At 48.2% G+C, this 72,089-nt stretch overlaps 1 long non-coding RNA gene across 1 annotated transcript; it reads right to left on the reverse strand.

Moving 5' to 3' along the window:
* Window positions 1–22,355: 22,355 nt before the first annotated feature.
* On the reverse strand, window positions 22,356–36,189 carry LOC141042352 (uncharacterized). Its single transcript, XR_012204781.1, has 3 exons — window positions 35,866–36,189; window positions 34,025–34,114; window positions 22,356–22,670 (listed from the first exon to the last, which is right to left on the reverse strand). It is a non-coding gene; the product is annotated as an uncharacterized lncRNA (long non-coding RNA).
* Window positions 36,190–72,089: the final 35,900 nt, after the last annotated feature.

Raw genomic sequence — 72,089 nt, forward strand, 5'->3', positions numbered from 1 at the left:
GACAAGGGGCTTGCCCGGCAAGGGGCTTGCCGGGGGTCTCGTGGGTATCCTTGGCAAGGATCTTGCCGAGGATCTTCGTCTTCTAGTTATTCATCTAGTCTTATATGCTTCTGGTCTTCACAAAGATCTGCATGCCACCATGGAGGCGCTTCCCGAGCCTTGGTTCCAATGTGGTTTGAGGGCGTCGAAACTCTCAGGCTCAAGGGTGGCAGCCCTGCTGGCGTTGGGCAAGTTGCCCCCGGCAAGGCTTTTGCCGGGGCTGTGGAGGCCCCCCGGCAAGGGTCTTGCCGGGGGAGTCCACCTCGCCCTTTTGCTCTTTGTGTTTCCGGCTTGGCATCAGTCTAGTCGTCTTGTGCCTTTGCTTCCTCTGCCCCGCCAAGCGTGGCCAAGGGCGTGGGGCTACGACTGCCCGCGCACAAGTAAAGGGGTGCAAAAAGGGACCCCTACTTTTGTACACCGACAGGAGCCCCCGAGCATGGGCCACATATAAGCGCGGGGCGTTATTGGGCCAGGCCCAGAACGGTGCGCGGGCGCGCGTGCGGCGGAGTTTTTACCGCAGTAACTCCCTCGCTCGGTGCGCTTCCCCATGACCCGCGTTGAATGCGTGACGTGGGGGTCATGCGTGGGGCGGTTGCTGCCCTCATGCGTCACATCGTAGTAAATGGTAGAGAGTCGGCCCGCGCCTTCCCCATAAAAAAGGAAAAACCGCAGGTGCGCTGCTCATTTACCCTCTGCGCCTCTTCCAATCTCGGAACCGCTGTTCCTCTCTTCTTCCTCCAGCGAAAAATCAAAGTTCTCGCCTCTGTCCATCACCGCCGCGCCCCCCATAGCTCTTGATTCCTCACTCCTCTCCCAGCCGTCATGGCGCCCAAAACCAGCAAGGGCAAGGGAGTGGCCAAGGACGCCGGGGAGAAGGAGGCGCCAGAGAGTGAGTCGGCGGTGTGGCAGACGCAGCTCGCCTACTTCTCGTCGAAGGTTGATGCGTTCCATCTCAGGGACTACTTCTTGCCCCTGTGGGGGAGGAAGATGACGGGACACCCTGCCACGCGCGTCGTCCCCGCCGATTTTGCCAAGGACGGCCCAAACCGGTACCCCTTCTTCGTCGATTTCTTCTCTTGCGGGCTCTACCCCCCTTTCTCTGACTTCTTCAACGACGTCATGCGCACCTACGACTTTCATATTTTGGATCTCATGTCGAATGCCGTGGCATGCATGGCTCTCTTTGCCCACCTCTGCGAGGGCTTTGCCGGGGTGCTCCCTAGCACGGCGCTCTTCCGCCATTACTTCTCCCCTCGCCTTCAACTAGGGGGCGCCATCTCCGGCTACATCGCCTGGATCCCGAGGACCCAGGAGAAGGGCACGTATCCGGAGGGTGCTCAGAAGGAGAGGTGGGAGGAATGTCGGGGCCGATGGTGCTGGATCGAGGAGGAGGGCCCACAGGAGTTCTGCCGGGTTTGTCAGAGCCCGCCGACCCGCCGCAGGGACTGGAGCGATCTCAACGCCAACGACGAGAATCCCACGGTCGCCACCACCAGGATCCATCGCCTCGCCATGGCCGGGCTCACCCTCGAGATGATCGGGGCCGACTTCATCCGGCGCCGGATCGCCGCGCTGCACAACAAGGGGAGGCCGGCCTGGAATTTCAGGAACGCGGCTGACATCATGAGGCTCCGCCCCAGTCTGAAGCACAATTTCACAGTGATGGGGCACGCCCACTTCTGCCAAAGGCTCTTTCAGCTCGACATGGATGGCGACGGCAGAGCTGAGAGGACCGGCAAGGCCGCGAAGGTCGGCAAGGCCGTCAAGGGCCCCTATTTGGGTTGCCGGCGGGAGTGGTCCCGCTGAGCAACAATTCTCGCTAGTCCGCCATCATCGCCATGATGCCAGACTTCAACGCGCAAGGGCTTGACCCGGCATGGGCCGAGCCGCCAGCGGAGAAGGTGCAGGAGTTCTTCGACACCTTGTCGGAGGGCTATGTCCGTGACGAGCTGCTGCTTATCCAAGACACCACCAAGTTGGAGCTGGACTACATCGCCGCCAGGGCAGCGGAGGCGGCGCTCGCCAGGGAGGCCGGTAGCGCCGGTGCCGCGGAGGACGAGGCCGATGCAGCCGCGGAGGAGAGGGAGCTCGCCCAGTGGGCGGAGTCTGCTTGGGAGGCCAGCAGCGCCGGCACTGGGGCCCCTCTCATTGAAGATGTGGTCGAGGAGTCGACCGAGGAGGAGGCCGAGGCTGACGACCCTCCGGCCACGGGGAAAAGGCGCGTCCTACGGCGGATCAGCTCCGGTGAGCCGGTCTGGTCCGGCAGGATCACGCAGCGGCAGCCGCCCCAGGGGCAGCTCGTGTGCGAGACGAGGGCAATGAAGGCTGCGGCAGTGACGAAGGCGGCGAAGGCCACGATGGCGAAGAGGACGACGACTGCTTCTTCTTCATCCAAGCGTTGTCGGACCCCATCTCCTTCCCCTCCTCCCGCAGATGTCGACCTGGAGGCCGACTTTGATCTTGGGTCTCTCAGCCCAAGGAGGAAGAGGAAGCCAGTGGAGGAGGAGGTGGAGAATGAGTAAGTATTTCGCCCCCCACATCATCTCCTGACTTCACTCCTGTGCTATCCTTTTTTGATTTGATGTGGTCTTCACAGGGACATGGAGATGCTGGCCCAGAGGGCGGCGAAGAGGGCCAGAGCCTCGACGGGCGACAAGCCCCCGACGGGCACTCCGCACACGCCTGTGTTGGTGGACAGCAGCCCGGACAGAAGCCCCCGGCGTAGCCCTCGCTCCAGCCCCCAGCGTGAGTCCATCACTTACTCCTCCACTGATGAACATCGGGGTGTGAGTTCTCGGCGCTGACCTTGCCGAGTTCGCAGGAGGGGAACGGTAGCAGGAGGAGCCGCCAGGGGCCACTCCCAACACGCCACCCCCTCGACTACGCTGCCTAGAGGGGCGTCCCCGGTGAGGGCATCCACCACCGAGCCCACACATATGGAGGAGGAGGGGGCGAGCTTGGGTGCCGATGGTTGTGCCCCAGCAACGAAAGTTGGCGGGGAGGGCGCCACTTCTTCCCAGCCTGGTGCGGGTAAGTTGTTTGTTTTCTGTCCCTATTCTTTCTTCTTCTTATTGAGCCTTGACCTTCGCTCCGTCTCATTCCCCCTCTTGGTATCCAGACCCTTCTTGGTGGACCGGGTGGACATTGACACCGTCATCGAGGAGGTCACCAGGGACGCCGAGGCCGAGGCCGACAAGATCGCCGCCGAGGAGGCTGCCAAGACTGCTGCTGAAGAGGCCGCCAAGGGGCCTGCCCGGGAGGTCGGCAAGGCTGCTGTCGAGGAGGCCGGCAAGGGGCATGTCAAAGAGGCTAGCAAGCCCGCTGCCAAGGAGGGGGTAGTTGACGACCAACCTTCCTCCTCTGCCGCCTCTGGCTCAGGCAAATATCTGAAGGTGGCCGACGACTTGTTCGTCCACCTCCCAGGAACGGCGAGCACCAGGGCGCCAACCGAGGTGGAGGTGTTTGTCGACGAGGCACTCGCCGCCGCCGGGCTCGAGGTTGTTCACGAACCGAGCACCGGTGGCGGCGGTTCCCAAGAGGAGCAGCTCCTTCGGGCCATGAGCGCCAACTTCCAGAAGCTCTGGGCGCTTCACTGTGCCCGCCTGGACAAGGCAAAGTCCAGGATGGCAGCGGTGGACAAGGCGGAGGCAGATCTCGAGGGGCGCGTCGCCGAGACGCAGGCCTGGTTCCGCCAGGCCATGAAGAATTGAAGGTTGCCCAGGATCTACTGGCCGAGCGCAAACAGGAGCTCATCTTGAAGCAGGCCGATGTCGACAAAGCTCAAGAGACAACGAGGGAATAGGCCGCCAAGGACGAGGCCGCTCGACATCAACATCAGGACGAGCTGAACTCCCAGGAGGAGGAACTTGCCGCTCGTGAGGAGGCGCTTGCCACCACACTCCGCATCAAGGATGAGGAGGTCGAGAAGCTTGTCGCGCAGCAGACTCAGGAGCTGGAGCAGAGGCACAGGGAGGCGCTCAATACCCAAGCCCTGGTCCATGCCGGCAAGGTGAAGCAGCTAGAGGTGGAGCGGGATGACCTGAAGAGACAGGCCCTGGAGGTGGCGAAGGAGAAGGACACGCTCAACGGCGCTTTGGTGGAGGCGCAGGCCGCAGTCCTCGGCAAGGCTGAGCAGCTCTCCAAGGCCAACGACTCCATCAAAGACCTGAAGCTGAAGCTGGAGGGTCTTAACGGGACGCTTTTGGGGGTCAGGGCCCGGGAGGAGACCCTAACCAAGGATCTGGAGGAGGAGAGGCAGCTGCGGAGGAATGACGCTGCCAACCACGAGGATTACGTGAAGGGCGAAAACCTCTGGATCAGCCGCCTCGCCAACATCGCCGGCAGGATTACCACAAAGCCGGCGGCCATGGGGATGCCAAACGTGAGGTACGCCCCGGAGCCGAACGTGAGTCCCAATGCCAAACTGACCCTGTTCTTCGAGGGCGTTCTTGGATCCCTGGAGCAGTTTCGCTCTTACAGAGCGACCTCTCTGGCCAATGAGGCCTGAAAACTTTGCCGGGGTGCCCTGACCGAGGTCCTCACCAAGGTGGCGTACCGGAACCCCAATTTCGACTTCGACGCCGCGCTGGAGAGCTTGCCAGAGGATGTGGACCTCACGACGCTCGAGGAGCGTATCAAGCCCATCATTAGCCGCGTCGACGGAGTTCGGAGGATAGAGGGCTAGCGCCGGGACTAGGCACCCCGTTTCTCATCGCTGCTTCAGGTTCACGACCAAGAAAATTTTCATCTTTAGTTAGAACCACAGCAACAATTGGTGTAATATAACTCTGCAATACTTTAATATCACGTGTGCTATCTTCCTGTTAGATCTTTCTTTGTATATTTGCACCCTACGCTTGTTGAGATAAGGCTGTCGGCGCGTAAACCCATGCCGTGGTGCTTTGAGGACGGATCCTTAGCACCCTGCCAGAAGGGCGCTTGCTGCAGGGCAAGCCACCTTGCCGCTGCCAGCGCGGTCGCTTGAACTGTCGAGCGGACTCGAAACAGGACAAGAGCGCTGCTGGTAGTGGGTAGGCCACCTTGCCGTTCTCAGCGCGGCCGCATGAACTGTCGAGTGGACTCGAGACAGAGACAAGGGTGTTGCCAATAGCGGAAGGGTCCCATTGCGTGCAGGTTTCCTGTACAAGGAACGAGATCTTTCGGGGAGGACAGACTTATATAAATGAAATTAGCCAAAATTTTGCATGACTTAGCTTTTTGGGACCACATGAATGGCAGTCGAGGTTGCAGACGGCACCAGAGGGCGGTTGATCGTTGTCGCCGTCTCCCTTCGAGCCATCCTCATGGAAGAGTCACTGCGTTGGCTCCAAAACCAGATTTCCACGGCTTGCGCCCCCTACCTGGCGCGCCAAAGATGTCGGGGGAAACGACACCTACGGGGTCATGAGGAAACCCTTTTGCTACGGTTGGCGGGCGCGGGGCTGTGGAAAGAGCGGGATTGAGAGATCAACGGGCGGGGGGGGGGGGGGATTATCTAGGTTCGGGCCGCAAGTGATGCATAATACCCTACTCCTACTTGTTTCTGTTTATGTGGTGTTCTTGGACTAGCTACAAGGCGTGCAGGGTCCAAAATATCCAAATCCTCTCCCAGTACGCCGCGGGCCTCCTTTTATAGAAAAGAGGCTGCCACAGTGGCACACATGAGGTGGAAAGCTACACAGTGGTCGATTCTATCCTCTGGCACCGTAGGACAAACACATTTAATGCGCTGCCGACGTGCCCTTCTTGCTTTATCGGGGACGACAAGGAAGCTCGTCCCAGCTGTCGCCGCCTCGCCTGGCTTCGACGCGCGCCCGAACTGACGAGGCGAGTAGTGCCACGCTGGCTGGCTGGCTGCTGAGTTGGTGCGGTGGCAGAGCCTTCACGAAGATCTACATATGCCACCACGCAGGTGCTTGTTGAGTTGGCCTAGAGGCCGCACGTCGCCATGCAGGTGCTTGCCTAGTTGGTGGGCTCGCAGCTGTATGGGGACGGCGGCGGAGTCTTGGCAGATGTGGGCATGGCTGCGGCCCCGCGGATGTCTTCGGCAAGAGTCTTGCCGGGGCCCCGGCAAGGGTCTTGCCGGGGCGTCGTGGTTGTTCCCGGCAAGGGGCTTGCCGTGGGTCTCGTGGGTATCGTTGGCAAGGATCTTGCCGAGGATCTTCGTCTTCTGGTTATTCATCTAGTCTTGTATGGTTCTGGTCTTCACAAAGATCTGCATGCCACCATGGAGGCGCTTCCCGAGCCTTGGTTCCAATGTGGTTTGAGGGCGTCGGAACTCTCAGGCTCAAGGGTGGCAGCCCTGCTGGCGTTGGGCAAGTTGCCCCCGGCAAGGCTTTTGCCGGGGCTGTGGAGGCCCCCCTGCAAGGGTCTTGCCGGGGGAGCCCACCTCGCCCTTTTGCTCTTTATGTTTCCGGCTTGGCGTCGGTCTAGTCATCTTGTGCCTTTGCTTCCTCTGCCCCGCCAAGCGTGGCCAGGGGCGTGGGGCTTCGACTGCCCACGCACAAGTAAAGGGGTGCAAAAAGGGACCCCAACTTTTGTACACCGACAAACGGATTAATGGGCCGTTAATGGGTATAAAGTGATACACTATTCATTATGGGCCAGTTTCATCTCGGGCCTTTAATGGGCCGAGAGTTACAAAAGGCCCATATGGGCCGAAAGACATCACGGGCCATATATGGGCCGGAAGTTACAACTGGCTGGAATCATATTGGGCGGCCCAGATGAAGCTACTGGGCTTAATTCCGATAGGCCGTAACGGGCCGGTAGTAAGCGGGCCGTAAATGGGCTATATACGAACACGCCGTTAACATGCTTTCCATGGTCCGGCCCGTTACCATTTGACCAAGTTAAACGGGCCGGCGTTTTCACCAGAATAGGCCTCTGTTGGGCCGTGCCACGTGTCGACGTATCATAGGCGCCTCCTGTCCAATGAGTGGATGACATCTATCCGAACGTTCAGCCGACACGTGTTTCCTCCGACCAATGAGAATTTTACACGTGGAAAATTCCCATTGGTCTGGGCTGTTAACGGGTTATCGGATCCAAAACCGGACCTGATAGCTTAACGGCGTCCCGTTACGGTGGATGCCATGTGTCGGTCACCCTTGACGAAAGCACTTCTATGATGCGCGATTTATCGTCATGGAAGTGCACACTTCCGTGATGATAATTTTGGTAATGTCATGGAACACTTCTAAGACAGCACATGCATGACTATCTTGATTCTGTCATAAATTTGTCATGGATGTACATGCATGACAGAAAATGTGACCTACCGTGACAAACACGTATCATCACGGAAGTGTCTTTTTTTGTAGTGAATACATCAAATATCATACATGCGAACAACATCCGACTACAGATGAAAGACAAACAGAAAATCAAATGACATCCACCCAGCAAGCCCAGGCTGCCGACCAGGAAGCTATCGCCTGAACGAAGGAGAAGCAGAAGAAGAAGTCCAAAACAAGTAAACATCGCTCTCACGTCATGATCATTGCATTACCTGTACCTGCAACTGTGGTTGTCATAATATGTGAGCCACGAGGACTCAGCAATACCATTACCATGGGTATCAAGACTAGCAAAGCTCAATGGGTATGGAAAGGATAAGTGGCGAGGCTGCAGCAAGCGACTAAGCATTGTATGGTGGCTAACTTATGAGTACAAGAATAAGATGAGAAGCTACGCAAATGGTCGCAAACTAGTAATGATCAAGAAGTGATCCTGAACTACTTACGTTCAAACATAACCCCACCGTGTTCTCTTCTTGACTCACTCGAAAAGAGACAGTCACGGTTATGCACGTGGTTGGTGTGTTTTAATTCAGATCTGGTGTCAAGTTTTTCTACAACCGGATATTAAAAATTCCCATCTGCCACATAACCGCGGGCACGGCTCTCGAAAGTTTTAACCCTGCAGGGGTGTCCCCCAACTTAGCCCATCACAAGCTCACGATCCACGGAGACAATCCTCCATCTCGGGACCCTCCGATCAGACTCGGAATCCCGGTGCACAAGACATTTTGACAATGGTAAAAAAAAAACAACAAGACCTCCCGGCGTGCCGACACCCTGATAGTAGCTGCGCATATCTCGTCTCAGGCCACAACCGGATGAGCAGTCCGTCCAACTAAAACCTGTCCGCAAGTTTCCCCGTGGCAATGCTGCAAGGGGCTCTAGTTTGGACCAACACTAATGAGGAGCACTGGCCCGGGGTTGTTAATTAATTCCTCGGGGCCTGGGAAGTCCCTATGCAAGTTTTAGTTGTTATTAGGCAAATGGTAAAACCATTGTTGGGCCTTGCTGGAAGAGTTTTATTCAAAGTGAACTGTCAAGAGGGGCCCATAAACCCTCACCATGTTAGGGACGCAAAACCAAGGAACATAACACTGGTATAACAGAAACTAAGGTGACAAGAGTGGAACAAAACACCAGGCAAATGACCGAGCCTTCCACCCTTTACCAAGTATATAGATGCATTAATTAAATAAGAGATATTGTGATATCCCAAGATATCCATGATATCCATGTCCCAACATGGAACAACCTACAACTGCACTTGCAACTAGCAACGCTATAATAGGGGCTGAGCAAAGCGATAACATAGCCAAACAACGGTTTGCTGGGATGGTGAAAAGGTTAGAGGCTGTTTCATGGCATAATGGGAGGCTTGATAAACAAGTGGTAGGTAGCGCGACATAGCGATAACATCGAGACAACTAGCATAGCAAAGATAGTAGTGAAATCCAAGGTGACGGTCATCTTGCCTGAAATCTCGCTAGGAAGAAGACCGAATCCATGAAGTAGACGAACCAACAAAGTCGAACGAATCCTCACAATCGCAACGAAACTGGGAACTATCGAGAAGAAGCACAACCGGAAAGAAGCAAACAACATGGTAAACACACAAGCATAAACATGGCATGGAAGAGAACGTATGCTACATGCACGAGGAACATGAATGCATATGAAGAATGCAAAAGACGGAGCTAAGGGGCTACCAGTACGAGGGATACGTCAACGGGAAAGAAACGGTGGAGAAAAGATGGATACGGTCAAGCTCTTAGCAAACCAAGCATGCCACTGGATAGATTGGAAGATTCTAGTTGAATACAATATAAAGATCACCGGAAACGGATGCACGGTTTGCAAATGGTGAGCATAACAAAATGTAATGCAAAGTTGTTTAAAACAGCAACATGCCAACTTGGATGCATCGTTTAAATATGCTAAAGCACTCTAACAGGTAAACAAATGGCATGTCATTGAAGCACATAACATGTACTACAAAACATGATTTTTGAACTATTTCTAGAACTCACTAGATCATCACTAAAACAGCATGGCAAACTGACAAGTGACAACTGTTTTTTAGACTTGGTGAGAACACAGAACATGGCAGGAAACAGATTCAAAATGCAATGTTTAGGGCTAGAAAACTACATGCAGTAGGAACTTATCATGGCAAACTAGAACATGGCATTCAGGTAATAAATGCACTTAACAAAACTCCCTTAATGAACATGGTCCAAATATCTACAGATATGATGATAGCATCAATGCAAAATGGCAAGTCATATAAGCAGTTTCAGACTTGGCTAAAATAAACATGTCATGGTAGAAACAGATTCAGTTAGGCATGTTTTCAAGCTTGTTGCACTCACTACAATGCATATCATGGCATGGGATAAAATCAGCAATAATATGGCATGCTTGTGCTCCAATTCATATAATGATATATCTCATATGAAAATCACACAAAATCATGTAAAAATGCTAAAATGGCATATGCTGTAGAAATAACATGTTCACAAACTTGCTCAGATGATGAAATGGATGCCGCAAATGGATTATTGGGATTTTTATAACCCAAAAACATATATAATATGTGGGGGTTGCTGTAGAAGAATGCTCACAAGTGCATTAAGTGAAATACTGCCATAAATGGACATTGACAGAAATGGAAAACTACCAGAAATGGAATGTCCTGATTTGGACATGGCCCAAAATGGAAACCAGGCACTTTACATATTTGGAAAATCATAGGGGTTTGAAAATAAACAAAAGGAAGGAGGGGCTTAGTGGAAGACAGGTGGGGCACATCTGTCAGTGGCACACTGAAATTAAAGAGGCCAAGTCCAAAATATGCAGAGCCTGGTATTCAAGCCCGGGTCTCCCTGTTGGAGAAGCAGGGGCGCAACCAGTGCGCTGCTGCTGCGTTCGTTGCAAGGAAGGGGTGTTTGTCGTGGAATTGTCACGACAGATGTCCTCGTGAAAGGACTTAGTCATGGAGCCATCGCAACTAGGAAGCTTAAAGGGGTTAAGCGGGACAAAGGACACGAGGGTTATACTGGTTCGGCCCCTTACGGTGAAGGTAAAAGCCTACTCCAGTTGAGGTGGAATTACTAGGGTTTCGATGACCAGGGAGCGAATCCGCTATGCCTGGCGACCGATTTGATGTTACCTCTCTTGAACCGCCGCTGGGTCGTCCCTTTATATACAGAGGTTAACGCCCAACAGCTCTCAGAGTCCCGGCCAGCTCATAATCTGTGTCCGGCTCGGTCTCTTAACTATTCTTGCCTTACAATACAAGTCATGCCATTACGGCGGTTTATCACTACAGGCCTTAAGTCGCCTATGGGCTTTAGGCCCTTTACTGAACCGCCATCTTCAAGCTTGATATTGGGCTTCATACGATGAATCGCCATAACGTAGCCCGGCCCCTCCTGGGTGGGTTACGCCAGTAGTTATATCCCCAACATTAGGCCCCAGATTGATTTGAACTGGTTCATGTCAATCTTCAATACTTTAAGAAAAAAACCTTCTGGCTTCTGTCTGTGCAAAAGTTATAACCCGCCGTGACGTCATCTTCTGGATTTTTGGTGACCCGCCATGACGTCATCTGCCATTAATGCATGTTTTGCCCAACGTATCTCAACGGATCCTTATCTTAATAACCGTCCCGAAAATCGAGGCGTCTCTGTCGTTGGATAATCATGTTTTCGGCCTCCTCGTTTTTCGCGCCCACTTACCAGTCTTCCCTTATAAATAAGCACGACCAGGTCTTTTTCTCATTCTCCCCCTTTCTATCGTCTTCCTCCTCTCGACGCCTCAGAGCCCGAACTCCGCCGCCGCCGTCGACCTTCGCGTCTGCACCAGCCAAGGCCGCTGCATCAACCTGTTTTGACCAGAGAACTGCGACGCACCTCCGCTGTTCAGCAGCTCCAGTAAGTATTCCTCTTCTCGAATGTCAGATCTGCATTAGGGTTTCCGCGTTCTTCCTGTGTTCTTCGTAGTTCATCACGGTTTCTTCGCAGTTCTTCCACCGCAGTCTCCTTTGATCCAAAAGTAGTATAGAACTCATGCGGTAGTTGTTTTGCGTCCATTTTCAATACTAGCAGACCCCTTTTGCTTGTAAAAAGACCTCATTAGAGCTCACGAACTCATCTGTACTAGTTTTTAGGTCTAGAATATTTTCTTTTCTGAACGACCGTTTGATCCAAAATAACAGCTGTAACCTATGAAACCTGTTTGTGCGATACTTAAGCAAAAACTGTATTCGTTAGCCATGGCGGCTCTTATCGCCGGCTAAAGAGGCAATGCTCAATGAATAATCCTGATCACTCATAGTGAATTTAAATAACTTAATTGCTTATGATGCCCATGGCAGCTTAAACAATCTGACACAATTAGCCATATATCATTAGGCCCCTTCATAAGCCGCCATCTTGAATATGAATTGAAATATTTTCTTTGGCTTAAATTTGAGCCGTAAATTTTTCCTTTGTCATAGGCTTCCATCTTCATAATGCCGCCCGAGGCTCCCAAAGCACCTGTCACATGCAACTGGGTTAGATCCACCGTCACTGATAGCATCTTAAACGATTTTGTGAAGACCGGTTATCTGCCGAAGAAAGAGGTCATGTCCTATCGTGCTCCTGATCCGTCAGAAGAAAAGCCTCTACCCAAGGATGGGGAAGTTGTCATTTTTACTGATCACATGAATCGGGGTTTTGCTCCACCCGGCTCAAAAATTTTCAGAGACGTCTTGCACTTTTTTGACCTGCGACCTCAAGACATCGGACCCAATTCCGTGTTAAACATCTGCAATTTCCAAGTGTTCTGTGAGGTGTACCTTGGAGAAGAACCCAGCTTACTACTCTTTAGAGAGCTATTTTATCTGAACCATCAAAATGAATGTGCCCATGGGCCCAGCTTGGAACTTGGTGGAATCTCAATCCAGTGACGGAGAGACTATCTCTTCCCTTATGCCGAGCCGCCGAGTCACCCTAAAGATTGGAACCAGACATGGTTCTACTGTCAAGACACTTCTCCGGCTAATGAGAACCCTCTGCCCGGCTTTCGCGCCCTGCGCCTGGAGTCAACTCACCCCTTACCAGACAAATGATCTCCGGCTGAACGTCAAACACTTGCCCCCACCATAAACAAAGATCAAAGCTCTTCTGGGGAACGGCCTAAACGACATTGACTTGGTCCGGGTTTGGATTTCCTGGCGGGTGATTCCTTTGAGCCGCCGCCCCGGCTTGATGTGCGATTACACGGGCCAGAAGACTGATCCTCTACGGCACAGTCCCGACGACTTACCTGAGGATGTTATCGATGATATGACCAAGTCTCTTCTGAACGAGAGCTTGTCAGATTGCGGGAAAGCGGGCTTAAGCCCTTTCTGCAAGGCTAACCCAGCTCCAGCGGTAAACCATTTAACTTGAGCATCTTACTTTCCACTTTGACAATTTCGTCTTTGCTCAAAAACTCTTGCTATATTTTACAGGCTGATGATAAATTCTGGAAGGTCAAGTATGACCATGAGGCTGCAAAGAAAGCCAGAAAAACTAAGAAAGCCGCCAGGAAAGCCGCTGCCCGTAAGAAGGGGAACAAACCTAGCGCCTCGGATATGCTTCATCTGGAAGATACCTCCGAGTCAGAGGTAGCTCTTGACTCTTTAGGCTCCTTTTTTAACCATATTATTGACACTTATTATCAGCAGGAGGACACAGGAGCGAGTCATGCAGTAATTGAAGAGGTAACTATAATTTCCTCCGACTCCGAGCCTTTGCCAAGACAGAAAGTCCGAAGGGTAACCCGGAAAGTAAGATTTTCACATCCTTTAGCTTATCAAGATCCTCAATTTCTTTTGAAGCGACAGATTCACGAGAGTCGGAGGCAGACCCGGACCAGTAAAGATGCGGACCTCTCCTCTGGCTTACCCGATGTAACCAAGAAACGCCGGACTGAGGTTATCTCCGATTTATATTCTTTGTACCCTTTGGCGGGTTTCACTCGTCAACCACTCGATTCTTCTGACTCAAACTACCAGGGAACTTCACCTTCCTCTGGCGAATCAATGCAGTCCAGCATGCCGGCTTTCAAAACCGCTCCAGGGTAATGATAATTTGTTTATCTTGTGCTTATCTTACTCATGTTTTTGTACTAACCCTTTAATTTTCAGTGTACAAGTAAAGCCCAGCAAGAGGGCGAAGAGAAGTAAGCCGGCCGAAGAACCGATCTTAGCTGAACCGGAACTCAGAACGGCTACTCCTGATGCTTCCGCTCATGAGCCGCCGGCCGCACCAGCCCATGAAGCTCCAACTCCCGCTACTAATCTGTCTGTCGAACAAGTTATGGAAGGTTCTGAGAACCCGGAGATCCCTAGCCCGGCCAAGGCGGATGATCCGAACGTTGAAATCACCCGGACTGACTTTGTTGAGCCGGGGAGACCTACTGTGCTGGCTAAGTGCTCCGCCAAGGAAGAACTTCTGGAACGCCGCAAAGCCAAGCTGGACATCACTGATTATGCTCATCTGAGTATTGGAGACATTGTCTCTGGTTATGTAAACCAAGTGCACAACAGCCGGGATCTGGAAATTGATATGGTGAAACAAATATACCAAAAATCTGAGGTATAACTCTCGTTGCTTATTCCTTAGTTATCCTTACTATGCCAGCCCCCAAGTCTATTACTTATGATGAAATATGTTGTAGACTTAACACCAGCTTAGTAATCACTCCAAGAAAACCGGCTTATCCGGTAGCGCCCAAGGGCCGGTTTAGACAGCATATTTGAACCGGTCCTCACCATGTTTTAACCAAGTACTTGAAAAGCAATATGCATTAGCCCCCAAGTGCCAAGTACTTTTGCCTGCAAAGTGCTTGGGACTTATTTCCATGAACCACCACTGTAAATAGAGTTCTTCAGCATACATTAGCCCCCAAGTGCCAAGTATCTTTGATTGCAAAGTGCTTGGGACTTAATGTTGCATTATGATAATCCTAACTGCAACCCGGAATTTATACAGGCCACCATCAATCAATTTGAATCTGAGATCTCTGAACTGAAGACTCGCCTGAAAACTCAAGAGAGTGAGACCCAAAAGGCCAATTCCAAGTTTGAATTTAGTATATCCGTACAAGAAAAACTGAAAAAGAAGTTTGAAGCCGAGAGAAAAGCCTGGGCTGATGAAAAGGTTGTTTTGCTCCACCGGGCTGAACAAGCGGAGGCCACTCTTGCAGAAACAACCGCCGAGTTATCCGGCTTAAAACGCCATGTATCTCAGATGGTCTCAGCAATCTTTGGTAAGTTACTCTATAAGTGTTAGCTAGCTTAAATCTTTTTCAACAAGCATCTCAATTTTCATCAGCTCACCTGACCTTGTAATGCAGGCCCCAGGAGTTCCATTCTCAACCAAAGCATGCTAACAAAGCTGAAGGCCGTTTATACCCTGGTGGAACAACTCTACACTGGGTCACAACGTGCCTTAGCCGTCGTGGCTCTGTCAAATGAAGTTCCCACTCGTCTGGCGGATGTGCTAAGGCGGCTTGCCGTGCTACCTCAACGATTCTAGGAATTGAGACGAGCTTCTGCAAGAGCCGGAGCCATATCCGCTTTAAGCCGGGCCAAGGCGTGGCTACCGGAGCTAGACCCGGCCGACATCGCCCTTGGGTATCCCAGTTTGAAGGAGGACGGCACCCCATTTAACCAGAAGGATTTCGCCGCTTGCGTGAAGGACGTATGCCCTTGGCCACTTTGATCGGTAATGACACGGATCTTACCAAATACCAACCGGGTTATGATGCCGAGAATCAGAGAATTCCAACACCACATTATGAAGCAATCAACCTGATCCCTCCAACTCGTAAGCATACCTTCGCCCCTGAAGTTGATCTAGCCGGGTTAATTGATGATGAAGCTGAATTTGAAGCCTTGAGTGGCATTGACTGGAAATCATCAACCTTCCAGGACAGGGAAACAGCCGGAGGAGCGGAAAGGGATGAACCGGAAGCCTCAGGCCCAAAACACCTTTAATCCTTCAAGCGGCTCATGTGTATGTCTTGATGAAAACAATGCTTCATTATTTGGACTCGGGGAGTCATGTAATAGGGTAGAAAAAACGCTTAATTTTGTCGTGCCATCGCGCACTTGTGCGGCGCTCAACACTTCTTAAGCCGCCCTCTTATATTCCCCCGGGTTATGCTTGATCCTCTGCTTTCCTTACGTTTAAAGAGCTGCTTGAAATTGTCCTGCATATAAAACAAATCACAAGTCTCTTGGCGGCTGTGATCCTTCGATTACGCTGCTGGTTTATGTGACCCAAAAAATGAGGGTGAGAACCCAACTCTGTAATATGATGTTTATTATGTGCGATCAACTTTATTGATCAAGGTTAAGCCTGTGGAATAGAAACCACCCTTGAACACTTTAGACATGATCAAAAGATCTTCAAATAAAATCCAAAAAATTGTTTGCAAAAAGAGACTTCAAAAATTTGGAGGCTTCTGATTCGAATACGACTGGAAACCATCCCAACGGGGTTAAGCTAAGATTCGAATACGATCATATAGCCCCCAGTGGCTTTGGCGTTGCCGATCAAGAGGGTACCGAGAGCTATGTCCTCTTTGGTTCGAATACGACCTATGTTTGAACAGGAAGCCCCCAAATGACCTTGAGAGTTGTTTAACGACGCTGATTCGAATATGATCCACGTCGGTTCCCAAAGGGGGTTAAGCTATGATTCAAATATGATCAAGAAGCTCCCCAGTGAGCTCGGCAGTGTGCCGATCAAAAGGGTATCGACAGCTATGTTCTCTTTGGTTCGAATACGACCTATGTTAGAACAGGAAGCCCCCAAGTGATCATAATATTAACGGCTAGATTCGAATACGATCATATGCCGGATCAGCCCCCAAGTGATCATGTGAGGTCACAATGAAAATAACAATGACACATTTACCTTTGGGGGGAAAAAGGATAGAGGTCCTGCCTTATTATTTATCATAATATATACATGGTTACAGAAATATGTACATTATGAGAGCCGGTGGCTCAAGTGTAATAAGGCCGAAGATGAGCGATATTCCACGGCCGGCGGGTCTCCTCCTCCGACTTACGTGAATCTTTGTGTTCTCGAACATTGATGAGGTAGTATGACCCGTTGTGCAAGTTCTTGCTGACCACAAAGGGCCCCAAGGTGGGGATAACTTGTGTGCATCTGTTTGATCTTGGGTGAGCCGGAGCACCAAGTCACCTTCCTGAAAGGTTCTGGATTTAACCCGGCAGCTATGATAGCGGCGCGGGTCTTGTTGGTAAATCGCTGAGTGAGCTGCTGCTACGTCACGCTGTTCGTCCAACAAGTCAAGAGCATCCTGATGCGCTTGTTCATTGTCTGCCTCAACATAAGCCGCCACAAGAGGCGAGTCATGATGGATGTCGCTCGGGAGAACCGCCTCGGCTCCATAAACCATGAAGAAAGGCGTGTAACCCGTAGACCTATTAGGAGTAGTATTGATGCTCCATATCACAGAGGGTAATTCCTCCACCCAACAACCCGGCGTCCGCTGCAGAGGGACCAAAAGCCGGGGCTTGATGCCTTTCAAGATTTCCTGATTGGCTCTCTCAGCTTGGCCATTGGATTGGGGTGAGCCACCGATGAAACATCAAGCCGAATATGCTCCCGTTGACAAAAATTCTTCCATGGCTCCCTTAGACAGATTGGTACCATTGTCAGTTATAATGCTGTGTGGAAAACCAAAGCGAAATATCACCTTTTTCATGAACTGAACCGCTGTGGTTGCATCACACTTACTAACTGGCTCTGCCCCAACCCACTTTATGAACTTGTCAACCGCCACCAAGAGGTGGGTCTTCTTATCCATGGACCTTTTGAAAGGCCCAACCATATCAAGCCCCCAGACTGCAAACGGCCAAGTGATTGGAATCATCCTCAACTCTTGAGCCGGCACGTGAGCACGTCTTGAGAACTTCTGACAATCATCACATTTACTGACTAAGTCCTCTGCATCAGCATGAGCCGTTAGCCAATAAAAACCATGACGAAAAGCTTTGGCCACAAGGGATTTTGAGCCGGCATGATGGCCACAATCCCCCTCATGAATCTCACATAAAATTTCTTGACCTTCCTTAGGGGAAACACAACGCTGAAAAGCCCCAGTGACACTGCGATGATGCAACTCTCCATTGGCAATTATCATTGACTTAGACCGCCGGGTTATTTGTCTGGCCAAAGTTTCATCCTCAGGCAATTCTCCCCGGGTCATGTAAGCCAAGTATGGCACTGTCCGATCTGGGATGACGTGAAGAGCCGCCACCAACTGTGCTTCTGGGTTAGGAACAGCCAAGTCTTCCTCTGTAGGTAACTTGACAGAAGGGTTATGCAGAATATCCAAGAAAGTATTAGGCGGCACCAGCTTTCGCTGAGAGCCCAGCCGGCTTAAGGCATCAGCCGCCTCGTTCTTTCTACGGTCAATGTGCTCCACTTGGTAACCCTGAAAATGCCCGGCAATGGCATCAACTTCACGACGATAAGCCGCCATGAGGGGGTCCTTAGAGTCCCACTTGCCTGATACTTGTTGAGCCACCAAATCTGAGTCACCAAAGCACCTTACCCGGCTTAAGCTCATCTCCTTAGCCATCCGAAGACCATGGAGCAAGGCCTCGTACTCAGCTGCATTGTTAGTACAGGGAAACATCAACCGTAACACATATCAAAATTTGTCACCTTGAGGGGAAGCTAACATGACTCCAGCCCCGGGCCCTCCAATTGCCTGGACCCGTCGAAGTGAATAGTCCAGTATGTGTTATCCGGTTTCTCTTCAGGCATCTGCAGCTCTGTCCAATCATTGATGAAATCTACCAATGCTTGAGATTTGATAGCAGTACGTGGCACATACTTTAGACCATGAGGCCCAAGTTCAATGGCCCACTTCGCGACTCTTCCTGTGGCTTCTCTGTTTTGGATGATATCTCCTAAAGGAGCATAACTAACCACAGTGATAGGGTGGCCCTGGAAATATTTCTTAAGCTTCCGGCTTGCCATGAATACCCCATAAACAAGCTTCTGCCAATGTGGATACCATTGCTTGGACTCAATAAGTACTTCGCTGATGTAGTAAACCGGCCGCTGAACCGGATGTTCCTTACCCGCCTCCTTGCGCTCCACCACGATGGCCACACTGACGGCTCGTGTGTTAGCGGCTATTTACAATAATAAGGGCTCCTTATCAACAGGAGCAGCAAGAACTGGCGGTTCAGCTAACTGTCTTTTCAAATCCTCAAAGGCGGCATTGGCAGCATCACTCCAGACAAAGTCATCTGTTTTCTTCATCATCTGATACAGCGCCCAACCGGCTTATAAACCGACTTAAAGCAGCGATCCGACCCGCCAGACGCTGGACGTCATTTATACACGCCGGCTTAGCCAGAGAGGTGATTGCCTTGATCTTCTCCGGGTTAGCTTCAATGCCTCTATGAGAAACCAGAAAACCCAAGAGCTTGCCTGCAGGAACACCAAAAACACACTTGGCCGGGTTAAGCATCATCTTGTAGACCCGGAGATTACCAAAGGTCTCCCTCAGATCGTCTATCAAGGTCTCCTTCTCTCTGGATTTTACCACAATATCATCCACATAGGCATGAACGTTGCGTCCAATCTGATTATGAAGACAATTCTGTACGCACCACTGGTAAGTCGCCTGGGCGCTCTTGAGCCCAAAAGGCATAGACACATAACAGAAGGCTCCAAAAGGAGTAATGAACACCATCTTCTCTTGGTCCTTAACTGCCATTTTGATCTGATGGTAACCAGAGTAAGCATCCAAAAAACTCAAACGCTCACAACCCGCCGTAGCATCAATAATTTGATCAATACGAGGGAGAGCAAAAGGATCAGCCGGACAAGCCTTGTTTAAATCTGTATAATCCACACACATACGCCAGGTGCCGTTCTTCTTGAGCACGAGCACCGGGTTAGCTAGCCATTATGGATGAAAGACTTCGACGATGAACCCGGCTGCCAAGAGCCAGGCTACTTCCTCACCAATGGCTTTCCGCCTCTCCTTGTTAAACCGCCGGAGAAATTGCTTGACTGGCTTAAATTTTGGATCAATATTAAGAGTGTGCTCAGCGAGTTCTCTCGGTACACCCGGCATGTCAGAAGGTTTCCATGCAAAGATGTCCCGGTTCTCACGGATGAACTCGATGAGCGCGCTTTCCTATTTAGGATCCAGATTGGCACTGATGCTGAACTGCTTAGATGAGTCGCCTGGAACAAAGTCAATAAGCCTAGTCTCATCGGCCGACTTAAATTTCATTACCGGCTCATGCTCCGTGGTCGGCTTTTTCAAAGACGTCATGTCTGTCGGGTCAACATTATCCTTGTAAAACTTTAATTCCTCCGTCGCACAAAAAGATTCGGCATAAGCAGCGTCACCTTCCTCGCACTCCAAAGCTATCTTTTGGCTGCCATGAACCGTAATGGTCCCGTTGTGACCCGGCATCTTGAGCTGCAAATATACGTAACACGGCTGTGCCATGAATTTGGCGTAAGCCGGCCGCCCAAATAAAGCATGGGATGAGCTTCTGATCTTGACCGCCTCAAAAGCCAGTTTTTCCGCCCTGTAGTTGTACTCATCTCCAAAGGCTACTTTCAGCTCGATCTTACCAACTGGATACGCCGACTTACCGGGCACCACGCCATGGAAAACAGTATTGGACTGGTTGAGGCTTTTATCAGTTAATCCCATACGACGGAAGGTCTCATAATAGAGGATGTTGATGCTACTACCTCCGTCCATGAGTACCTTAGTGAATTTATACCCACCAACCTGAGGAGCCACCACAAAGGCCAGGTGACCCGGATTATCAACACGGGGAGGGTGATCTTCCCTACTCCATACAATCGGCTGCTCAGACCATCGCAAGTAACGTGGAACTGCCGGCTCAACAGCGTTCACTGCCCTCTTATAAACTTCTGGTCTCACTTGCACAAACTGGTAGTAAACACATGATACTGTCCACTATTGAGCTGCTTTGGATGGGTCTGGTATCCCCCCTGCTGCTGCTGCTGATTACCCTGGCCGGATTGCTGGTTAAAACCACCTTGATTACCTTGAGAATTCTGAAAATTGGAATTTGAACCGTCGCCCGGGCCATGAAAGCCGCCGCCACCTGAGCCGCCGCCCTGCCCATTGTTACCGTCGAACATGTTGGAATTCTTGAAAGCTTTCATGATCGCGCAGTCTTTCCATAGATGAGTGGCTGGCTTCTCCCTAGAGCCATGCCTTGGACAGGGCTCATTTAACAATTGCTCAAGCGTCGGGCCAGACCCGCCAGACCAGGGAGGTGGTCTCCCCTTACGTTGGTGATTGTTACCCTGCACGTTGGTGTTAGCCACAAACTCCATACTATCATCAGCCTTACGTTTATTACCTCCTTGACTCGCTGGGTTATGCTGAGGGCCCTTGCCGTTGCCATTCTTCTTTCCCTTCCCGGTCCTTTCATCATCAGACGCGGGATCCTTGGTACTATCAAAGTCGGCGTACTTGACCAGAGCCGCCATCAGCATACCCATATCGTTGCAATCGCGCTTGAGCCGCCCGAGCTTCATCTTCAGGGGTGCAAAACGACAATTTTGCTCCAACATTAAGACTGCAGAGCCGACATCCATCTTATCAAACGAATGTATTATTTCCTTGACCCAGCGTACCCAATGGGTTGTAGACTCGCCTTCTTGCTGCTTGCAGCTAGTCAAATCCACAATTGACATAGATTGCTTACATGTATCTTTGAAGTTTTGGATGAACCGGGCTTTCAGCTCTGCCCATGACCTGATGGAATTAGGTGGCTGTCCCTTCAACCAAGTGCGGGCAGTCCCATCCAACATCATGGTGAAGTATTTGGCCATCACCGCTTCACTGACCTCCAGCAACTCCATACCCATCTCGTAGCTTTCAATCCATGCTCCGGGCTGTAAATCAGCCGTGTAATTAGGTACCTTCCTAGGTCCTTTGAAATCTTTGGGCAGACGTTCGTTACGGAGAGCTGGCACCAGACATGGGACACCTCCGGTCCTCGTAGCTATGTCTGCCTTGATAGAAGCCGTCGGGTAAACCGGAAAGGGCTGGTAAGCTGTCAGCTGAGCCTCTTGACGTGCTCTGTCTTGATCTACCGCGTTAAAGCCTCGATGATGCGCCGGGGCATGCCCACCTGGCAAGTCACGGCACCGGACGTTGCTTGAACCGGCCGCCAAAACCATGTGTCTGCTATAACTCGGGCTCCGGTTTGGACGAGGGGTTGAATGAATCCTGTCCCGGCTATATGAATATGCCTCCTGTTGTGCCAAAGCAGTCTGAAGAAGCTCTCTGACCCTATGGGTTTCGACCGCCGTTGGAGAATCGCCCTCGACCGGGAGAGCCGCCAGTCGTGCCGCTGCAGCGATCATGTTTCCCAATGGGTTAGAGTAATGACCCGGTGGTATTGGTATGTATCGAGGTGGGGCAGTATTCACATGGGGAGGCCCCATCACTTGTGGCTGAACCAGCATTCCAACCCCGGGTGCCATGATCCGGTTCATCTCTGGCGGGTTACTAGGCCCTGCACCGGGCGTGTTGAAGAGGTTTCGAGGATCATAAACCGGAGGGAGCCGAGATTGAGCCTTCTGATGCCTCCTTCTCATGACCTCATTGGATGCATTCTGATCCATTGTGAGCCGGAAAGACTGCGCTTGAATCAGCTGAGTCTGGGCGTCCAGAGCCGCCCGTTCTGCGGCCATCCTGATTCCTTCCGCCGCCAGATCTTCCTTGGCTTGCGCTATATCCAGCTTTAACTGTGCCACTTCTGCATCATGTTGAGCTTGATCCGCTGGGACAACCGTGGCGGTTAACAGGCCAGTCATCTTATCCGTGAGATCCATCAGCACCTGAGCCGGTGAAGCGCCCACGATGCGGCTATATCTCCCACGTGTCGAGGCACGACTTAGAGGCATAACCGCATTGTGGTTTTGTCGCAAGAAGGGTCATCTTCACACAATCCCATGTAATGAACAAGAATGGGATAACGAGAGTTGGCTTACAATCGCCACTTCACACAATACATAAATATAATTCATACATCATCCAAAATACACACATAGACCGACTACGGTCAAGATCCAAATGAAAATAAGATAACCCCAAATGCTAGATCCCCGATCGTCCCAACTGGGCTCCACTACTGATCATCAGGAAAAGACACATAGTAACGACCACGTTCCTCGTCGAACTCCCACTTGAGGTCGATCTCATCATCTGCACTGGCATCGTCGGCACCTGCAACTGTTTTGGTAGAATCTGTGAGTCACGAGGACTCAGCAATCTCACACCCGCGAGATCAAGACTATTTAAGCTTATAGGAAAGGATGGTGTAATGAGGTGGAGCTGCAGCAGGCACTAAGCATGTATAGCGGCTAACATACGCAAAAGAGAGCGAGAAGAGAAGCAACGGAACGGTCGTCAACTAGTAATGACCAAAAATGATCCTGAACTCCTACTTACGTCATACATAACTCGAACCGTGTTCACTCCCCGGACTCTGCCGAGAAGAGACCATCACGGCTACACACACAGTTGATGTATTTTAACTGGGTCAAGTGACAAGTTCTCTACAACCGGACATTAATAAATTCCCATCTGCCTCATAACCGCGGGCACGGCTTTCGAAAGATAATACCCTGCAGGGGTGCCCCAACTTAGCCCATCATAAGCTCTCACGGTCAACGAAGGATAAACCTTCTCCCGGAAAGACCCGATCAGTCTCAGAATCCCGGTTTACAAGACATTTCGACAATGGTAAAACAAGACCAGCAAAGCCGCCCGATGTGCCGACAAATCCCGATAGGAGCTGCACATATCTCGTTCTCAGGGCAACACCGGATGAGACTAGCTACGAGTAAAACCAGTCCTCAAGTTTCCCCAAGGTGGCCCCGCAGGCAGCTCGGTTCGAACCAACACTCGAAGGAGCACTGGCCCGTGGGGGTCTAAAATAAAGATGACCCTCGGGCTCGCGAAAACCCAAGGGAAGTGTAGGTGGTAGGTGGTCAAATGGTAAAACCAAGGCTGGGCCTTGCTGGAGGAGTTTTATTCAAAGCGAACTGTCAAGGGGGTCCCATAAATCACCCGACCGCGTAAGGAACGCAAACTCAAGGAACATAACACCGGTATGACAGAAACTAGGGCGGCAAGAGTGGAACAAAACACCAGGCATAAGGCCGAGCCTTCCACCCTTTACCATATATATAGATGCAATAATATAATAAGAGATATTGTGATATGCCAACATATCCATGTTCCAAAATGGAACAAACTTCAACTTCACCTGCAACTAACAACGCTATAAGAAGGGCTGAGCGAAAGCGGTAACTTAGCCAAACAACGGTTTGCTAGGAAAGGATGGTTAGAGGCTGTCATGGCAATATGGGAGGCATGATATAGCAAGTGGTAGGTAGCGCAGCATGGCAATAGAGCGAACAACTAGCAAAGCAAAGATAGAAGTGATTTCGAGGGTATGGTCATCTTGCCTGCAAGGTTCTCAGAGTTGTCGAAAGCTTGCTCCTCGTAAGCGTACTCAACAGGTTCCTCGTTCACGAACTCGTCTCCCGGCTCTACCCAAGACAAGAATACAAGCAATGGAACCACAATCAATCACGGGAAATGCACAAGCAACATGATGCAAAACATGAATGATATGCAAGATATGATATGCGATGCATATGCGTGCTCCGGAAGGGAAAAGATGAACAAGGCAGTAACCTGGCAAACCAAGCATGCCACTGGAAAGATGAGATGATTTCGGTCGAAATCGATATAAAGATCACCGGAAACGGATGCACGGTTTGCAAATGGCAAGCAAAACAAGAATGGCACGAATCTGAGCTTAACAGCATGATAGCACTTAAAATGCAACAAGTAACAATGCTACCTCACTCCAACGTAGCAACAAAGCATATGGCAGTAATCTACAGGAGATGCTTGACAAAATATGAACACTGAGCTACGGCTAGATCACAACATAACAAGCTCAAACAAGCATGGCAAAAGTGCAAAAGATAACAGGTTCACAGACAGTGAAATTACTGGACATGGCAGAAAACAGCATCAGGTAGCACTGTTCAGAGCACGAAAACAACATGCTACAGAAACTTAACATGGCAAAACAAGGCATCCCAGTATTCTACTAAATGCATATAACAAAAGTCTCTTAGTGACCATAAGCCAACAAGGACCATAAGATATGATGACAACCATGTAAACATAGCAAGTTCCGTTAACAGGTTTCAGACTTAGCAGAAAACAGAGCATGGCAGAAACAATAATATGAAGGCATCTTTGTGAGCTTGATCCACTCACCACAAAGTAATTCATGACAAAACAAGCATACCTACAGCAAGATGGCATGTTTATGAAGCTACCCATGGCAAGAGCAAATACATAGTATGTATGAAACAACTACAACAAGGTTGGAAAAATTGAATATCATGTTAACAATCTGACAGAAATATTTTATAGCAAAAGTAGAGCAATATTGAGTCATGCTATGGCACTTCATAATTGCAAACAAGGGCTGGAATAGATCAATTACAACAATATCTACAGAACATCCTTACTGATCATCTCCAAAATATGCATGGATCTCTCTGTAGCCACATGGATACATAGCAACAAAATAACAGCAGACAAAGACTTTGAAAAACTACCAAGTCCCTGAAATCAGAAACATTACGAGGCCTAGTTTGCATGCTTGTGCTAGTCACCACAGAGATCACAAAAATACATGGCATATACCCTTGCAAAGATGGCATGGCATAAAACAAAACACATGTAGAGTTCATGCCCATAAGATGCACAGATTAAATGATACAAAAATAACAAATCCTCAAGTTCTGATAAGTAACAGCAGATAACAGCAACTAGCACTCTTGCACCAGAGATTTGGGCGTCAACATGGACACAAATGAACCTGGTGCAACTGAACAAAATATAGAGCATCACGAGACGAACAATTCGATATATTACATGCCCGAAACGGAGCTATATGCAGAGAGTTATGATGCATTGAACATAGGTACATACTGCAAAAATAACAAGACAGAAATATTTCGGGGGGGATATCGGGGTCAACCTAGGTCAAACCAGATCGAGATCGGGGCTAGGGCCAAGCTCGCCGGAGTTGCGCTCGAGCTCGCCGGAGCTTGGGGAAGAGGAGGCGACCGGCGACGAGAGGAGGAGAGGGCGACGGCGACGCGGGAGGGCGGCGGTGGCTGGCCACGGCGGCGAGGAAGCGGTGGCGCACGGCGGCGGGGCAGGCGCGGAAGGCGGACGGCGGCGGCGCCGGCGGGCTGCGGCGAGGCGGCGAGGCGGGTGGAGGCGAGGCGCACGGCGGCGGCCGCAGAGGGAGGAAGCGTTGGGCGGCGGGGTGGCGCGCGCGGGCCGCGGGGGCGGCGCGGGGCCACGTGGCAGCGCCTGGTTGGCCGGGCGCGGCGGCGGGGATGCGTCCGGCGGCGGTGGACACGTCTGGTGGCGGCGGGGATTTTTTTAGGGTTTGGACTGCGAATGTTTCGGGAGGGGAGGTGTATATATAGGTAGAGGGAGCTAGGAGAGTCCAAATGAGGTGCGGTTTTCGCCCGCACGATCGTGATCGAACGACCTACAGCATGGAAGTGACTTAGAGGAGCTTTGGGCTGTTTATATAGGGGGTTTTGCTGCAACACAAAGAAGGCATCTGCGGTTACCCGGTTAACCGTTGGGGTACCAAACGACCTCCAAATGGAACGAAACTTGACCGGTGGTCTCCCGGTGGTATACCAAGGCCACTTGACAAGCCTCGGTCCATTCCGAGAACGTTCAACACCCGCTCACAAAAAGAAACAAGAGGGGTGCGCCGGAGGAGGTGGGAGCACCGGATTGCAAAACTGACAACGGGGAAAAAGCTCGGATGCATGAGACGAACACGTATGCAAATGCAATGCACATGATGACATGGTATGGGATGCATGACATGAACAAAATGCAAAACGAGAAACAAAACCCGACAACGGAGGGAATATCATAACACATAGCCGAAAATGGCAAGAGTTGGAGTTACAAATATGGAAAGTTACATCCGGGGTGTTACTGCCGGCGAGTGCACAGGACCTCCTGCCCCAGCGGCGGAGTTTTGAACAGGTTGCGTGCCGGCCATGAAGATTCCAACCCGGCTAGGCGGCTCAAAGGGGTCCGGAATACTGTCGCCATCGGAACAACCCCGGAGCCTGCCGTCTTGAAGTTGATACAACGAGTCCGTCTCACCTGTGGACGATTCACCATCAGAGCAGACGGCTGTCTCATCACCAGATCTAGATCCTTCAGAAAGTCCTCCGTGGATGCATCCCACGAAAGCATGCTTCAAGGTAGGCAGAGTCCGGGCGGGTCTCGCACGCTGAGCCGTCTCGACGAGGTCGGTGCAGATGTCCGGCTCAGGGCCCCGCTCACCAATCTTGCAAATGAAAACGTGGATTCCTCCAAAGGGGACCCGGTACCCCGTACTCGATTGAGTCGGCGTCGGGGCCCCAGCCTGCGTTGCCGATGTAGAGCTTGCCGCGACGACTCTTGGTCATCCGGCCCACAGCGTATCCCTTGAGCCCTTCGAAGCTGCCCTTCAAGAACTCAAATCCACCGTGCGCTGGCCCCATGGTGGGCGCCAACTGTCGTGGAATTGTCACGGCAGATGTCCTCATGAAAGGACTTAGTCGTGGAGCCATCGCAACTAGGAAGCTTAAAGGGGTTAAGCGGGACAAAGGACACGAGGGTTATACTGGTTCGGCCCCTTACGGTGAAGGTAAAAGCCTACTCCAGTTGAGGTGGAATTACTAGGGTTTCGATGACCAGGGAGTGAATCCGCTATGCCTGGCAACCGATTTGATGTTACATCTCTTGAACCGCTGCTGGGTCATCCCTTTATATACAGAGGTTAACGCCCAGCGTCTCTCAGAGTCCCGGCCGACTCATAATCTGTGTCCGTCTCGGTCTCTTAACTATTCTTGCCTTACAATACAAGTCATGCCATTACGGCGGTTTATCACTACGGGCCTTAAGTCGCCTATGGGCTTTAGGCCCTTTACTGAACTGCCATCTTCAAGCTTGATATTGGGCTTCATATGATGAATCGCCATAACGTATCCCGGCCCTCCTGGGCGGGTTACGCCAGTAGTTATATCCCCAACAGTGTTTGTCCTCTTGTCCTAGTTCCAGGCGAGGCTGGCTGGTCCAGCCGGAGGCAGAGAAGAACGACGATGCTGCCAGTGAGCATGATGGCGACCACCGGAGCAGAGGATCACCGGCGGGGGTGCGGAAATTGAAGGCAGAGCCGGGGTGTGCAAGCGGAGGGGCTGTCGAAGGCACGCGCGTGGGGTGCTCGAGCACGAGCTCAGCTCATCTCAGGTACGCGAGGTCCGGCATGGCAAGGCAGGCAGGGAACGCGCGCGTGACTGCTGCACTGCAGGGCGTGCACGTGAGGCGTGTGAGGCAAGGCTTTAGCAAGGCGGTGAGGGGCGCAGGGCTAGTCGCAGGGGCTACTGAGGGAGTCCTGGACTAAGGGGTCCTCCGGCGTCCGACCTATTAGACATGGGCCGGACGGATGGGCTGTGAAAATACAAAGACCAAAGGCTCTACCCGTGTCCGGATGGGACTCTCCTTGGCATGGAAGGCAAGCTTGGCGTCCAAATATGAAGATTCCTTTCTCTGTAACCGACCTTATGTAACCCTAGATCCCTCCGGTGTCTATATAAATCGGAGGGCTAGGTCCGTAGAGGCGGATCATCATAATCATAGTCAGACATGCTAGACTTCTAGGGTTTTAGCCATTACGACCTTGTGGTAGATCAACTCTTGTAATACTCATATTCATCAAGATCAATCAAGCAGGAAGTAGGGTATTACCTCCATAGAGAGGGCCCGAACCTGGGTAAACATTGTGTCCCCCGTCTCCTGTTACCATCGACCTTAGATGCACATTTCAGGACCCCCTACCCGAGATCCGCCGGTTTTGACACCGACAACGACAGGAACTAGCCAAAAGTTACAGACTTCCCGGAGCACCAAGAGCACAGGAAAGATACGGATGAAGCGACGCCTACGGTGATCTATTAGCTACAGGAAAGATCAGGGAGGTAGCTGGGTATACCTAGTATACCTATGGCACGAAGGTGTGGCCGGGGATGTAGCAGATCGTCAGCGGGGAGGCGAAGAACTCCTGTGGACTTGCTGTTCTTGAAGAAGATGATGTAGTGGAAGAAGATGTCGAGGGACTTGGCGATCCTTGGGCGTGATCAACATCAGAACGGAATCGGGACAGTGTGTACATGCTCGTGGATGTCGACGGGGTGGCCATCAACGCGAGCTTTTCTGGTGGCGAGCTCGACCAGGAGCCCGCCATGTTGTCGGGCAGCGGCGATGGGGCGAGGTGGAGCTACCCTTACCTGGTTGGCGGTGTGGATGAGGAAAGTAGGAGGAAGGGGAAACCCTAGGGAGCCCAAGGGTGGCTTTATAGGGGGCGCGGGCACGGCTGGCTCGCCACCATGGCCATGTACTCGTGCCCCTTTTTTTTTACTATGAGAGAGAGGTGTCGTGAGGAGGAAGAAAAAGGAGAGAAGGGAGACGCTGGCAGGTAGGGTCGAGGGGGTGCACAACAGGAGCTTGGGGATGGATTTTACCAGAGAGGCGATGGTGGGCTGTGGCACTGCGCGAGAGCTGGGCTTCGGTTGGGATGCGCTGCTGGGTTGCTGCTGCTGCTTCTGCCATTATTCATTTCTCCAAACAGAAGCAAAAGCAATATGCCCAGAGATAAAGGAGAGGGGTGAGGAAGAAATGGATATACCCCTAGACTCCTGGAATTATGTAGTATTTGGTAAAATTGAGCTGGATATTTTTAGAGGTAGAAAAATAAAACAAGTTTGAATAAAATTCAAACTTGTGCCATTTTTGAACCCAACCAAAACAACTCCAAATTAGATGAAATTTGATAGAGAGGAGGTAGGCATGGTGCAAGATTTATTGGCAATGATTGAACATTAATGGAGTCATCAAAGAAGGCACTTGCATGAAGAAGTAAAAGAGTAGGAGGAAGAAGAAGAAGGAGGGGTGTTGCATGGGACATATGCATGAGCAAGCAACATAACAAACATAGTGCAAGCACAACAAGATGGATACAACAATGCACATGATTAGCATGAAGAATGCAAAATGACAAGAGGCATAATGCAACTTAACGATGATGAGCATGGCATATGCAACAAATAAACGAATAATGCAAAACAAGATGACAATGGCAAACACACCATGACCAAGATAGAAAACACAAGGATGGCATGTCACTAACATGAACATGGCAACAAACAACTTAAACACATGACAACAGCTAAAATAAATGGAAGGCAACTGGAGCATCGGTCTCGGGGCGTCACAACACTCCTCCAATTACAAGAGATCTCGTCCCGAGATCTTAGGAACGAGACAGAAGAGGAATAGGATGACAAAGTTGCTCCTCGGAAAAATGAGTGAAACCAAAGAACCTTGAGAGGTTAAACTATTCCAAGGAAAGGATACAACGGAGATCAACGATGTTGTAAATACTCCTTTAGAAAAGATGAACAAGGAACATTATGAGAACCTTGTAGGTATAAATACATGAAACAAGAGCTCAAAGAACAAGAATGAATTTGAAACCACTCCGGCTAAAAGGAGATAGAAAAGGAATTCGAGTGAAGAAATTTGGGCAGCACTCCGGCTGAAAAATGGAAGGAATAGAACATGAACTTCACAAAATGGGATGACACTTTACGAGAGCTATAACACAATGCCTCCGAAACAATTGAAAGAATGGAATGAAAAGAACGGTGAAGGAAACAACATCTTCTACCACAAATGAATTTGAAAAGCACCCTTATGAAGAAGGGTTGAACGGAGCTGTTGAGAACATCGCCAAAAAAGAATAAGCTTGTTGTGGACTTATGGAAAAAAACATCTCAAAACTTGAGGTGAAATTATGCCACAACCAAATGCCTGAATAGCTGAGAAGAACGAAGAAATGCAAAACTCCACTTCAAAAGAATACGGAGAATTAATTGCACCTCGAGACGCAAGAAGAAAAGATACTTGAGCTCCTCCAACAAGAATCTTGATGAACACTTGAAGAATGAAATAAATCCTTACGAACCACCACGAAGAACTCCGGTAACAAAATGATGATGAGATAGAATTGAAGGATGAAAAGAATAAGATTAAAGCCTTGTAGTGATTGAGATGGAGGTTCCGACAAGATGGCCGAGGAAACTTTGAACTCCGGAAAGGAAAAGATGAAAAAGCTTCAAACCTGGAATGTGATATGATGAACAAACTCTGAAAAGAAGAGATTAATCAACATGACGAAAGAATAATAAGAATTATGTTATGCTTATCCTCCACCAATTAAATTGATGAGAAGCAACGGATTTGCATACTAATTATTCACGTTGGAAAAGATTAAGAGAGATATAGCGCGAACATGGGAATGTCTTCATGAACCACCGGTACGATTTGTAAAGAACGAATTAATTGATAGGATAACAACGTAAAAGGTATCTTGAATGAACCACCGTAAGAATTTGAAAATGAATGAAGAAAGCGAATTACTCGCCCGGAAGAATTAGAAAAAGCACAAATGATAGCTGGAATTTGAGGACGAAGAATTCTTCTGGAATGATGGCCTTCGGTGAAACGAAACGGAAAACAACTCCTGACATACTCGAGATGGGAAGGAAAAGAATTCTTGACGATCGGAACAAAATAAGAGGATAGCAACAAGCTAGCACCACGAATCTCTGAGAGAATGGACACTATTTAGAGGAAACTCTTCTTCGGTCTTCACACGTTGAGAATGACGATGAGGAACACCACCAAAATTGTTGAGATACTCCGAGAGAATGAAAGCGAAGAGGTTGAACCAACAATGAAAATAATTTGAAATCAATCTTGGAAAAGCATCTAACTGATGAAATTCATTCTTACGTCAAACTTCGAAAGGAATTTGAGAATATCTCCGGGAAAATTAGAAGAGTCAGGTAAGATCCTGGGAAAAGACCTGTGGGTTAGGGCCCACTGAAAAGAAACACCGTTGAAAAGGATTGTTTGAATGAGAAATGATGCACCCGAACAATTGAAAGACTCGAATGAGGTGACAACCTCGAAATAATTGAATGCAAACACAAATCTTCTGAGATGTCTTCAGCACTCCGGAAGGATAAACTGGCGAGAGGCGAACGAGCAAGGGGAAACACTTGAGTCGAGGAAAGGAATATGATCGACAATGAAAACTTGAATTAGATCCACCAGAAAGAAAATGAGATGAACAATGACTAACTAGAAAAAATTTTACTGGTTGAGACAATTGAGGAAAGACTGAAGAGACTCTGCACGAATGAAATTGATGGTCGAATAGAGGTTGAGACTCCGGGAAGAAAAGGGGTGGGAGGGCGGGAAAACAAAGGCAACTTGGAACGAGGAACTGACGAATAACTTGAAGAGAAAAGAACCGGTTGAAATGATTGAGGAAAGAATGCAAAGGCCTCGCACGAGTAGGATGGATACTCAATTACGGACTCCGGCTCCGAGAAGAAAAAGGGTGGGCGGGTGGGAAAAAGAAAGACAACTTCGGACGACATTCCTTATCTTCGGACGGGGAAACAACATCGTTGAGAAAGAACTGAGGATTGATCTTGCAAAAGACAAAGAGGGTCGAATCAACTGGATGAGAAATGCAACAGATGAAAAGAGCTGACGTCGCAACGATCGAAAAACTAACTTTGTGACCCTAAAGAAAAATTTGAAGGGGAAGAGGAGTAATTCAAAACACCTATGTCAAGATACCTCACTAGAGCGATGAAGGGGTTGAGGAGTAAAAATAATTCCTACTCTCTGATATAACTAGACTCCGAAAAAGTTTTTCTTCTAGACTTGACAACGGCCAACTACATCAATGAAGGGGGCTCCTATGGTCGGTCGAGGCTCTGATACCAACTTGTGATGCCCAATATGCGATCCTATCCGAGAGGAACTCGAAGGTCCCATCAAGGATAGAGCCTCATATTGAAGACGCTTTTGCAAGGTGGATATCATTACATCGTACCATTACATAATAGCCGGGGATACATACAAAGGCATACAAATGCCACATGAATATCTCAAACATCATACATGAGAACAACATCCAACTACGGATGAAAGACAAATAGAAACTCAAATGACATCCACCCTGCTAGCCCAGGCTGCCGACCAGGAACCTATCCCTTGAACGAAGGAGAAGTAGAAGAAGAATTCCAAAACAAGTAAACATCGCTCTCACGTCATGATCATCACATTACCTGTACCCGCAACTGTGGTTGTAGTAATTTGTGAGCCACGAGGACTCAGCAATCCCATTACAATGGGTATCAAGACTAGCAAAGCTTAATGGGTATGGAAAGGATAAGTGGTGAGGCTGCAGCAAGCGACTAAGCATTGTATGGTGCCTAACTTACGAGTACAAGAATAAGATGAGAAGCTACGCAAACAGTCGCAAACTAGTAATTCGGAACATAACCCCACCGTGGTCTTGAACTACTTACATTCAAACATAACCCCACCGTGTTCTCTTCTCGACTCACTCGAAAAGAGACAGTCACAGTTACGCACGCGGTTGGTGTATTTTAATTCGGATCTGGTGTCAAGTTTTTCTACAACCGGATATTAAAAATTCCCATCTGCCACATAAACGCGGGCACGACTCTCGAAATTTTAAACCTTGCAGGGGTTTCCCAACTTAGTCCATCACAAGCTCACGATCCGCAGAGACAATCCTCCATCTCGGGACCCTCCGACCAGACTCGGAATCCCAGTGCACAAGATATTTCGACAATGGTAAAACAAAACCAGCAAGACCTCCCAGTGTGCCGACATCCTGATAGTAGCCGCGCGTATCTCGTCTCAGGCCACGACCGGATGAGCAGTCCGTACAACTAAAACCAGTCCTCGAGTTTCCCCGTGGCGGCGCTGCAAGGGGCTCTAGTTTGGACCAACACTCATGAGGAGCACTGGCCCGGGGTTGTTAATTAAGTCCTCGGGGCCTGGGAAGTCCCTATGCAAGTTTTAGTTGTTATTAGGCAAATGGTAAAACCAATGTTGTGCCTTGCTCGAAGAGTTTTATTCAAAGCAAACTGTCAAGAGGGGCCCATAAACCCTCACCGTGTTAGGGACGCAAAATCAAGGAACATAACACCGGTATGACAGAAACTAAGGCGGCAAGAGTGGAACAAAACACCAGGCAAAAGGCCGAGCCTTCCACCCTTTACCAAGTATATAGATGCATTAATTAAATAGGAGATATTCTGATATCCATGATATCCATGTACCAACATGGAATGACCTACAACTGCACCTGCAACTAGCAATGCTATAAGAGGGGCTGAGCAATGCGGTAACATAGCCAAACAACGGTTTGCTGGGATGGTGAAAAGGTTAGAGGCTGTTTCATGGCATAATGGGAGGCTTGATAAACAAGTGGTAGGTAGCGCCACATAGAGATATCATCGAGACAACTAGCATAGCAAAGATAGTAGTGATATCCAAGGTGACGGTCATCTTGCCTGAAATCCCGCTAGGAAGAAGACCGAATCCATGAAGTAGACGAACCAACGAAGTCGAACGAATCCTCACAATCGCAACGAAACTGGGAACTATCAAGAAGAAGCACAACCGGAAAGAAGCAAACAACATGGTAAACACACAAGCATAAACATGGAATGGAAGAGAACATATGCTACATGCACGAGGAACATGAATGCATATGAAGAATGCAAAAGACGGAGCTAAGGGGCTACCGGTACGAGGGATACATCAATGGGAAAGAAATGTTGGAAACAAGATGGAGATGGGCAAGCTCTTGGCAAACCAAGCATGCCATTGGATATTGGAAGAGTCTAGTTGAAAACGATATAAAGATCACCGGAAACGGATGCACGGTTTGCAAATGATGAGCAAAACAAAATGTAATGCAAAGCTGTTTAAAACAGCAACATGCCAACTTGGATGCAACGTTTGAATATGCTACAACACTCAAACATGGAAAAAAAATGGCATGTCATTTAAGTACATAACATCTAGTACAAAACATGATTACTGAACTATTTCTAGAACTCACTAGATCATCACCAAGACTAGAACAGATTCAGAATGCAATGTTTAGGACTAGTAAACTACATGCAGAAGGAACTTATCATGGCAAACTAGAACATGGAATTCAGGTACTAAATGTATTTAACAAAACTCCCTTAATGAACATGGTCCAAATCTCTACAGATATGATTATAGCATCAATGCAAAATGGCAAGTCATATAAGCAGTTTCACACTTGGCAAAAAAATAAACATGTCATGACAGAAACAGATTTAGGTAGGCATGTTTTCAAGCTTGTTGCACTCACTAAAATACATATCATGGCATGGGATAATAACCAGCAGTAATATGGCATGCTTGTGCTCCAATTCATATCATAATATATCTCATATGAAAATCACACAAAATCATGTAAAAATGCTAAAATGGCATATGCCGTAAAAATAATATGTTCACAAACTTGCTCAGATGATGAAATGGATGCCACAATTGGATTTTTGGGATTTTTCTACACCAAAAAGATATATAATATGTGGGGGTTGCTATAGAATGCTCACAAGTGCATTAAGTGAAATACTCGCATAAATGGATATTGACAGAAATGGAAATCTACCAGAAATGGAATGTCCAGGTTTAGACATGGCCCAAAATGGAAACCAGGCACTTTACATATTTGAAAATCGCCGGGGTTTAAAATGGCTTAGTGGAAGACAGGTGGGATGCTTCTTTCAGTGGCACACTGAAATTAAAAATAGCCTGGGATTCAAGCCCGGGTCTCCCCGTTGGAGAAGCAGGGGCGCAACCAGTGCGCTGCTGCTGCATTCGTTGCAAGGAAGGGGCATTGGTTCTCTTGTCCTAGCTCCACGCAAGGCTGGCTGGTCCTGCCGGAGGCAGAGAAGAACGACGACGCGGCCAGCGAGCATGATGGCGACCACCGAAGCAAAGGATCACCGGCGGGGGTTCGGAAATTGAAGGCGGAGCCGGGGTGTGCAAGCGGAGGGGCTGCCAAAGGCGCGCGCGCGGGGTGCTCGAGCACGAGCTCGAGCTCGTCTCGGGTACGCGCGGTCCAGCGTGGCAAGGCAGGCAGGAAGCGCGTGCGTGGCTGCTGCAGTGCAGGGCGTGCGCGCGTGGCGGGTGAGGCAAGGCTGTAGCGAGGCAGTGAGGGGCGCAGGGCTAGTCGCGGCAACGACAGGAACTAACCCAAAGTTACAGACTTCGTCGGAGCACCAAGAGCATAGGAAAGATACGGATGAAGCGACGCCTACGGTGATCTATCAGCTACAGGAAAGATCAGGGAGGTAGCTGGGTATACCTAGTATACCTATGGCGCGGACATGTGGTCGGGGATGCAGCAGATCAACGGCGGGGAGGCGAAGAACTCCTGTGGACTTGCTGTCCCTAAAGAAGATAATGTAGTGGAAGAATATGTCGAGGGACTTGGTGATCCTTGGGCGTGATAGATGTCAGAACGGAACCGAGACAGAGTGTAGATGCTCGTGGACATCGACGAAGTGGCCATGAATGCAAGCTTGCCGGTGGCGAGCTTGACCGGGAGTCCGCCATGGCGTCGGGCCGCGGCGATGGGGTGAGGTGGAGTTTCCCTTACCTGGCTGGCGGCGCGGAGGAGGAAAGGAGGAGGAAGGGGAAACCCTAGGGAGCCGAGGGGTGGCTTTATAGGGGGTGCGGGCACGGTTCGCTCGCCACCGTGGCCATGTGCTCATGTCCCTGTATTTTTACTGTGAGAGAGAGGGGTTGTGAGGAGGAAGAAAAACGAGAGAAGGCAGACGCTGGTAGGTGGGGCCAAGGGGGTGCACAACTGGCGCTTGGGGAGGGATTTTACCAGAGAGGCGATGGTGGGCTGCGGCGCTGCGCGGGAGCTGGGCTTCGGCTGGGCTGCACCGCTGGGTTGCTGCTGCTACTGCTTCTGCCATTATTCATTTCTCCAAACAGAAGCAAAAGCAAAATGCCCAGAGATAAAGGAGAGGGGTGAGAATGAAATGGATATACCCCTAGACTCTAGGAATTATGTAGTATTTGGTAAAATTGAGCTGGATATTTTTAGAGGTAGAAAAATAAAACAAGTTTGAATAAAATTTAAACTTGTGCCATTTTTGAACCCAACCAAAACAACTCCAAATCAGAAGAAATTTGATAGAGAGGGTGTAGGCATGGTGCAAGATTTATTGGCAAAGATTGAACATTAATGGAGGCAGCAAAGAACTCACTTTCATGAAGAAGTAAAAGAATAAGAGGAAGAAGAAGAAGGAGGGGTGTTGCATGGGACATATGCATGAGCAAGCAACATAACAAACATAGTGCAAGCACAACAAGATGGATACAACAATGCACATGATGAGCATGAAGAATGCAAAATGACAAGAGGCACAATGCAACATAACGATGATGAGCATGGCATATGCAACAAATAAAGGAACAATGCAAAACAAGATGACAATGGCAAACACACCATGACCAAGATAGAAAACACAAGGATGGCATGTCACTAACATGAACATGGCAACAAACTACTCAAACACACGACACCAACTAAAATAAATGGAAAGTAACTGGAGCATCGGTCTCGGGGCGTCACACTTTGCCAGGCCGACACCGCGCTCATCCCCGAGTGGCATCCCCTCTTTCTTCTAACGACCATCGGTATTTTACTCAAAGCTATATTTTTATTCGTCACATACTATGTGTTTTACTTGGAGCACCTTGTATGATATGAGTCTTTGCTTGTTTTATTTTGTGTTTTAAGTCTTGGTTCCTTGCTGGACACACCTATTTGAGAGACCAAAATTATGTCATGACTTGTTAGAATTGCTCTCTATGCATCACTTAAATCTTTTATGAGCTATGACTTGGTCTAGTGCTTCACTTATACCTTTTTGAGCATGGTGTGCTTTAGTATGTTTGAAGAAATGCTCTCTTGCTCCACTTAGATTTATTTGAGAGTTAGTAAAATTTTCAAGAAATTCTCTCTTGCTTCACTTAAATTAATTTGAGAGAAAGAAATTTTATGCTCACGATCTTCACTTATATTTGTTTGTGCTTATCAAAAGCAACACATGAGAATTAGTCCCAAAGTGACAGATATCCAAGAAGGATATAATAAAAACTTTCATGAAGATCATTGGACAAAATAAACTTGACTCTCAGTAATAGTTTTGAGATATGATGATGTGATATGTGAGTTATGTCGATGAGTAGCTATGCTTTAGTAAGAATATTGGTGTTAAGGTTTGTGATTCCCTATGCAAGCATGAAAGTCAATAATTATGCAATGGAATAATATCCTACTTGTGGTGCATTATTCGGTGTTAGTTATGCTTAATGCTCGCTTATGAGATTATTTGTTTCTTGGTTGGTCGCTTCTCAATCTTTTGCTAGCCTTCATTTTGCACTAAGTATGATCACTACTTGTGCATCCAAAAACCTTTAAACCAGTTTTGCCACATGACTCCACTATATCTACCTATATGCGGTATTCTTTTGCTGTGCTAAACATATTTGTATGTGCCATCTCTAATTTTCAAAATAAACTTCTCTTTTGTGTGTTCGTACTGCTCGCAGAGCGGTGAGGGGTGGCTAATATTTTCCATGCTAGATGTGTTATTCTCACGATGAGTGTTTATTCACTTGTCATTGCACGAGAGTAAGACAAAGGTATTAGGGATGCCCAGTCCCGAAATGAAAAATGAATTTACTTTATGTTGCCAAATAATAAATTCCTTGGAAAGTGTTGGTATGGAAGGCAACCGTGGATACGGCTAGCCATGGAAAGTGAAAGTATGGTGGAAAAATCAATAAACTTTATTTTCTGTTTGGGAACCGCCTATGATATATCTAGCATGGAAAGTGTTGGGAACTCTAAGTCGTTTTCGTTGGTGGGAAAGACACACCTCCCAAAATGTTTTTATCTCTAAGTTTTTTGCTTTGAGCTCTGGCACCTCTACAAATCCCTACACCCCTCTGCGAAGGGCCTTTATTTTACTTTATGCAATTTTTATTTTTAATTTGAGTCTCCATCTTCTCTTATAAAAGCACCAACTAGGAGGCAATATGATCGTACTTGAGTATTGGGTGTAGTTAATATGCGAGTGTGTTTCATGAATGGATCAATGATTGAGCATGATGGGCTAGGGATATCTTATTTTAGCATTGATATTTTGAAAGACATGGTTGCTCGTTGATATGATTGAGTATTTAAATTATCATGTCAAAACTAGACTATTGCTTTGGATCACATAAAAGTCCAAATGTCTATGCTATAAAGACAAGAATATGATATGACATGTTAGGCATCATTCCACATAAAAAATTCTGTTTTTATCACTTACCTACTCAAGGACGAGTAGGAGTTAAGCTTGGGGATGCTAATACGTCTCGAACATATCTATAATTTTTGATTATTCCATGCTGTTATATTATCAATCTTGGATGTTTTATAATCATTTTATAGTCATTTTTTGGTACTAACCTATTGACATAGTGCCAAATGCCAGTTGTTGTTTTCTGCATGTTTTTTACATCGCAGGAAAGCAATACCAAACGGAGTCCAAATGCAACAAAACTTCACGGAGAATTTTTTTGGACCAAAAGACACCTAATGGGCCACGGCTGCGCCTGGGGGGTGCTCCGAGGGGAGCACAACCCACGAGGGCGCGCCAGGAGGCCGAGGCGCGCCCTGGTGGGTTGTGCCCATGTCGGGTGCCCCCTGAACTGCCTCTTTGCTCTATAAATACCCAAATATTCTAGAAAACCTAGGGGAGTCGACGAAAATCAATTCCAGGCGTCGCAGAGTCCATAACCACCAGATCCAATCTAGACACCATCACAAAGGGGTTCACCACTTCCATCGGTGCCTCTCCGATGATGCGTGAGTAGTTCTTTATAGACCTCCGGGTCTGTAGTTAGTAGCTAGATGGCTTCCTCTCTCTCGCTGAATTCTCAATACAATGGTCTCTTGGAGATCCATATGATGTAACTCTTTTTGCAGTGTGTTTGTTGGGATCTAATGAACTTTGAGTTTATGATGAGATCTATCTTTTTATATCTGAAAGTGAAACTATCCCTGGGTGATTTTGGTAATAAGCCAACCATAGAGTTGGTCAGGCAAACTCGGTGGGACCGATTCGCTCATCTTGGTGAGACCGAAATGTTACAAAAGGGAAACAGAGAGTTTGCATTGCGAACTCGGTGGGACCAATCGCTCATCTCGGTTGGACCGAAATGTTAGAAAGGGAAACAGAGAGTTTGCAATCCCATCTCGGTGAGACCGAGATCCCTATCAGTGAGACCGAAGTGACTAGGGTTTCTGGCAGTGGCTATGTCAAATGAACTCGGTGGCGCCAGATAGGTCAAATCGGTGGGGCGAGTTTGACTTTTGGTTTGGGACATATGTGGATATGAGAAAGTGGTTGAGGGCTTTTGGAGCATATCACTAAGCATTTTGAGCAACTAAGCCATTAAGCAACACCTCGTCCCCTTTTAATAGCATCGGCTTTTCCTATGGACTCAATGTGATCTTGGATCACTAAAATGAAAATGTAGAGTCTTGAGCTTGAGCCAATATGTGCCCTTAGCATTTTGAGGGGTCCAGATTTCTAATCCATGCCATGCCAATCATTGAACTTCCTGAAATAATCATCTTGAAGTTGCATTAGTTCAATGAGCTATATGTTGTTAGTAATTACCAAAACCACCCAGGGATAGTTGCACTTTCAATCTCCCCCTTTTTGATCATTGATGACAACATATAAATCAAAGCTTCGACAAATGATAATAAGATTTAAAATACATCGTCGCTTTGAGAAGTATGTGATAAGCAAGAGCTCCCCCTAAATTTGTGCATTATTTAAAATTTTCTTTTGAATGCAAATGCACAATCGATTAGGATCATGGGTTACTCTTCCATGTCACATACATCTTGGTGGAGCGCTCAAAATGATAGAAGGTAAAAACATGCACTCATCACCAAGCAAAGTGAATGATCATACATGGGATATAACAGATAATATCATCCAAGCAAACAATAAAGTATGATATGATCAAACATATGATCATACAAGTATCTCACACACAGACATAAAGAGTATTAAACAAGCACACACAAAAGTATCAAGTAAATAGCACGAGAGACAAAGAAGCAAAACACTCTCTCTCGAAGCCTATGATCTATACATTTCTCCCCCTTTGGCAACAAGTTACCAAAAAGTTTGAAAATGCATAGTGCTATGCGTCTCTCTAGGCTTGATCTTCGGGAGGTGGTGTTGAGAGAACTCTAAGGACGAAGGCATCTGTAGATGTTGTTGGAGCTGGTGGAGTGGCAACTGGAGGGTGGCACTAAAGCTGTTGCTGCTGGTGCTGAAGTAGTTGCTCTAGTGTCAGCCATGGGCACTGCAGCAGACCTCTGACCTCTATACACTCTCTGAAAAGCATCTGTGGTAGCCTTCCCTTTCTTCTCCTCTGCATCCTCCTGGATCTGCTCAACATCTGTCTGCATCTCTGTCACTTTAAGATCAAGATCATAGAACTTGGTTTCAATGATCCTCTCCAAGCTATCCTGATTCTGAGTCAGGGTGGCCAAGCCCTTCTCAATCCTCAAAGTTGCTTGAATTAGATATGCAAGCTGATCTTGTTTTGAATTTAAGAACACTTGAGATGCCTCCTCAACACTTGGCATCTTTGCAGCTTTTTCTGCCCTTGCCTTTTCTCTCTTCTCTTGTGCTTGCACTGATGTGGGATCCTCTTCATTCATCACAACTGTGTTATCCTCAACTTCTGGTCTCAAAGGTAAATGCTCCTTGTCCAACAAATAGGTGCTTGTGCCCATCTTGGAGTTGATGAGCACCTGAATATGTGGAGCATACCCACAAGATCTTTTCTGATCTGCTGCTGTCCTTTTGATTGTTTCAACAATCAGGCTCATGACCTTGAATTTCTGAGGCACATCAAATATCTGCAGCAAATTGATTGAATGGCCTCTGATCATCTTGTGATCTCCAGATTTGGGCAACAATGTATGCCTCAATATTGTGTTTACGGTGGCCAGACCAGACAACAAATAATGCACAGATCCAAACTTGTGTGTTTCCAAAGCTTTGTCTGGGATCTCTTTGTACATATTTGCCATGGAGTTGTGGTCTTTCTTCTTCTTGGCATAGACATCCAAGTCATCTTCATGCTCTTTAGGGGCTTTGATCAACTTAGCCCACTCATCAACAGTTGACTGGTACCTTGTACCCTCAAACATCCATACAATTCTACCATCTGGATGAAAATGAGCAGTGGAGTAGAATTGCATGATGAGTTCATCATTCCACTTTGCCAGTTTCTGTCCCACAAACTTATCAACACCACATGCTTTGAAGCTTTCATGTACACCTGGAAAATAGTCTTCATTCTTATCAATGAATTCCCAGTCAACCCACTCCATATCACAGACTATAGGCTTCTTGTCCAGCAGAATGGTTTCATAAAAATCTTGTTGTTCTTTGGTGTGGATCCTGTAGTCCACAACAGTCTTCCATCTCACAGCATAGGGGTCACTCTGTCTCCAAAGTCTGAGACCTGCATCCTTCCTTATGCTCATATCCTCTGCCACTGGATGGCTGTCATCATGGTCTGGTATCTTTGGTTTCAGTTTCCTTAGCACTTGGGCTTCAACATCTTCTTCTTCCATCTCAGGCACTGGGGCCTGGTTATTCTCTACAGCTGGAATGTTCCTAGTGCTCCTCTTGGGCTTAGATGTCTTTTGAGCTTGAGCAGTAGCTTTGGGGGCAGTCTTGGGCTTTGAAGGAGCATCCCTAGACTTAATTGCATCCCCCATCATCTTTTGGGACTTGGTTGCTGGTGCAGCATCCTCTTCCTCTTCATCTTCTTCTGAGTCTCTTACCATCGTTGATTTTCCAAGTACTTTTGCAGCTGTGGTTCTTGCCCTTTTCTTCTTCTTGCCTCCAGCCACATCATTGTCTGACTGTTCTATTGTGAACCACATGGTTTCTCCTATTGGAACTTTCCTTGGCTTGGATGTTGGCACTCTTTTGGCAGGAACCTTCTTGTGCAAACCAGGCTTGGTTGCAGCAGCAGTACCATATTCCTTCTTTAGGACTTTCTTCTTGGAGCTCACTTCCTCCTCAGTAGCCACATAGTCATCATCCTCAGAGTCCGAGGTTCTCTTATTCCTTGTTCTAGTGGCTGCCTTGGGCAAATTGCTTGGAGTGCTCCTGCTGCCCTCATCATAGCTGCTTGAGGGACTAGTGCCCTCACTCATGTGCACTTGCTCTTCTGATTTGTTCTGGCTATCACTCTGGTCAGACATTCTGGCAAGCAAACTAACAGTAGACCCTGTGAATAGATATAGATGAGATAGAGTGGATGAGCATCTCAAAGTGCAGAGTTTTTGCTAAGCAGATGAATCAAAAACTTAGTTTTAGTTCTCCACAGAAATCGATACCGAAGCAACTTTTGGAGTCTAAACTAGTGAACTCGGTCAGACCGAGTCATAGTTCGGTGGCTCCGAGATTGCTAGGGTTTCACAAAGTTTTGAACTCGGTCGCACCGATTTGCAACTTTCGGTCAGACTGAAAAGTGCTAGTGCAATGGCCTAAGCCAAATCGGTGAGACTGATTTCCACAACTTGGTCGGTCCGAGATGAGTTTGGCGGAAACCTAACCCTAAATTTTTGAATCAAACCTAATCTAATGGATGATTTCTCTGGATAGATTGACTTCATATGTGCTAATGAACATGGCAAGGCAATGTGCTAGGAATCGGAGTAAGGAATTACCACAAACGATCGAACTCATACCCTAGTTCGGCGGTGAGTCCGCTACGGCGACAACGGCAGGGCAGAGTCCCGTTGACGGCGATGGAAACCAGCGGTGGGAGATCGCTAGCGACGAGAAGGCGATCCAGAGACCCGAGGCGGCAGAGCAGGACACGTGCGGGATGGAGGGTTTTAAAGAAATTTCCAAAATCTCACCCGTGGGTATATATATCCTGACCCTGTCTGTGTGACCGAGTGGAACAACTCAGTGGCATCGAGATGCATAATCGCAAGCAGTTACTGCAACTCGGTGTGACAAAAAAGTTCAAATCGGTTGCACCGAGATTGAAAACCTAGATCAACTCAGTGAACTCGGTGTGACCGAAGGGGATGAATCGGTCAGACCGAAGTGCACAGAGAGGTTTTGGAAGTTTAAGTCTATGACGAATAGGGGACTCCGAGTGCTCCTCACACAGAGTGGTTCGAATTTGACTTGTTCAAACTTTGTGATGTAGCATGAATAGAGTTTGAGATGAGAAAAGCATAGATAGCTAGAGGAGGTTCTTAGGCATGCTTGTCCATCCACTTGACAAAAGAGAAAGAGCCAACCAATCAAAACAACAAGTGGATGTCCTCGAATGAGTAAATTATGCAATCAACATGCTCACACAATGAAATGGCAAATGAAATATGTGACAAAGCATGCACAAACACTCTAGCATCTATCAAGCAATTGGCGATGACTAGGTCATCTATAAATGAGTATATTGACTTAGGAGTCAAATGGGAACATTTGATCATAGGTCATACTCATCGTTTAAGTACAAGTGGGGTTGCCACTTTTACATAAAGCATTGTTGTGTTCACACCATTAGAGTTGCTTTAGCTCAATTGGATAGAGTAAAGCTCCCCCTAGATGTGATATCCCCCCTGAGAGGGATGAACTAACCTTGGGTTTTGTCGATGATGACTTCATGTAGATCTTGAAGATGTGGATACTCAATGTTGATGTAGATCATTTGGAGCAATCCATTGGAGTGAGTTGCACTTTCAATACCTACATGGGTTAGTCCCACAAGGAACAAACAAGGATATCCATAGACATAGAGTGATGTTCACACAAGATGATGTCCATGAAAGCATTAGGTTACCTTGTCCCTTGTCTTACCAACAAGAGGGTTTGTGACTCCTTGATGTCGGATTTCGGGTTCCGGCAAAACCCTTAAGGTTCGAACACTGGGGTGCGCGCGAAGATCTCCCCCTCACCGATCACGCCCTCACATGCTTCACGAATTCATGGACTAGCTCACCGAACACAAAGACACAAGATTTATACTGGTTCGGGCCACCGTTGCGGTGTAATACCCGACTCCAGTGTGGTGGTGGTGGATTGCCTCTTGGGCTGATGATGAACAGTACAAGGGGAAGGAACAGCCTCCTGAGGTGAGGTGTTCTTGTGCTTGGTGGGTGTGAGGATCGCTCTAGGTGAGTTCTGGTAGGTGAGGATCCGATCAGCTCAGGCTCTCTAGTGTGGTGGCTAGCCCTATTTATAGAGGCCCTGGTCCTCTTCCCAACTATTGAGCGGGAAGGGAGCCAACAACGGCCAATTCGAAAGGGGACAGCTAGTACAGCTTATCCTGACAAAAGTAGTCTTCGCCTGCCAAAGGCTCTGGTGATGACGCCGTCTTGGGCTCCACGATGACCTCCGTCTTGCCGTCCTGCTGGTCTTGGTCTCGTTGCACCAATATGGAAACCTTTGCTTGACACCTCGGTACTCCTTGCCTAAGCTTGCCCCCTTAGCACCAAAGGGGAAGCAAGGACACTGTGCGCGCTGGCGCATGCCTGGCGTCCGCCTGGTCTCGTTTGTCATGGCTCACATCGCTGGAACCCTGTGAGGTTTGCCTTGGTGGCCAGGTTTATTGTTGAAGTTTTTCATCCAGAATGGTTAGCTAACCCGGTGCTCGTGCTCAAGAAGAATGGCACCTGGCGGATGTGTGTGGACTACACGGATTTAAACAAAGCTTGTCCGGCTGATCCTTTTGCTCTTCCCCGTATTGATCAAATTATTGATGCTACAGCGGGTTGTGAGCGCTTAAGTTTTTTGGATGCTTATTCTGGATACCATCAGATTAAAATGGCAGTTAAGGACCAGGAGAAGACGGCGTTCATCACTCCCTTTGGAGCCTTCTGTTACGTGTCGATTCCTTTTGGGCTCAAGAGTGCACAAGCGACCTACCAGCGTTGCGTGCAGAATTGTCTTCATAACCAGATTGGGCGCAATGTTCATGCCTATGTGGATGATATCGTGGTTAAATCTAGGGAGAAGAAGACCTTGATAGATGATCTGAGAGAGACCTTTGATAATCTCCGGGTCTACAAGATGATGCTTAACCCGGCCAAGTGTGTTTTTGGTGTTCACGCGGGCAAGCTCTTGGGTTTTCTGGTTTCTCACAGAGGCATTGAAGCTAACCCGGAAAAAATCAAGGCAATCACCTCCCTGTCTAAGCCGGCGTGCATAAACGACGTCCAGCGTCTGGCGGGTCGCATCGCTGCTTTGAGCCGGTTTATAAGCCGCTTGGGTGAAAAGGCCATGCCACTGTACCAGATGATGAAGAAAGCAGATGACTTTATCTGGAATGATGCTGCTAATGCTGCTTTTGAGGATTTGAAGAGACAGCTGGCTGAGCCCCCAGTCCTTGCTGCTCCTGTTGACAAGGAGCCCTTATTGTTGTATGTAGCCGCTAACACACGAGCCGTCAGTGTGGCTGTGGTGGTGGAGCGTAAGGAAGCGGGTAAGGAGTATCCGGTTCAGCAGCCGGTTTACTACGTCAGCGAAGTACTCATTGAGTCCAAACAACGGTATCCACATTGGCAGAAGCTTGTTTATGGGGTGTTCATGGCAAGCCGGAAGCTTAAGCACTATTTCCAGGGTCACCCTATCACTGTGGTTAGTTCTGCTCCCCTAGGAGATATCATCCAAAACAGAGAAGCCACAGGAAGAGTGGCTAAGTGGGCTATAGAACTTGGGCCTCATGGTCTGAAATACGTACCACGCACTGCCATCAAATCTCAAGCATTGATGGATTTCATCAACGATTGGACAGAGCTGCAGGTGCCTGAAGAGAAACCGGATAATACATACTGGACTATTCACTTTGACGGGTCCAGGCAGTTGGAGGGCTCGGGGGCTGGAGTTGTATTAGCTTCCCCTCGAGGTGACAAGTTTTGCTATGTGCTACGGTTGATATTTCCCTGTACTAACAATGCAACTGAATACGAGGCCTTGCTCCATGGTCTTCGGATGGCTAAGGAGACGAGCTTAAGCCCGGTAAGGTGCTTTGGCGACTCAGATTTAGTGGCCCAACAAGTGTCAGGCAAGTGGGATTCCGAGGACCCTCTCATGGCGGCTTATCGCCGCGAAGTTGATGCCATTGCAGGACATTTTTAGGGTTACCAAGTAGAGCACATTGATCATAGGAAGAACGAGGCGGCTGATGCATTAAGCCGGCTGGGCTCTCAGCGAAAGCCGGTGCCGCCTAATACTTTCTTGGACATTTTGCATAACCCTTCTGTTAAGTTGCCTACAGAGGAAGACTTGGCTGTTCCTGACCCGGAGGCACAGTTGGTGGCGGCTCTCCACATTACCCCGGACTGGACAGTACCATACTTGGCTTACATGACCCGGGGAGAATTGCCTGAGGATGAAACTTTGGCCAGACAAATAACCCGGCGGTCTAAGTCAATGATAATTATCAATGGCGAGCTGCATCGTCGCAGTGTCACTGGAACTTTCCAGCGTTGTGTTTCCCCTGAGGAAGGTCAAGAAATTTTACGTGAGATTCACGAGGGGGATTGTGGCCATCATGCCGGCTCAAAATCCCTTGTGGCCAAGGCTTTTCGTCATGGTTTTTATTGGCTGACGGCTCATGCTGATGCAGAGGACTTGGTCAGTAAATGTGACGGTTGCCAGAGGTTCTCGCGACGGGCTCATGTGCCGGCTCAAGAATTGAGGATGATTCCAATCACTTGGCCATTTGCGGTCTGGGGGCTTGATATGGTTGGGCCTTTTAAAAGGTCCAAGGATAAGAAGACCCACCTCTTGGTGGCAGTCGACAAGTTCACAAAGTGGGTTGAGGCAGAGCCAGTTAGTAAGTGTAACGCAGCCACAGCGGTTCAGTTCATGAAAAGGGTGATATTTCACTTTGGTTTTCCACACAACATTATAACTGACAATGGTACCAATCTGTCTAAAGGCGCCATGGAGGAGTTTTGTCAACGAGAGCATATTCGGCTTGATGTTTCATCTGTGGCTCACCCTCAATCCAATGGTCAAGTTGAGAGAGCCAATCAGGAAATCTTGAAGGGCATCAAGCCCCGGCTTTTGGTCCCTTTCCAACGGACGCCGGGTTGTTGGGTGGAGGAGTTACCCTCTGTGTTATGGAGCATCAATACTACTCCTAACAGGTCTACGGGTTACACGCCTTTCTTCATGGTTTATGGAGTGGAGGCGGTCCTCCCTAGCAACATCCGTCATGACTCGCCTCGAGTGGCGGCTTATGTTGAGGCGGATAATGAGCAGGCGCAGCAAGATGCTCTTGACTTGTTGGACGAACAGCGTGATGTGGCAGCAGCCCGCTCGGCGATTTACCAACAAGACCTGCGCCGCTATCACAGCCGCCGGGTTAAGTCCAGGGTCTTCCAGGAAGGTGATCTGGTGCTCCGGCTTATCCAAGATCAAACAAATGCACACAAGTTATCCCCGCCTTGGGAAGGGTCCTTTGTGGTCAGCAAGAACTTGCACAACGGGTCATACTACCTTATCGATGTTCGGGAGCACAAAGATTCACGTAAGTCGGAGGAAGAAACCCGTCGGCCGTGGAACATAGCTCAGCTTCGGCCTTATTACACTTGAGCCACCGGCTCTCATAATGTACATATTTCTATAGCCATGTATATATTATGATAAATAATAAAGCAGGACCTCTGTCCTTTTTTCCTCCAAAGGTAAATGTGTTATTGTTATTTCCATTACAACATTACATGGTCACTTGGAGGTGGATCCGGCTTATGATCGCATTCGAATCTAGCCGCTAACGATATGATCACTTGGGGGCTTCCTGTTCAAACATAGGTCGTATTCGAACCAAAGAGAACATAGCTGTCGATACCCACTTGATTGGCAAATTGCCGAGCTCATTGGGGAGTTTTTCTTGATCATACTTGAATCACAGCTCAACCCCCTTTGGGAACCGACGTGGATCGTATTCGAATCAGCGTCGTTAAACAACTCTCAAGGTCATTTGGGGGCTTCCTGTTCAAACATAGGTCGTATTCGAACCAAAGAGAACATAGTTGTCGGTACCCTCTTGATCGGCAACGCCAAAGCCATTGGGGGCTACATGATCGCATTCGAATCTTAGCTTAACCCCTTTGGGACGGTTCTCTGGTCGTATTCGAACCAGAAACCCCTAAGTGTTGATCTTTTGGTTTGCAACAAGTTCTTTTGATCATATCAACAGTGTGCAAGGGCGGTTCTTACTCCGCCGGCTTAATTTTGATTAACAATGTTGATAGCACACAATAAGCATTATCGATGCTGGTGAACCGGAGTTGAGTTCTTAACCTCATTATTTGGGTTACATAAACCGGAAGTGTACTTGAAGGCTTGCAGGTATGCTATTATGGTTACCTCGAGGATATAATTGAGAGCTGGTCTTTTATGACTTTGGTTCATATTCCGGGTTATATGTAAAAGATATGACTCTCAGTGTGGTAAGCCGCCTAGAGACTTGTGATTTGTTTTCTATGCAGGACAATTAAAGACAGTTCTTTAAGTTTAAGGAAAGCAAATGGTCAAACATAACCCGGAGGAATATAAAAGAGCAGCTTCAACAGAGTTAAGCGCCACACACGTGCTCTATGGCACGACAAAATTAAGTGTTTGTCCTATTCTATTACAGGACTCCCCGAGCCCAAAAGGTGAGGCATTGTTTTTAAAGCATACCCTGAGCCGCCTAAGAATTTAAAGTGCTCGTTGGGTTGAAGCTTTCGGCTCATCCCTCTCCGCGCCTCCGGCTGTTTCCATGACCTGGAAGGTTGATGATTGCCAGTCAATGCCGCTCAAAGCTTCGAATTGAGCCTCATCATCAATTAACCCGGCCGGGTCAACTTCTAGGCGAAGGTATGCTTACGAGTCGGAGGGATCAGGCTGACTGCTTCATAGCATGGAGTTGGGATCCTCTGATTCTCCGCGTCATAGCCCAGCTGATACTTGGTAAGGTCTGTGTCATTCCCAATCAAGGTGGCCACCGGGCGCACGCTCTTCACACAGGCGGCGAAGTCTTTCTGGTCAAAGGGGGTGCCGTCTTCCTTCAGGCTGGGGTATCCAAGAGCGATGTCGGCCGGGTCTAGCTCCGGTAGAAACGCCTGGGCCCGGCTCAGAGCAGCTATAGCTCCGGCTCTTGCAGAAGCCCGTCTCAGCTCTTGGAAGCGTTGAGGAAGTACGGCAAGCCACCTGAGTACGTCTGCCAGGTGAGTGGGAACCTCATTGGACAGAGCCACAGCGGCTAAAGCACGCTGTGACCCGGTGTAGAGTTGTTCCACCAAGGTGTAAACAGCCTTCAGCTTGGTCAGCATGTTCTTATTGAGATTAGAGCTTCTGGGACCTGTATAACAAAGTCAGGTGAGCTGATGGCAATGGTGGGACTTATGATACATGAATGATGTAAACTTGTTAGAAGCTTACAAAGTAACTTACCGAAGATTGCGGAGACCATCTGCGATACATGGCGTTTTAAGCCGGAGAGTTCAGCGGTTCTTTCAGTAAGAGCAGCCTCCGCTTGTTCGGCCCGGCTGAGCAAGGCAGTCTTCTCATCGGCCCAGGCTTTTCTTTTTGTTTCAAAATTTTTCTTCAGTTTTTCTTGTGCAAAGACACTGAACTCAAATTTGGCATTGGCCTTCTGGGTCTCATTTTCCTGAGTCTTCAGGCGGTTCTTCAGATAAGAGATTTCCGATTCAAGTTTCTTGCAGGCAGCCTGTACAAATTCCGGGTTACAGTTTGAGTGATTATCATGCAACATTAAAGTCCCAAGCACTTTGCAAGCAAAGACACTTGGCACTTGGGGGCTAATGTAGGCTGAGAAGCTTTATTTACAGTGCCGGTTCATGAAAATAAGTCCCAAGCACTTTGGAGGCAAAGGTACTTGGCACTTGGGGGCTAATGTGTCAAGTTGCTCAACTACTTGTTTAAAGTAAGGAAAGAATCAGGTGAACTATGCTGTTTAAGCCGGCCCTTGAGTGTTACCAGGTAAGCCGGTATTAAGTCTACAACATATTCTATCATAAGTAATAGACTTGGAGGCTAGCATGGTAAGGATGACTATGGAGTAAGCAAGAGAGTTGTACCTCAGATTTTTGCTATATCTGCTTCACCATGTCAATTTCCAGGTCCCGGCTGTTGTGCACTTGACCAATATAACCAGTGACAATATCTCCAATGCTCAGATTGGCATAGTTAGTAATGTCCAGCCTGGCTCTGCGGCGTTCCAGAAGTTCCTCCTTAGTAGAGCACTTAGCCAGCACGGTGGGTCTTCCCGGTTCAACAAATTCGGTCCGGGTAATCACCACATCCGGGTCATCGGCCGGTTGAGCTGGGCTGGGAATCTTCGGGTTATCAGAACCCTCCATGGCTTGTTCTTCAGTTGGAGCGGTGGTTTCTGGAGCTGGTGCAGACGGCGGCTCAGAGGTAGAGGCGTTGGGTTCAGTCAAGACCAGCTCTTCGACCGGGTTACTTTTCTTTGCCGTCTTGCTGAGCTTTGCTTGTGCACTGAAAGTCAAAAGGTTAGTGTAAAAACATGAGTAAGATAAGCACAAAATAAGCTGATCATCATTACCCGGGTGCGGTCTTGAAAGCCAGCAAGTTAGATTGCATGGAGTCCCCGGAGGAAGGTGAAGTTTCCTGATAGTTTGAATCAGAAGAATTCAGTGGTTGACGAGTGACGCCCGCCAAAGGATGAAAAGGATATAAGTTGGAGATAACCTCGGTCCGGCGCTTCCTTGATGCTTCAGGTAAGCCGGAGGAGAGGTCTGCTTCCTTGTTGGTCCGGGTTTGCCTCCGGCTCTCATGAATCTGTCGCTTCAAAAGAAATTGAGGATCTTGATAAGCTAAAGGATGTGAAAATCTTACTTTCCAGGTTACTCTTCGGACTTTCAGCCTTGGCAAGGGCTCCGAGTCGGAGGAAAGTATAGTTACCTCTTCAATAACTGGGTTACTCGCTCTGGTATCATCCTGCTGATAATCAGTGTCAATAAGGTGGTTAAAAACAGACAAAAAAACAAAAGAAGAGCCTAAAGAATCAAGGGCTACCTCTGACTCGGAGGTGTCATCCAACTGAAGCAGGTTTGAGGCGCTAGGCTTACTCCCCTTCTTGCGGGGAGCGGCTCTCCTGGCGGCTTTTTTAACCTTCCTGGCTTTTTTAGCAGCTTCATGGTCATACCTGACCTTCCAGAACTTATCATTGGCCTGAAAAATACAACAAAGGTTTCTTGAAGTTAAGATGAAAATTGTTAAAATGGAAAGTAAGGTGCTCAGATCAGTAGCTTACCGCCGGAGCCGGGTTAGCTTTGCAGAAGGGACTTAAGCCTGTCCTCCCGCAATCTGATAAGCTCTCATTTAGAAGGGACTTGGTCATGTCATCAACGACGTCCTCAGGTAAGTCGTTGGGGCTGTGCCGAAGAGGATCATCCTTCCGGCCCGTGTAATCACAAATTAAGTCAGGGCGGCGGCTTAGAGGAATCACCCGCCAAGCAATCCAGGCCCGGACCAGATCAACGCCGTTAAGGCCGTTTCCCAGAAGATCTTTAATCTTGTTGATGGTGGGGATAAGTGGTTGACGCTCAGCTTGAGATAATTTGTCTGGCAGGGGGTGATTTGACTCCAGACGCAGGGCGCGAAAGCCGGGCAGAGGGTTCTCGTTAGCCGGAGAGGTGTCCTGGCAGTAGAACCATGTCTGGTTCCAGTCTTTTGGGTGGCTTGGCGGCTCAGCATAAGGAAAAAGACAATCTCTCCATCGTTGGATTGAAATTCCGCCAAGTTCCAAGCTAGGCCCGTTGGCACACTCGTTCTGGCGGTTCAGATAAAACAGCTCCCTAAAGAGCAGTAGGCTGGGCTCTTCTCCAAGGTACACCTCACAGAACACTTGGAAGTTACAAATGTTCGACACGGAATTGGGTCCAATGTCTTGAGGTCGCAGATCGAAAAAGTGCAGAACATCTCTGAAGAATTTTGAGCCGGGAGGTGGAAAACCCCGGCTCATGTGGTCAGCAAATATAACAACCTCTCCGTCTTTTGGTTGAGGTCTCTCTTCGGACGGGTCAGGCGCACGGTAGGACATGACCTCCTTTTTAGGCAGGTAACCCGTTTTTACGAAGTCATCTAAGGTGCTTTCAGTAACGTTGGACCACACCCAGTTGCACGTAATGGGCGCCTTGGGAGCCTGGGCGGCATTGTGGAAAATAGAAGCCTATGACAAAGGAAAATTTCCGGTTCAAATTTAAGCCAGAGGAAGATTTCAGTTCAGTATTCAAGATGGCGGCTTATGAAGGGGCCTAATGATATATGGCTAATTGTGTCGGGTTATCTAAGCCGCTGTGGATATCATAAGTAATTCAAGTTGTTTAAAACTCTATTATGAATGAGCCGGAAATTTCACAAAGCATGGCCTCTTTTAAGCTGGTGATATGAGCCGCCATGGCTAACAGATGTAGTTTTTTGTCTAAGTGTTGCACAAACAAGTTTCACAGATTGCAGGGATTATTTTGGATCAAACGATCATTTAGAAAGGAAAAATTTCTAGACCTAAAAACTGATACAGAGAAGTTCATAAGCTCTAAATGAGGTCTTGTTGCGGACAAAGGGGATTTACTAGCATAATACTGAGTGAGAAACTACTACCGCAGGGAGTCTGTACCGTTTTTGGATCAAAGGGAACCTCGGTGGCGGAACTGTGAAGAAATCGCGATGAACTACGAAGAACACAGAGAAATTGCAAGCCCTAATGCGGATCTAAGGTACGGGACGGCGAGGACTTACTGGTGCTGATGAGCAGCGGAGGCGCACCGCAGGATTCTGGTCAAGACAGGTTGATGCAGCGGCCTTGGTCGGTGAAGACGAGGTGCGCGGTGGCGGCGGTGGAGCTCGGGCTCTGGAACGTCAGAGGAGGAAGACGATGGAGGAGAAGAGTGACGAAGGCTTATGGGCCGGGCCTATTTATAAGGGACGGCTGGTAAATGGGCGTGAGAAACGAGGAGGCTGAAGACGTGATTATCTTGCCGCAGAAACGCCTCGATTTTCGGGATGGTCTTTAAAGATAAGATCCGTTGGGATATGACAGAATAAAAAATGAATTTAATGGAAGATGATGTCATGGCGGGTTACCAAGAATCCAGAAGATGACATCACGGCGGGTTATAACCTTTGCACAAGCAGAAACCGGAAGATTTTGAAGATTGATATGAACCGGTTCAAATCAATCTGGGGCCTAATGTTGAGGATATAACTATTAGAATCACCCGCCCAAGAGGGGCCGGGTTACTCATAATGATCATCACGTGAAGCCCGGTACCTAGCTTGACGATGGCGGTTCAATAATGGGCTTAAGACCCGGAGGTGGCTTAAGGCCCATAGTGATAAACCGCCGTTATGGCAAGACTTGTAGTGTAAGGCAAGAATAGTTAAGAGTCCGAGCCGGACACTGTTATAAGCCGGCTGGGACTCTGAGAGCCGCTAGGCGTCAACCTCTCTATATAAAGGGACGACCTGGCGGTGGTTCAGGACGAGAGACAACAGATCGATAGCCAGGCATAGCGATTAAGCTCTCTGGTCATCGAAACCCTAAGTAATACCATCTCAACTGGACATAGGCTTTTACCTTCACCGTAAGGGGCCGAACCAGTATAATCCTCGTGTCCCTTGTCCCTTTTAACCCCTTTAAGCTTCCTAGCTGCGATGGCTCCATGACTAAGTCCTAGCACGAGGACATCTGCCATGACAATTCCACGACACCTTGTGTACGCACGAACTTAGTAGGCCCACAAGTCAACCTGTAAATCTGTGGCAGACAACATAGAGCCCATTTGTATTTTTTTAATAATTTGCAGCCCATTTGCTAATTATTAAGGAATTTATTATAGCCCATTTTTTTGCCCAAGACCACAGTCAAAAAGTTCAACCTAATTTTGCATATTTCAGTGGAGTCCGAACTGTTTTAATACATAAATGATAAACATTTATTTTTTAAGAACTTATTGATTTGCCAAAATAATATTATTTTATTTTTGTAAGCTAATATGACATGGGACAATTGAGTTAGTTTTAGAGAAAACCAGTGGTTAAAAAATCAGCGTTGGGAAGGAAAACAACAACAAAAAATAAGGATGTAAAGATGAAAAGGGAACTTCACGCATTTTCAATATAATAATACATGTATATGAACTAGTAAAACTATAGGTAGAGATTAGAAAATGGAAGTAGGACATGGCGTTTCAAGAGGAAAATATGACTAGGATGTATGTTTTCTTCAGTAAAAAACTGCCTGAGGATGTTCTAAGAGAAAATATAGCTAAGGCTGGCGGGCCAGAGGCCGGTTGATACCTGCTGGATCTTTGTGCCCCATTGTCGTTATTGGCTGGGCCTATTAAAAACAAAACCAAGCCTGGGCAGTCTACAACCCAGTTGAAACTTGCTCGACCTAAAAAACCAATATACCTGCTGGATCCCAGTTATCAGTCTGTACTTGCGGAATTCTCTCGTTTATTGACTACGCTGAAAATTTCATAGGTGTCTCAGCCGTCAGCAATATTTTTCCATCATGATAATAAGAGCATGCACTTGCTTGCGTACGGCCATGGACCTGCTGGTTCCCTATGGTTAGGCTCTGTATGGATAGCCGTCTTGTGGTTCCACGAACGAATTTCATGCAAATCGGATGGTTTTCAGGGAAACCGGACTAAATTCATTGCATTTTACATATTTATTTTTATTATGGAATTTTTTATATATTTCAAGTAAGAATAACCGACTAGGCCTTTTTTGAGTCCATGGGAGGCGCTTCACGCGATCGAGGTCGCGACACTTCACTTTTCTGGAAGGCCCAAATCCATCGCTCCTCTCTTTTAACAATTTGTAGCTGGGCTTGGCATGCCACAACCCAGTTCCGATGTGCTGCGTCCAACTATCAGCCTGTCAAACCGGATGGATCCCGTGTGTACTTCGAAGATGTAAAAAATTTGTAGAATTGGGAATTCGAACGGCAGGTGCTTATGCTACCCATCAAATAAAAATCAGGTGCCTGAAAATTCATTTTGAAACAAATGCTTCAGCTTTATATCCACGTCAATCCATGACATGATGGTTGGAAGCAAATGCAAGTTCATAATGAAAGATCCTTAACAACAATACCAACTTGCAGATGACCAGGTAGTACAAGTATACCAATACCAAACTAACTTATGATATTTTTGGTCCTAGCCCTAGTGTTGGTCTGTGTAACGCCCACGATGCGGCTATATCTCCCACGTGTCGAGGCACGACTTAGTAAACGCATTGTAGGTATTGTCGCAAGAAGGGTCATCTTCACACAATCCCATGTAATGAACAAGAATGGGATAACGAGAGTTGGCTTACAATCGCCACTTCACACAATACATAAATTAATTCATACATCATCCAAAATTCACACATAGACCGACTACGGTCAAATCCAAATGAAAATAAGATAACCCCAAATGCTAGATCCCCGATCGTCCCAAGTAGGCTCCACTACTGATCATCAGGAAAAGAAACATAGTAACGACCACGTTCCTCGTCGAACTCCCACTTGAGCTCGGTTGCGTCACCTGCACTGGCATCGTCGGCACCTGCAACTGTTTTGGTAGAATCTGTGAGTCACGAGGACTTAGCAATCTCACACCCGCGAGATCAAGACTATTTAAGCTTGTAGGAAAGGATGGTGCAATGAGGTGGAGCTGCAGCAGGCACTAAGCATATATGGTGGCTAACATACGCAAATGAGAGCGAGAAGAGAAGCAACGCAACGGTCGCGAAGTTAGAAATGATCAAGAAGTGATCCTGAAACTACTTACGTTCTCAGGGCACACCGGATTGTCCAAGCTTCCGATAGGCGAGCCCAGAGTTGCCCCTGGTGGCCACCGGCGACTCATAGGTTGGACCAATACTCAGAGGAGCACTGGCCCGAGGGTTTAAATAAAGATGACCCTCGGGCTCGCGAAAACCCGAGGGAAAAGGCTTAGGTGGCAAATGGTAAAACCAAAGTTGGGCCTTGCTAGAGGAGTTTTATTCAAGGCGAACTGTCAAGGGGGTCCCATAAATCACCCAACCGCGTAAGGAACGCAAACTCAAGGAACATAATACCGGTATGACGGAAACTAGGGTGGCGAGAGTGGAACAAAACACCAGGCATAAGGCCGAGCCTTCCACCCTTTACCAATATATAGATGCATTAATTAAATAAGAGATATTTTGATATTCCAAAAAAGATCCATGTTCCAACATGGAACCAACTTCAACTTCACCTGCAACTAGCAACGCTATAAGAAGGGCTGAGCAAAAGCGGTAACTTAGCTAAACAACGGTTTGCTAGGAAAGGATGGTTAGAGGCTTGACATGGCAATATGGGAGGCATGATATAGCAAGTGGTAGGTAGCGCAGCATGGCACTAGAATGAACAACTAGCAAAACAAAGATAGAAGTGATTTCGAGGGTATGGTCATCTTGCCTGCAAGGTTCTTAGAGTTGTCGAAAGCTTGATCCTCGTAAGCGTACTCAACAGGCTCCTCGTTCAAGAACTCGTCTCCCGGCTCTACCCACAGCAAGAACACAAGCAACGGAACCACAATCAATCACGGGAAATGCACAAGCAACATGATGCAAAACATGCATGATATGCGAGATGTGGTATGCGATGCATATGTGTGCTCCGGAAGAAAAAGAATGAACAAGGCAGTAACTTGGCAAACCAAGTATGCCACTGGAAAGAGGAGATGATTTCGGTCGAAATCGATATAAAGATCACCGGAAACGGATGCACGGTTTGCAAATGGCAAGCAAAACAAGAATGACACGATTCTGCGATTAACAGCATGATAGCACTTAGAATACATCAAGTAACTTTGCTACAGCACTACAACATAGCAACAAAGCATATGGCAGTGATCTACAGGAGATTCTTGACAAAAGATGAGCACTGAGCTGCGGCTAGATCACACAATAACAGGTTCAAACAAGCATGGAAAAAGTGCAAAAGATATCAGCATCACAGACTTGGTGAAATTACTGGACATGGCAGAAACAACATCAGGTAGCAATGTTCAGAGCAAGCAAAACACATGCTACAGGAACTCATCATAGCAACACAAGCCATGGAATGAATCTACGAAATGCATAGAACAAAAGTCCCTTACTGACCATGAGCCAAAAAGGATAAGAAGATATGATGGCACCCATGTAAACATAGCAAGTTTCGTTAACAGGTTCCAGACTTAGCAGAAAACAGAACATGGCATTCACAGCATCATGAAGGCATCGTTGTTAGCTCGAGGCACTAATCACAAAGCAACGCATGACAAAACAAGCATACCTACAGCAAGATGGCATGTTTATGAAGCTAACCATGGCAAGAGCAAAGTCATAGCAGGTATGGATCAACTACAACAACCTTGGCAAAATTGTATATCATGTTAACAATCTGCCAGAAACATTTCATAGCAAAAGTAGAGCACGATTAAGACATTCTATGGCACTCTATAATTTCAAACAGGGGCATGGATTGATAGAGCATAACCATATGTTCAAAACATCCGTATTGAAGAATCTCAAAATAAGCATGGATCTCACTGTAGCATCAAGTTTGCATTGCATAAAAATATCAGCAGGTAAAGACTTGGCAAAATTCTAAGTCTCTGAAAACAGAAACATCATGAAGCCTAGTTTGCATGATTGTTCTAGTCACCACATAGATCACAAAAATACATGGCATACACCTATGTAAAGATAGCATGGCATAGATCAAAACACATGTAGAGCTCCTACTCATAAGATGCACACATTAAATGCAACAAAAATAACAAAACACCAAGTTCTGTTAAATAACAGCAGTAAACATCACATAGCACTCTTGCATCAGAGATTTGGGCATCAAGATGACTTCAAACGACGATGGCCCAATGGAAAAAATGAAGAGCATCTCGTGATGAACATTTGGATATATTACACACACGAAACGGAGCAGTATGCAAGGAGTTATGGTGCATCAAATATGCAATATAATGCAATAATTTCAGGACTTAGGGAAATCGAGGGGAGGAAGAAGTCAACCGTTCGGTCCCGATCTGGATCGGGCCGGCTCGAGGCTCGCCGGAGATCGGGGCTGCCGCCGGAGACGGAGGGGAAGAGGGAGACGGCGGCTGTGGTGGAGGAGCTCGGAGGAGGGAGGCGGCGACCGGACGGGCGGCGCTGGAGTCGGGGCCGGGCGGCGGAGCCGACGCGCGCGGGGGAGCCGAGGCGGAGGACGGCGGGCGGCGAGGCGCGGGGTCCGGGCGCCCGCGGGGCGGCGGCGCCGTCCCGGGCCGGGATGGCCCCGCGCGGGCCACGGCGGGCCGGCGTGCGGGCGTGCAGGCGAACTGGGCACGGCGGCTCGGCGAATAAGGAGCCGCCACATGGCGCGGTGAGGGCGGCGGACATGTCCGGCCGGCTGAGGGAGAAAGGCCGGCGGCGCGGAGGGGAATTGATCTAGGGTTAGGGGTGGTTTTGATCCAGAATTTTCGGGGGAGGGGTGTTTATATAGGTAGAGGGAGCTAGGAGACTCCAAATGGAGTGCGGTTTTCGCCCACACGATCGTGATCGAACGGCGGAGAGCATGGAGGGGGGTTTGCTGGGTTAGTGGGCTGTTTTGGAGGGGTGTTGGGCTGCAACACACAATAGGCCTTTGCGGTTACCCGGTTAACCGTTGGAGTATCAAATGACCTCCAAATGGAACGAAACTTGACAGGTAGTCTACGGGTGGTATACCAAGGCCACTTGACAAACCTCGGTCCATTTCGAGAACGTTTAACACCCGCTCACGAAAAGAGACAAGAGGGGTGCGCCGGTGCATGTGGGAGTGTCGGATTGCAAAACGGGCAACGAGGAAAATGCTCGGATGCATGAGACGAACACGTATGCAAATGAGATGCACATGAAGACATGATATGAGATGCATGACATGAAAAAAATGCAAAACGAAAAACAAAACCCGACCACGAAGGGAATATCACAACACATACCCGAAAATATGGAAAGTTACACTCGGGGTGTTACAGTCTGGTAGTAAATCATGCAAACGACCAGCTCCCCCTCCTTCTCTTGCTCGAGGTCCCCGAGATGGTACTGGTGCATCACCAAGTTGGTCCTCTGCTGGTCGATGTTCTTGTTGGTGTGCAACACCAGAACCTTTTGTTGCCCGTCTGCCGGCCGTTGACCAGCACTGGCAAGGTATTGCTGGTCTTGTGCCACATCACGTGCATGCCGCACTTCGACTGTATCCTGCAACGCGTCTGCGTGCCCCTTTTGAATGCCCTGGAGTTGCGCTGGAAGAAATGCTTGCTTAGGCCACTCAGTGTGATACCTGCAGGATTGGCGAATACAGGTTTTAGGGTACGTAGTTGGCATTTTCATAACATCTTTGGCATGTTGCAGTCACTTTCTTCACTTTTTATTAACTGTCAAATTGTAATTGCTTCACTAGGTCTGCGTCTAAAAAGAAAAATAGAGGTATAAGCAAAGGAATATGTTTGTGCAAATAGAAGCCCGATTGGTGTCTCACCTGGAAGTTTCTTAGGATGGGTGTAGCATATGACGTGCTCGCTGTCGATGGTTGGTATGAACAAATCGATGAGAGGGTGAGATCTTGCACTGTCAGCACTCATTTTGGCCTCAAGGTGCTCGATCAACTCCTGATCTGTGGGATCGAACTTGACGCCAGCCGGCAACATCGGTCGATCCTTCTTGGACTTGCATCAGTTAATTCCAGTTAAATGGTACTCAATGTTTGATCAATAAACTGTTTTAAGTAAATGATGAAAGATTTCAACAGATATGTGGTACTCCAAATCTGAAGTCCACAATACCCGAACAAACTGGGGTATCGGCTTCATTACTACATGCAGACTTTAAAGACTTGAAAACCCCCATAAAGATCGAAATCATCATACAGGGCGAGGGGACGAATACTCACAGGAGCGGCCTTGCTGGTTCCTTCCTTCATCCGGCTAGCTTGAAGAGCATCCTTGTTGAGATCAATTTTTTCAGCGCCTTCCTTTTGACTACTTGCAATGAAGTATAGCAGCTCCAGTTGCTCATCGCTCATCGTACCAAATGGATCGAAACAAGGCAGTGGATTGGAGGCAGGGAGACCGGGAGAGAATGGGAGAGTGATTTTGTAGAGAATGGGAGAGTGCTATTGTACTACGAGAGGGGTGATGCTCACTTTGGTGAACCGAGCACACCGCCGGACTCTTGTATCACCTCACGCGTAGCATGTTGTCACGTCAATTCAATGTGAGGACATGATGAATAATTTGATTGACGTATACTAGTACTACTGTACTACTTACTAGTCGTATTTAGTGTCACATTTTAACCATAGGTTTAACTAACAAAATGTCAGTGCATGTCCAATAATTATACCATTGGAAACTATGTTGAAATACGAATCCAACGATATTTTTTTTGTGACATGCATTAACATTTAATTAGTTAAATTTATGGTCAAAATTAGACACAAATTACGAAGAGGACCAATAAACCAGGAGGGAGGTAGTAGTACGAGTAGCGCAATATACGGTATAGAGGACTACTAGTACTAGTACAAATTTAGAAATGGAGTACAAAGTTACAAGGTTGTGCGACAGACTTTGTAGGCTACATGAGTAATACAAAATATAATTCCCATTGGACAACACTTTCACCAACAAGTACACACTTGAAGCCTAATTAATATATATGGCTTCTGCACATCATCTCCATCATCATTAGCAGTACATGCTACGTAGGTGAGTTAGGATGCACTTGATCCCATAAAGGTATCTATCCTTCAAACTAACTACAGTACATAATATCGAACAAAAGAGGGTCATGCTACAGCAGCCAGATACATGGCTCTGTCTAGATATCACTTCAAATGAAGTTATGCATATTTTTTGTTGGCATGAACCACATCGCCGCATGTCGGGTTTGCAAAAGCCATTCATCGCTTGGAAGCTTGATGCCTATCACACACTGAAGATCATCTGGCAACAAGCTGTGTCGACGAATCTCTGGATATGGTGATTCATGAGACCCATGGTAGGATGTGTAAACACAGTTCCCTAGTGAATGGAAGTTGCATAGCATGGTAATGATCACCGGTGATATGATCGATGATTGGTTGGATGATCAGAGAATTGAGCCCGAGGAACATGGAGTTGTTGCCGAGGCTGTAAACCCGCCTCCAGTTGAATACGCCTGGCCCAACAGAGTTGGGATCTTTCTCGAACATGAAGCAGCCATAGTCATCACAGTCACGAACGCCCGAGGCATTGTACTACATGTGGTTTGAGGAAATGGTTTTGTCAATTTGGTACGTGCGAATGAGCATCAAATGACCACCGTCAGTTGAACAAGCGATAAACCACCACCCATTAACTTGTATATTTCCAGGTCCTGGAATTATGAAGGCCAACGCATTTGCGTCCACTTCAACAAATCAAATTGGAGACCAAAAGGACAAAAATATAAAATCATGTTCAGAGTATGTGTGGAATTAAGATTATTATAACAGTGACACAGATCATAGCCAGAGAATTGCAATGTCGTGGCCATAATCATACCCCAAGTTAAAAAAAGTAAGCCAATGGCTTTCATATTCTAGCAATATGTCATGGTTCAAACATCATGTAAAAATGAGAGGAAAAAAGCTATTCCAGGGCCTACTCATATTCTACCATAGGAGTTACTACTGTTCTCATATCAAATCTAACAATAACATGTGTGGTTATAAAAATCTTGGAAATGAGAGTAACGTATAGTAATCATGAGGTTATACTCATAATATCTATTCTAACAATCATTAGATGCCAATTGTTCTCATATCAACTCTAACAATAACATGTGTGGTCATAAAAATCTAGGAAATGAGAGGAACATATAGCAATGATGTGGTTATAGACATACTATCTATTCTAAATTTCTAACAATCAACAGGCAGTCATATTCATAAGGTAAAGATGAGATGAGATAGAACAATTACACGACGATAGATTCCACTAGTATATGCAGCCAATCTATGCGTCGACCGCGTAAACGATGCCATCATGCACTATAGCATCAGATGGAAATGGAGGCTCAACAGGATTGATGATGAGCCATAACCTTGTATGGCAACCGGATTCCAGATAGACTAGTCCCATGTCGAACAAGGCAATGAGCTTGTAATCCATGTAGTCTTCTAATGGTCTGGGCACTTCATAGATTGCAACCTTCAGCAAACGGAGGTCGTGCCAAAAGCTCGACGCGTGTCGTGTGTAGTAGGCAGGAGTGTCCGGCGGGCCGCGAGGCTCGATGCCGGCGGTATCTAGTGATGGAAGGGTGATCTCTCGGTGGGTGTAGATATCCACGAGATGCCACAGACTACCGGATTGGTGGATGAGGACGAACCAGTTGGCCTTCATGCCCGCCCAGTAGTGGTTGCGCATGAAGGACAAGTGGGCGGGTAGTGGTAGCATGTCGAGGGGCATGACGGCAACCTGAGTAGGATCGTCAAGTCAGTGTTTGGGCCACCTGCGAGGACCGGGCATCAGTAAGCATGGTGTCTTGAAAAGGGCCGGCCGGTTGCAGATGAGTACATGGTACATAGACACCAAACATGCGGCCAGACGCATGGTGTTGAGCATGTCCATACGATTACATATCTGCTCCAAGAGAACATCGGGTAGGGAATTCCAATCGCGGCTCTGAGTGATTGGGGTTTCCGGTGCCTGTGAGCGAGCGTAAGTGGATTCGGGTAGGCGAGCGAAGAAGATGGCGTGTGTGGACGAGCAGTGAGCGGGGGGGATATGGTACACGCGAGCTACTGAGGAAGAAGGCGCGGGTGGGCGAGAAGTGAGCGGGGGGAAATGGTGTGCGGCCAACGATGAGGAAGAGAGGAGGAAGAAGAGGGAAAGATGGGCAAGAAAGTGCATTAAATCTCAATTCTACTAGTACTACTACCAGGATATACCGTCCTTCGGAATGTAAATAGTTAAGTTGATGACATGTGGGTCTACCTCAAGAGGGTCCATATGTCAGTTAATGGAATAGAGGGGTGCGCAGGCGTATTTGCGGAAGCGTGCTCCACTGACAAACATGATGGCAATACAGGGTAAGGCTGATTTACTAACACCGACACGCTAGCTCAGGTTATTAATTAAGTGTCCCATATGCTACAGCATGTGTTGTCACTTCACTGTGAACACTAGTTGAATAGTTCTCTTTGACCGAGATGGGGAATAATGGATCGCCAAGACTGACGCCAAGGCACCTGATGCAAATAATGTAGGAGTACTACTAGTATTTTGTGTCAAACTTTGGCCATCTATTTAACTAATAAAATGGTAATGCATGTCACCAAAAATCATATCACTGGATTTGTATTTGAACATAGTTTTTAATGGTATAGTTTTTTATGACATGCATTGACACTTTGTTAGTTAAATTTACGGTCAAAATTTTACACTTAGTACGAAGCGGACCAATAAACCAGGATGGATGTTTTTATACAGGTCAATAAAAAAATCATCAACCAAGGTAGCAGTAAATGATGAGTGCCCGAAGACTTTTTTCCAAAAGTACTCAATAATGGGACTGTTTTTCTCAAGAAAATTGTGTTTACGAACGTATTAATTGGAATGCATGCGTGAGGAACAAAAGACCTACACGCATTGGTGAGTTTTCTCTTAATTCTTGCGTCCAACGTTTTAATGAAGCTTGAAATATGAATATGTCAATGGGAGGGAGTAAAAGCCTCATGCATGCATGCAACACTCACACGTATACATGCACACACACAACACTCACGCGTCCATGCAGCACACATCACGCCACACAACACACACTCTCACGCTCAAGTGCTCAACCTAGTCCCTCCATCCATGAACGACTGTACATATATAGATTTACACATGGACCCAGAGGAATCGGAACTTCATGGCATAATTAACGCCCAAAAGTATAGCAGACTTATGTATGCATGCGACCATTGAGAGAAGAAGACTAAATGAAGGTTGTTGCATGCTGTAATTAAGGATAGACATGCAACCTATAGCTACAACACAAGTTGGTGCATTAGTCAATCAATGCCAAGATTAAAGGCTAAGATCATTGGAAGTGTAGATGTACACTCTTTGTTGGAAAATTTTCTAATGCTAGATGTACAGTTTTTTCATGCACCGAGGGAGTACACGTGCATGCACTCGCATACATAACCAGGGTGGTCCGCGCGCAAGGGTTGGACTCCTGTCACGCCTATGTAAAGTTTTGTTTAACTGATTTCTTTGCTCTTCCAACTAACAGGTGGGACCCAGAAACCAGGTGTCAATTTAACTAGTCAACAAAGTGCCATGTCGACTATGTGGCCGGTCAACATGGTGCAATACAGTGCTCTACGGTGAGCTAGTGACCGTATAATCACTGCAAAACTATATAGTGACTGTAATGAGCGTATTGTTACACACATTGACCGCTAGTGTATTTTTGTCATTTCAAATTGAGCCATATTAACCGAAAAGGACGCAGTATGGACTAGTACTACTTTGATGTTTCCCATCAACTCACCGAACGAGGAGAAGCTTGGTTACTACGCCCTCTCCCTCGCCCACGCGCGGTGGCTCACAGGACGAGGAGGATCTTGCTTACTATGTACGCCTACGCCCTCTCCCTTGCCCACGCGTGCGTTGGCTCGCTGGACGAGCAGAGGGTTTGGACTACATCGCCCTCTCCATCTCCCTCTCCCCCGCCCTCGCGGTGGACGTGCAGCAGTTCACTCGGTGTCAGATTGCCAGAAGCATATTGTGCTGTAGTATCATCGCTGTTGGACCTTCCGAAGAGGCGAAGAGCCAAGTGAAAGGTTCACAAGAGTACGAACTGTTGAACCTCCCGAAGAGGCGAAGAGCGAAGTGCAAGGTTTATAGGAGTTGTCGTCCTAGTACTACAACTATAGCGAATGATCGCTACGATATGATGTCGCCACGTCACCTATAGCCAAAGCTGTGCCACCTTTTTTCTCACAAAGCGTGTTGGAGCCCGTGCAACAGCCACACAAGTTGCACGTACACATAACACATTTACTAGTAATAAATTCTAAAGGAAAAATGCCAGCATGCCACACAAGTTCATCTCCACTTCATATGCTAAATTTGGGCACGACTACTCTGACCGGATCCGTTCGATTGCGATCGAACGGTCCAGAAATGCTCCAAAACCCCCAACCATAGTCCGTCTTTGCTATATATAGACCCCTCCTTCCAAATTTGGACTAACCTAGGCCTCCTTCCACCTACAGCCACCGCCCTCCTCCTCGGAATCCACGCCCAGCTAGCACCCCACTGCCACTTGTCGCGCCCCCATCGGCCAGCCCTACCATCGGTGACGCACGCAGCCAACCAGGGGCTGTCACATAGCCTCGCAGCTCTCCCACATCCTGCAGCCCGCCTGGGCCCGGTTCCAGCCCTCCGGCCCCGAGCACCGCCGCCGCAGCCCACAACCGGGCCCAAGCCGCCCGACTCGCTCACGCCCCCGCACCCGTGCGCCCCGCCTCCCGCTCCTCAACCACGCTGCCTTCCCCGTCGTCCAACCTCGCCGCTGCACTGGTCGCGACCGGCGAGCTCGACAGCCACCGGCGACCCCCAGGTCGGATCCCCACCTCCCTTCCTCTGTTTCCCTTCCTTCTTCTTCCCTCACAGCTCTCTCTCTCTCTAGCCATGGACAGCGCCGCCACCAGAGCTCTCTCGCAGCCGCGCCACGACGAGCCGCCGCCGGATCCGGCGTGGCCGGATCCATCCATCCCCGGCGAGATCCGCCTCCCTCCATCGCCGGAGCTCCGCCGGAGACGCGCCTAGTCCACCACCGTCGTCCTGCTTCACGAGCAGGAGCACGACCTCCCGCCAGGTGGACCCCGCCTCCTACCTCGCCTGGACCGGCAAGACCGGCGGACCAGCCGGTTCACTTGCGAACTTGCCTGGTTCGACCGGCCCCCGCTGAACCGCCCGAACCGCCCCGACCGGCCCATGGGCCCCATGTGAGCACCCCATCTATCCCTCGCCCTAGGTGATATATAACATCCCGCACCTGCTCTGTTATGACTTGCTTACTTGTCTCGATGATTTCCATTGATCTAGGGGTTATATCGAGATGCTTAGTAATCATATTTTGCCATGTATAGCCTGTACTTTAATGACATGCTTTTGGTTGCTATGATCTTGCACTTTGGCATCATATTTTCATGCCTCTAACATGTCAACATCTTATTTCTGCTCACATGTTTTCCCTGTTTTTCACCAAGTCATAATCTGTGTTATAAAGTGGCTTGTTGCATTGATCATGTTGGATAAAACCTGATGACTATGAACCTGAAACTTGATATTATTTGAAGCATGTTACCTGTTCTTCAAGTTCATGTCATGGTTGTGAAATCTTGTTCTTATAGCATGTTGTTTTGATGCTTGCGATATGCCTAGTTGCTGTTTTGGACAACTTGTCCTTTAAACTTGTTTCATGTGTATGTGTTGAACCGTTGCTCCGTTTCTAGCATGATTGTCGGATTACGGGTTCCAGCAAAACCCTCAAGGTTCAAACACTGGGGTGCGCGCGAAGATCTCCCCCTACCAAATCACGCCCTCAGCCTCACCAGGATCTCTAAGCTTAGCTCGACGAACTCCGAACACAAGAGACACAAGATTTATACTGGTTCGGGCCATCGTTGTGGTGTAATACCCTACTCCAGTGTGGTGGTGGCGGATTGCCTCTTGGGCTGAGGATGAACAGTACAAGGGGAAGAACAACCTCCTGAGGTGAGGTGTTCTTGTGCTCGGTGAGCTGGTGTGCGGGTGAGGATTGCTCAAGATCAGTTCGAGCTCTAGTGGGTGAGGATCTGATCCTCTCCTATTGTGGTGACTAGTCCTATTTATAGAGGCCCTGGTCCTCTTCCCAAATATTGAGCGAGAAGGGATGCCACAACGGCCGAGTTTGAAGGGGGACAGCTAGTACAAGCTATCCTGACAAAAGTAGTCTTCGCCTGCCAAAGGCTCTGGTGGTGACGCCGTCTTGGGCTCCACGGTGACCTCCGTCCTGCTGTTCTGCTAGTCCTGGTTTCGTTGCACCGATATGGAAACCTTTGCTTGACGCCTCGGTACTCCTCGCCTGCACTTGCCTCCTTCTCACCAAAGATGAAACAAGGACACTGTGCGCACTGGCGCCCGCCTGGCCTTCGTCGTCATGGCTCACGTCATGAGAACCTCGCGAGGTTTGCCTTGCCTTGATCTCTCCGCCCCTCGTGAGCCAGCCTGGCGAGGCCGCTCCCGATGAGGTCTTGTGTCGTCCGCCTCGCGAGGCTTGGACCCTCGCGAGGATCTTGAGTGCTCGTTGGTGAAGATGGGCCATACGGGCCCACTTGTGGAGCCACGCCGTGGGCCACAGGCAGGACAGTATGGGGACCCCCACTCCTAGAACACCGACAATGATCTACATGAAACTTGCTTGGTTTTGCATGTAGTTTCATCATGCGATGGTGCATCCATGTTTTGGAGTGTTTGTGAGCATTTTGCATCAATGCCATGTTTAACTTGTTTTGCTCATATCTTCTAGGCCGTAGCTCCGAATTAAATGAACTTTATGTGTAACTTTACTAGAAAGATGCGTAGATCATCATGAAGCACTTTAACAACTTCAACAAAATGTGTTATTCAGATCTGGACCGATTACGAAATTTGCATATGAGGACTTACCGGAGTTGTTGTATGTTGTTTCCGGCCTCATTTAAACGTGCTTTGATGTGTTGTTCTTTTATGCATCATCTCTTGCCATGAGTAGCATCATGTAGCCTTGTCATGCATCATACTTGGTTGAGCATCATGTCATGATTATGTGTTGCGTGGTTACCATGTTGTTTGCTTCTTTCCGGTTGTGCTCCTTCTCGATAGTTCCGGTAACGTTGCGATTGTGAGGATTCGATCGACTACGTGGGTTCGTCTTCTTCATGGACTCGATCTTATTCCTAGCGGGATTTCAGGCAAGATGATCGTCACCTTGGATCTCACTACTATCTTTGCTATGCTAGTTGTCTCGATGCTATTGCTATGTCACGCTACCCACCACCTGTTTATCAAGCCTCCCAAATTGCCATGTCAGCCTCTAACCTTTTGCACCATCATAGCAAACCATTGTTTGGCTATGTTACCACTTTGCTCAGCCCCTCTTATAGCGTTGTTAGTTGCAGGTGCAGTTGTAGGTTGTTCCATGTTGGGACGTGGATATCATGGATATCATGGGATATCACAATATCTCTTATTTAATTAATGCATCTATACACTTGGTAAAGGGTGGAAGGCTCGGCCTTTTGCCTGGTGTTTTGTTCCACTCTTGCCGCCCTAGTTTCAGTCATACCGGTGTTATGTTCTTGATTTTGCGTCCCTAACATGATGAGGGTTTATGGGCCCCTCTTGTTTGTTCGCTTTGAATAAAACTCTTCCAGCAAGGCCCAACATTGGTTTTACCATTTGCCTAATAACAACTAAAACTTGCATAGGGACCGGCTAGCACCCGAGGATTCTTAATCAACCCCCGGGCCAATGCTCCTCATGAGTGTTGGTCCAAACTAGAGCATTGTGCAGGGCTGCCCCAGGGAAACCTGGGTTATTTTGGCACCTGTACGCGTCGCTCATCCATCGTGGCTTGAGACGAGATACGCGCGGCTACTATCAGGGTGTCGGCACGTCGGGACATATTCCTGGACTTGTTTTACCATTGTCTAAATGTCTTGTGCACCGGGATTCCGAGTCTGATCGGAGGGTCCCGTGATGGAGGATTGTCTCCGCGGATCGTGAGCTTGTCATGGGCTAAGTTGGGACACCCCTGCAGGGTTTAGACTTTCGAGAGCCGTGCCCGCGTTTATGTGGCAGATGGGAATTTGTTAATATCCGGTTGTAGTGGATATGAACTAAACTCAATAAAAATACACCAACCGCGTGCGTAACCATGACTGTCTCTTTTTGGGTGCGTTCGAGAAGAGAACACGGTTGGGTTATGTTTGAACATAAGTAGTTCAGGATCACTTCTTGATCATTATTAGTTTGCGACCATTTGCGTAGATTCTCACCCTACTCTGGTACTCGTAAGATAGCCACCATACAATGCTTAGCCGCTTGCTGCAACCTCACCACTTATCCATTCCTTACCCATTAAGCTTTGCTAGTCTTGATACCCATGGTAATGGGATTGTTGAGTCCTCGTGGCTCACAGATTACCACAACAACACTTGCAGGTACAGGTTATGCGATGATCATGACGTGAGAGCGATGTTTACTTGTTTGGGAGTTCTTCTTAACTACTGCAGGATGCTGCTAACGCGACATTACAATCAGAGACCCTTCGAGAAACTGTGTGCGATGCCATAATCGCAAACGGTGGTGTACGAAAACCGTCAAAAATGTATAAAACGTTTGCGATGACGTATGCATCAAACACGGTTCAGGTTTTAGTTGCGTGTGCGATGAAGGGCATACGGTTCAGTTCAATTAACTGTTTGCGATGAGGAGGAACAAAAGAAACGGGCAGCCAGATGAAGGCGTGTGCGATATAGAGCATACGCTTCACTCGGATGAACTGTTTGTGATTAGGCAACAAAAAGAAACGGGCAGCTAGATGAAGGTGTGTGCGATATACAGCATACGGTTCACTCGGATGAACTGTTTGTGATTAGGCAACACAAAAGAAACGGTCAGCCAGATCAAGGTGTCTGTGATTGAGGTCATACGCTTCAGAAGGATTAACTGTTTGCGATTAGGCAACAGAACAGAAACGGGTAAGCCAGATCAAAGTGTCTGCGATTGATGGCATACAGTTCACATGGATGAACTGTTTGCGATTAGCCACAAAAAACTGAAATAGTTAGATAGATCAACGTGTGTGCACTAGACGGGCACACCCATTCTAATTAAAAGAAGCCTGCGCGATGTTAATAACGAGCGCGCACGGTTGTTGGAACAAGATGTGTGCTGACATTGCCTATTGCGGTGCACCCTATGGTGCAAACGCCACGTACGCGGCTGAGAAGGCGTACGTGTCCACGTTTTGCCTTCCGGGAATAATGCCGCACTTATATCTGTCAATAAAGTTTGAGCATGCGTCCCGTCACAATTTTTTTAGAAGAACAGGGAGGCCGCGTCCCGTCACATTCCAAATTGCAAACCTGTTCACACCAATCAAAACCTAAACGGTTTCCCACTTAGGAGCGTATTACTACGCGGTTATAAATACTACTACTCCAAGATGACTGCACATTCCTCCTCAACTCCTCATCCACAAAAAGTCAAAAACTAACAAGTCATTCATCATCGTTCCCTTGCGTCCACCATGGCCAGCATGACTTCTGGGTCGAGAGATTGCCACCAGGGAGAGGTGACCCTGGAAGTGGGAGCACGAGAGATGTCCTGCCTCACCGCGACAGCAGCCAACATGTCCCGCCGCACGGCCGTAGCTGCAGAGAGGTCCCGCCGCGCCACTTAACCAGCAGGGAGGACCTACCGCGCCGTCGATGCAGCAGACTGGTCTGGGGTCGCGCCGCGGAAGTAGAAGAGATGTCCCGCCGCACCGCGAATGCAGCAGAGATGTCCTCTCTCGCCGGGGCGGCCTGGGAAAATGCCTCGCGGGCAGGCGAGGACTCTTACAGGCGCATGCGTGCCCTCGTCCTTAGGCAGATGGATCAGATCTCCAGGTGGGAGAGGTTGCAGGATGACCTGAAAGCCTTGTTTGAACAGTCTACCGACGTCATACGGCAACTAAATGAGAGCAATGCGAAGCTCCGGGCCAAGCGCGACCTGCTGAGGGAGAAGATCATCGGAAGTGTGGAAGGCTGGTGGAGGAATCCGTGGATGCTCTCAAGCAGCATCTTGAGGACAAGAAAGAGCTCATCGCCGCTCGCCGCGGAGACTAGTTCCCGCGGCCTGCAGCAACGGATCAAGAAAGTAGAGATCAGCGAGCCAGATCGTTGTCTTCCTTCTTCTTTTGCCCTTGTGTATTTCGGGCGTTGCCGCATGTGGCTTTTTTTAATTATGTTTCTAAATATGTAAGACAGTTATTATCCACTGTCATCGTCCTTATATTCATCATGCTTGCTATAAGTCGCAGTCGATGCTATATAGGCCCGTCGGATCTTACATCAAGATCCGTGCAAAACTTTCTTGTCAGATTTTCATTTTTCTCTCTTAAATGTCAGTCCAGTGAGACATATAGCCACGCCGTAGAACAGGTGCTCGGGCGCGATTAATGGAGACATTGGGAGGGAGGTGCACGATGGATAGCAGTCAAAGGGCTCTCCTCCTGATGAGCATACACAGGTGTCTGATCGCACGCCTCCCGTACTCAAACAACTACCCCGCACGGCACCTCCTAGCCAATAAAAAGGGGACGCGTGGCCGCACGT

The sequence above is a fragment of the Aegilops tauschii genome, chromosome 3, assembly GCF_002575655.3.
Source record: "Aegilops tauschii subsp. strangulata cultivar AL8/78 chromosome 3, Aet v6.0, whole genome shotgun sequence".
In the NCBI taxonomy this organism is placed as follows: Eukaryota; Viridiplantae; Streptophyta; class Magnoliopsida; order Poales; family Poaceae; genus Aegilops; species Aegilops tauschii.